The sequence below is a fragment of the Chiloscyllium plagiosum genome, unplaced genomic scaffold (assembly GCF_037043375.1).
Source record: "Chiloscyllium plagiosum isolate Xiang-an unplaced genomic scaffold, Cpla_swu_hap1 HiC_scaffold_51, whole genome shotgun sequence".
Lineage (NCBI taxonomy): Eukaryota > Metazoa > Chordata > Chondrichthyes > Orectolobiformes > Hemiscylliidae > Chiloscyllium > Chiloscyllium plagiosum.
This window is the reverse complement of record NW_028270189.1, coordinates 20559429-20631517: the sequence shown is the minus strand read 5'-3', so window position 1 is coordinate 20631517 and position 72089 is coordinate 20559429.

The following is a 72089-nucleotide window of genomic DNA, read 5'->3' as shown; positions in this document are numbered from 1 at the left end:
TTCTTTGACCATGTTACTGGACAAGTTGATGAGGGTCGAGCGGTGGATGTTGTGTATCTGGACTTCAGTTAGGCATTTGATAAGGTTCTCCATGGTAGGTTCGTTCAAAAGGTCAGGAGGAGTGGGATACAGGGAAATTTAGATGTCTGGATACAGAATTGGCTGGTCGACGGAAGACAGCGAGTGGTAGTGGAAGGAAAATATTCTGCCTGGAGGTCAGTGATGAATGGTGTTCCACAGGGCTCTGTTCTTGGGCCTCTACACTTTGTAATTTTTATTAATAACTTGGATGAGGAGATTGAAGAATAGGTTAGCAAGTTTGCAGAGGACACAAAGGTTGGAGGTTTCATTGACAATATACAGGACTGTTGTAGGCTGCAGCATGACATTGCCAGGATGCAGAGATGGGCTGAGAGTTGGTAGATGGAATTCAAACTGGATAAATGCGAGGTGATGCATCTTGGAAGATCGAACTTGAAAGTTGAGTACAGGATTCTTGACAGTGTGCAGGAACAGAGGGATCTTGGTGTGCAGGTACATAGATCCCTTAAAATTTCCACCCAGGTGGACAGGGTTGTTAAGAAAGCATATGGTGTTTTGGCTTTCATTAACAGGGGGATTGAGTTTATGAGCCGTGAGATCTTGTTGCAGCTCTATAAAACTTTGGTTTGACCGCACTTGGGATACTGTGTCCAGTTCTGGTCGCCCTACTATAGGAAAGATGTGGATGCTTTGGAGAGGGTTCAGAGGAGGTTTACCAGGATGCTTCCTGGATTGGAGGGCTTATCTTACGAAGAGAGGTTGACTGAGCTCGGACTTTTTTTGTTGGAAAAAAGAAGGAAGAGAGGGGACCTAATTGAAGTGTATAAGATAATGAGAGGTATAGATAGAGTTGATAGCCAGAAACCTTTTCCCAGGGCAGCAATTGTTAACACGAGGGGTCAAGTTTTAAGCTGTTTGGCGGAAAGTATAGAGCAGATGTCAGAGGTGGGTTCTTTACGCAGAGAGTTGTGAGAGCATGGAATGCGATGCCAGCAGAAGTTGTGGAAGCAAGGTCATTGGGGATCTTTGAGAGACTGCTGAAAATGCATATGGTCACAGAAATTTGAGAGTTCGTACATTAGGTTTACCTCACATGAGGATCAATGGTCGGCACGACATCGTGGGCTGAAGGACCTGTTCTGTGGTGTACTGTTCTATGTTCTATTTTCTGAACAGTAAACAGTGACAAAACGCCACAGATGAGTCAGGATCTGGAGGTAGAAACAGAGGCAGCATATTGAGTCTGATATGATCCTCTTCTGAAAAACTCATATTTGAATCCAGAAGTTAATTGTGTTTCTCTCTGCTCAGAACCTGCAAATGTTTTCCTGCACTTTCAACTTAGATTTATCTTCTGGACAGTGGATATTTGTCTGATCTGAAAGGGAACAGCGAAGCTGCCATTTCTGTTGACGCTCAAGAACTTGGTTATGGTTTTTGAATGAAAAATGAAAAACTATGTGCCTGACAGCTCCCCAAATACCGATAGTTTATTGCCATTGTCATAATGCATTATGAAAATGTTGAACTCGGTGGTCATGACATCACATGATCAATCCTCTGAAAGTAACTGATTGAAGTACTGATCCCAATTGTTAACAATGTCTTATCATGCTCCTGATGTCACTGGCATCGTACTCATCCAGCAAGATCTTACCTTTCTGAGAGTTTCCATATATCTATGAAAACATAAAATATCTTTGTATTTTAACAAGACATATTCATCCAGGGCATTGGAAGGCACGAGCAAGGGCAGAGTTTATTTGTCATCCTCAATGGCTCTGGAATAAGTGACACAGAGTTGCCCTGTTTTACCTCTTCAATCCAAAGTGATGCAAATCCAGACAGAGCTGTTTGTAGGGGTATTCCAAGATTTTTAACAAATACTTGTGAAGGACCAGCAAATTAGTCCCTAGTCAGGATGACATGCAACTTGGAAGATACCTTTCAGAGACTGATTTTTCTCTTGTTCGCATTCCCAGTGCAGAATCTTTTCTTAATCCCATTAATCACAGTTTTGCTCAGGGTCCTTCAGTCAAGTCCTGCTTCGATCGAAAGGGAAGTCACTCTGATCTCACCTCAAATTACACGGGAAGATTAGATGAAAGAATAAGGAGCAAAAGACAAGAGCACTGTTTGCTTGAACAATGTCCTCGCAATATTCAAAAGAAAGTTGATGCATAGTCTTCCTTAATGCATTATTTCAACATGACATCACTTTCCAAACAATATTCCGAACGGTGGATGTTTGTTCTTTTAATTTGCATCCAATTCAGTGTAAACATGATAACATGAATTGATATTCTATAGTGTGTTTATAATCCAGAATTTAATTCAATCTTTATCATCATTGCTCTAGCTCTTTGAAACAAAAATAATGAATGAGCCTGTGTCCATCCTGCAGATGAAAAAGTTCTTTCAGCTCTGACTATTGCAGCGAATGTTATAAAGAATAAGCTGCAGGCCCACGTAAAATGAAAATGCTGCAGGGCAAGGTGCCAAACGCTAGTCCAAGATTAATTATGTCCAAGCATTATGAATAATACATGCAGAGGGGCGGGGTTTCAAAGCAGAATTCAGCTCCATGTCCAAAATACTGTTTGTGGCTCCCTCACAAAAGACCACAACTGATTCACGGTGTAAATTCACCAAAATAGGAAAAACAACAGACTGGAATTCCCAATTCTGCAACCACATCGGTTGAACAAGAAGAAAATCAAGGTTTGTTTCTGAAATTCATAAATTGTGATGATAAGAATGTGGTATATGTAGTTGGGGGGGGGGGGATGTTAGAGGGTGATAAACAATGTTGTAGATGACACAATGATTATCCAGGTGGGTCACAGTGAGCAGGAACGTGTTGGTTACAGGAGGGTACAAACAGATTTTCGGATGGTCAGATCAATAACTGATAAAAGATAACACTGAAATATGTGAGATGCTGCACTTTGGAAGATGTAACAAGACAAGGGAGAACACAAACCATGAAGATAGATTAGATTTGCTTTTGGAGCAGAGAAAGGTGAGGGGTGAACCTGACAAAGGTGTATTATAGCATAAGAGGTATGGGACGACTGAACAGACAACAACTATTCCCCTTAGTCAAAGCGTCAAAAACAATGGGAAATATGTTTGAAGTCAAAGAGAATATACTAACAGAGGATATGTGAAATCTGTTTCGAACCCAGGGCATGATATGTGTCAAAAATGCATTGCTTGGGAGGATGGTTCAGGAAGGTAACCTCACAAACATTATAAAACACTTGTATCAGCACTGGGTGGTGCAGACTCGACGGGCTTTGTCTTTATTACATGATTCCATGTGGTGGCAGCCATGAAATGTCTGATATATTCTGAAGCAGCAACCAATTGGACTTGGTATGTTCCAACGAACTGTGCTCAGTAAGTGGTGAGATTACAAACAAGCATCATCCCATGAAGTATCAACACTTACTCGACCTAGGACAGCCCAGCCATCTCTGAAATCATCCCGGATAATTCACATGCTCAGTGTAAGAATCGTCCAACACAGCATCAACATTATTCCAGCTGTTTGACACCATTATTTTAAGTTCACCAATAACATAGAAACAGACTTCGCTTCATTATTACATAGACTTCTCATGTAAGGTTGTTATTTCTCTGAAGACAAATAAATTCCTTCCCACATATTCGTATTGACAAAGAGTCTGTTATCCTGCGAGTTGTTCCTCACCAGTAATATTTACTCCCAGTTAAACCGGCACATGAGATGCACTGCTGGCACTCCCTCCCAACAGCCACTTGGATGGACCAACATCAACTGGACTGGAACTTCCCAAGTGCAATTAATGCTGGTCTGGCTCCATTAACATCCCAAATGAACTAAAATGGCAATCCGATTTTCTAATAATTATTAAACAACAAGGGCATTTTGTTGATCTGAAGATTTGTCGCTGTCTTTGAAATTGTGAGAACTGTGTTATTTTATTTTCAGTATCTAAAGACAACAGAAATGTAAAACCTAGCATCAGGAGTCAGAAATCAAAACAACTCCATCATGTGATAAGGTCGTGGATGATCTGATTGTGACCTCAATCTCACATTCCTCATTTGCCCTTACAATGTTCGTGCATCATTCTTAGTCAAGAATCTGCCTGTCTCTGCCTGAGGAATATTCAATGCCTTATCCTCCATCGCTATCTGGGAAGAGAATTGTACAAAGACACAACACTCTGAGAGGATGACACCAAATCACCATCTTCTTAACAGAGACATTTTTCTGTTTTACTCTCCATCCACTCATGGAAATCTCTCACACAAGCTGAAATATTGTTTTAGAATTCAACTTGAAAGACTACTTGGAATATTTTGAGGTTAAGCAAGACCACATGTTGTTCGCCTAAACCCCAGCAGGTCCAGAGCCAGTCATTTCAAGATTTCCTCCTGAAATGAACGCTCCTCCCAGGAGTCAGCTGAGTGAATCTTCTCTGGATTGCATTTCATATCATTGTGGCCATCGCTCTCTCGATGTGGTTACACCACTACATTGTAAATCTGTACAAAATCGTCCCAACTTTTAAATGTATTCTGTTTCAGAAAGTTTCAACATTTTTCTTACCTCCCGAAAACCTTGATGTACACGTACATTTTTTATTTTGTAACCCAAGTGCCTGGTTCCTCTGTGCCTAAAGCCTTTCTCTCCACTGAAATAAGACATTACGTTTCCATTCATCCCGCCAATATCTTTTAGCACAGACACATTTGTCCTACTATGTTCCATACACCAATACCTGCCTGTTCACTTGACCCACCTTAATCTCCTTATAGACTCATGTCCTCTTCATATCTTCCTTCTCGAACAGTTTCAAGTTTTTTTTAGATCAGTTACAGTGTGAAGACAGGCCCTTCGGCCCAAAACGTCCACACCGACCCGCCGAAGCGCAACTCACCCAGACCCATTCCCCTACATTTACCCCTTCACCTAACACTCCGGGCAATTTAGCATGGCCAATTCACCTAACCTGCACATTTTTGGACTGTGGGAGGAAACCTGAGCACCAGGAGGAAACCCACGCTGAAGTTTGTATTCTTCCGTAATAAAGACAGAATATTTGGCCAAAGAAATACACTGTGGCCATATTGCAAAGTAATTGACAATGAAATATTGTTACGTCATGTCTAAACTATAAATTTGAGACAATGCTAAAGTGTTTTGCAGTCGCATCACTCAGTTCCATTACTTAAAATAGAGTCAGATGGTGCGGAATGTGTCTGGGTAGAATTGAGGAACCATAAAGGTGAAAACCCGTAGTTGGAGTTATGTACAGGTCGACAAATCATAGTCAGAAGCTGGGGCGCATGATAGACGAGGAGATAGAAATGATATGTAGAAAAGGCAAAGTTACAGTGACTGGGGGGATTTCAATATGCAGGTGGACTGGGAAAATCAGTGGTCGTGGTTTGCAAGGAAAGGAATTTGTGGAATGTCTACAAGATGGCTTTTTGGAGCAGCTTATGGTGCAGGCAACAAAGGAACAGGCAATACTGGATTTAGAGCTGTGCAGTGAGACAGACTTGATAAGGAAGCTTAAGGTGAAGGAACCTTCGGAGGCAGTGATCTTACTATGATTGAACCTACTCTTCAATTTTAGAGGGAGAACGTAGAATCGGAGTTAATATTACAGCTAACTAAAGACACCTTCAAAGACACAAGGGAGGAGCTGGATAGAATTGACTGGGAGAGGAGCCGAGCAGGAAAGACAGTGGAACAATAATGGCGGGAGTTTCTCAGAGCAAGTTTGGAGTCACAGCAGAGATTTATCCCGAGGTAAAAGATGCATTGCACAGCGAGATGGAGGCAACAATGGATGACTGGGACAGGCATGGCTAGGGTAAAAGGAAAATAGAAAGTAGATAACATAGCAAATAGCAGTGCGAAACCAGAAGATTTGGAAGCTTCAAAGATGAACAGATGGCAACAAAATAAGAAATAAGGACGGAGAAGATTAAATATAAGGTTAAGCTATCAAGTGATATAAAGGACAACTGTAAGAGTTTCTTCAGACATATAAAAGGCAAAAGAGAAGCAGAAGTGGATATTGGGGCACTGGAAAATGACGCTGGAGAGATAGTCGTGTGGAACAAATAATAGATGAGAAACTGAATAACTATTACGAGAGTGGGCAAAGAAGTGGCAGATGGAGTACAACTTGGGAAAGTGCGAGATGATGCACATTAGTAGGAATAATACAGGCATAGACTACTTTGTAAGTGGAGAGAAAAATCAGAAGGCTGAAGTACAAAGAGAGTTGCGAGTTCCAGTTCAGGATTGTCTCTAGATAAACTTGTAGGTTGAGTCAGCAATTAGGAAGGTGTTGTATCTGGTGCACAGTGTGATTGAAATCTTATATTCAGCAAAAGAACCGAGTTAACTCTTACAAACAATAGTTGTTTATTGATCACAATTAATATATAACAATAAAACGTATTATAACGCAATGATAAACGTTACACATTATCTTATGCTTTAACTTAACTTTGGATGATCACAAACCACCCACGAGAAGTTGACCGGGCTCGACTTGCTGATGTCTTCTTGTTCTTCTGATGATCTTGGAGGTGTCTTCTCTTTCCCTGGTTATTCTCCAGTTACTGCACTGTGTGGGGATTTGTGGTGATTCTTATCCTTCCAAGTCTTCACACCCTTTTTGGAATGTAAGGAGGATCTGTCAATGGAATGATCAGGTTCATTTACCCTGATCAATCAGACTCAACCATGGGTTGGCTCAAGGGCAACATTCCATTGTCCCATTCAGGTCCAACTTCAGGTGAGTATTACAGGATCTGTAGTTTCAGGTTTGTTTGCAAACCGTCTGTGAGTATCTGCAGCCTGTCTGTATTCTGCACCATGTGGATTAGCACAGAGACTTTAGTCAAAGCTGGGGTTCATTTCACAGCATGCTTTAATAATTGTTCATTTTTGTAACTCCATGGTAAATTTATTATTGCCCGTTGTAAGATTATTCTTTCAGGTGGCCCGTCCGGTCAGAAAGGCCTTCAGCCTGAGAGTGGTGAATCTATAATAAAGATGGCAGTTTCCTTACCTAAAGGACATTAGTGAACCAGGTGGGTTTTTCTTGGCAATCGATTCATAACCACTATCAGTCTCTTAATTCCAGATTTGAATTCAAGCTCCCCTACTTGCTGTGGCAGGATTTGGACCCAGGTCACCAGAACATTATCTGGGCTTATCACATAAGAATTCTGTTATAACACCATGAGGCCACTGACTTGCCCAATCCTCCATAGCGTGACTAACGTGTGCAGTATGACATGCACTAGGATTAGCCTTCATGTTATCCTTGACTTCCTTATCAAGATATGGATGATTTTTTTTGTCCTGTTATGCAACTCCTGTTCGGCCTTCATTATTTGCCAAATTTCTTCATCTGCCTGCCTTTGACTATTCTTTTCTCCCACCTCCACCCACCCCCCAGTCCACCCAGGCCAAATCCTTCCTTAGGCTCGTATAATTACCATTGCCTAACACTAAAACTCTCATGTATGACTCAGTCTTCACTCTTTCAATATGAATGTGAAACTCCAGCATGTTGTGTTTACTCCTTCCAAGTCAAAGCTCATCCACCAATCCTTTCTTGTTACATAATATCAAATCTAAATTAGCCCATTCTCTGGTTGGTTCCATGCCATCCTGCTCTCAGAAATAATCTCTCATACACTCCATGAATTTTTATTCGAGGATATCACTGTCAAGTTGATTAATTGAGTCAATTTGCATGTTCAAAACACCCATAGTTAAAATTGTGCCCCTGTTACAAGCCCTCACAATATTCTATCTCAGAAATACTTTGGGGGGACAGTGGCTGAAAATTTCTCTTCCCAAGATGTTTCTTCTCTTGCTTTTTATTTGCACCGAGACGGATTTCAAATATTTTTTGGCACAAAACAGTTTGAAAAGGTCTGAGTTCCCACTCGCACGAACAAATGTTTATTTTCTTTACACGAACCACATTTCACAGGTAATATTGAGGAATTAAGAGGGCTAAAAGTGGTCATGAGATAACTTTAGCAAACAGGGTTGAGGAAAATCCCAAAGACTACGTTTCATATATAAGCAACAAGAGGGTAACTCGAGAACTATTTGGCCCACACAGGACAAAGGAAGAAAGTTATGCATGGAGTCAGAGAAAATGGGTGAGATTCTTAGCGAATACTTTGCATCTGTATTCACCAAGGAGAGGGACATGATGGATGTTGAGGTTAGGGATAGATCTTTGCATACTCTGGGTCAAGTCGACATAAAGAGGGCGGAAGTGTTGGATATTCTAAAAGGTAGAAATGTAGACAAACTCCCAGGTCTGGATGAGATTTACCACAGGTTACTGAGGGATGTGAGCGAGGAAATAACTGGGGCTTTAACAAATATCTTTGCAGGACCCTTGTACATGGGTGAGGTCTCGGAGGACTGGAGCATTGCTAATGCTGTCTCCTTGCTTAAGAAGGATAGCGGGAATTATCCAGGTATTTATAGACTGGCGAGCCTCAGATCAGTGGTAGGGAAGCTTCTGGAGAAGATACTGAGGGACTTGAGTAAGGTGTTTTATTAGGTTCTCCAGAGTAGGCTGATGGAGAAGGTGATGACGTATGGGGTCCAGGATGTTTTATCGAGATGGATAGAGAACTGGCTGGCCAACAGGAGACAGAGAGTAGTAGTGGAAGGGGAATTCTCAAAATGGAGACCTATGACCAGTGGTATGCAACAGCGGTCTGCGCTGGGACCACTGTTGTTTGTGATATATGTCAATGATTTGGAGGAAGGTATCGGTTGCCTGATTAGCAAGTTTGCAGATGACACCAAGATTGGTGGAGTAGCAGATAGTGAAGGGGAATGTCAGAGAATGCAGCAGAATATAGATGGTTTGGAGAGATGGGCACAGAAATGGCAGATGGAGTTCAGACTGTGCAAATGTGAGGCGATGCATTTTGGAAGATCCAGTTCAAGAGCAATAATACAGGAAACAGGAAAGTTTTGGGGAAAATTGATATTTTGTGAGACCTGGGTCCGTTGTTTCCTGAAGGTGGCAACGCAGGTCAGTAAACTGGTCAAGGCAAAATAAGGCATGCTTTCCTTCATTGGATCAGCTGTTGAGTCCAAACGTTGGCAGGTCATGTTACAGTTGCATAGGACTTTGGTTTCACCGCATTTGAAATACTGCATATATTTCTGGTCACCACGTTACCAAAAGGATGTGGATGCTTTGAATAGAGTGCAGAGTAGGTTCACCAGGGTGTTGCCTGGTATGCAGGGCGCTGGTTATGAAGAAAGATTGAGTAGATTAGGATTATATTAATTATAAAGACAAAGGGTGAGGGGAACCTGATTGAGGTCTACAAAATCAAGAGAGATATAGACAGGGTGGATAGCAAGAAGCTTTTTCCCCAGATTTTGGAACTCAATTACTAGGACTCATGGGTTCAAAGTGAGAGGGGAAGGGTTTAGGGTAGATATATGTGGGAAGTTCTTTCCACATATGGTGGTGACAGCCTGGAAAGTGTTACCAGCAGAGGAGATCGCGGCAGGTAGAGTAGCGTTATCTAAGATGTATCTGACAGATACATGAATGGGCAGGGAGCAGAGGGATACATTCTCTTCGAAAATAGGTGGCACGTTTCGAAAATAGGAGGATCTGGATCAGCACAGTCTAGGAGGGCCGAAGGGTCTGTTCCTGTGTTGGAATGTTCTTTGTTCTTGATCAATCATTCTAAAAATAGCAAGCTTTCAACTTCTTGTATGCTACAATTTAATGATATAAACCATTTATTTGACAGTACATATCAAATTATTGTCATTTCTAAATTACAGTCACAGAGTCAAAGAGATGTACAGCATGGAAACAGTTCCTTCGGTCCAACCTGTCCATGCCGACCAGATAACACAACCCAATCTAGTCGCACCTGCCAGCACTCAGCCCATTTCCCTCTCAATCCTTTCTATTCATATACCTATCCAGACACCATCTAAATGTTGCAATTGTACTAACTTCCACCACTTCCTCTAGCAGCTCATTCCATACACAAACCACCCTCTGTGTGAAAAAGTTGCACCTTGCATCTCATTTATATTTTTCCTTTGCAACCTAACTCTATGCCCTCTAGTTCTGGACTCCCCCACACCAGGGAAATGACCTTGTCTCTCTCCCCATTCATGGCCCTCATGATTTTATAAACCTCTTTAAGGTCACGCCTCAGTCTCCAAAGTTCCAGGGAAAATAGCCATAGCCTATTCAACCACCAGCTATAGCTCAAACCCCCCAACCTTGGCAACATCCTTGTAAATCTTCTTAGAACACTTTCAAGATTCACAACATCCTACCGATATGAAGGGGAACAGAATTGCACGCAATATTCCAATGGTCGCCTAACCAATGTCCTGTACAGCTGCAACATGACCTCGCAATTCCTGTACTCAATGCTCTGACCAATTAAGGAAAACATACAAAATGCCTTCTTCACTAACCTACCTACCTGCTCCTCTACATTCAAGAAACAATGAACCTGCACACCACGGTCTCTTTGTTCAGCAAAATTCCATTGAACCTCACCATTAAGAGTATTAGCCCTGCTAAGATTTGCTTTCCCAAAATGCAGCATCTCACATTTATCTAAATTAAACTCCATCTGCCACTCCTCAGCCCATTGGCCCATATGATCAAGATCCTCTTGTAATCTGAGGTAACCTTCTTCGCTGACCACTACATCTCCAATTTTTGTGTCAGCAGCAAATTTGCTAACTATACCTCTTATACTCACATGCAAATCATTTACATAAATGACAAAAAGTAGTGGACCCAACACTGATTCTTTGACATTCCACTGGTCACATGCCTCCAATCTGAAAAACAACACTCCACCACCAGCCTCTGTCTTCTACTTTTAGCTAGTTCTGTATCCAACTGGCTAGTTCTCCCTGTACTCCAATGAAATCTAACCTTGCTAACCAGTCTCCCATGGGGAACCATATCGAATGCCTTACTGAAGTCCATATATATCACGTTCTCATCAATCCTCTTCGTTACTTCTGCAAAAACTTCAATCAAGTTAGTGAGACATCATTTTCCACACACAAAGCCATGTTGACTATCCCTAATCAGTCTTTGCCTTTCCAAATACATGTTCATCCTGTCCCTCAGGATTCCCTGCAACAACATGCCCTCCACTGACGTCAGTCTCATTGGTCCACAGTTCCCTGACTTGTCCGTTCCACTTTTCTTAAACACTGGCACCACGTTCGTCAACCTCCAGTCTTCTGGCACCTCACTTGTGGCTATCAATGGTACAAGTATCTCTGCAAGAGTCCCAGCAATCAGTTCTCTAGCTTCCCACAGAGTTCTAGGCTACACCTGATCGATCGCGTCCTGGGGATTTATTCATGCATTTATGCATTTCAAGACATCAGCACTTCCTCCTCTGTAATATGAACATTTTTAAAGATGTCACCATCTATTTCTCTGTATATCTACCTCGCCCATGTCCTTCTCCTGAGTAAACACTGATACAAAATAGCATTTAGTATCTCCCCTAACTCCTGCAGCTCCACACAAAGGCTGTCTTGCTGAACTTTGAGAGCTCTATTCTCTCCCTATTTACCCTTTTGTCCTCAATGTATTTGTAAAGTCATTTTGGATTCTCCCTAAATCTATTTTCCAAAACCATCTCATGTCCCCTTTTTGATTTCCTGACTTCCCTCTCTCGTATACTCCTCCTGCCTTTATACTCTTGTAAGGATTCACTCGACCTATCCTGCCTGTACCTGTCATATGCTTCCTCTTTTTTCTTAACCAGGCCCTCAATTTCTTTAGTCATTCAGTACTCTCTAGAGCTGAAAATGTGTTGCTTGAAAAGCGCAGCAGGTCAGGCAGCATCCAGGGAACAGGAGAATCGATGTTTCGGGCACAAGCCCTTCTTCAGGATGAGGAAAGTTTGTCCAGCAGGCTAAGATAAAAGGTAGGGAGGAGGGACTTGGGGGAGGGGCGTCAGAAATGAGATAGGTGGAAAGAGGTCAAGGTGAGGGTGATAGGTCAGACTGGGGTGGGGGTGGATAGGTCAGGAAGAAGATTGCAGGTTAGGAAGGCGGTGCTGAATTCGATGGATTTGACTGAGACAAGGTGGGGGGGAGGGGAAATGAGGAAACTGGTGAAATCCGAGTTCACCACTTGCAGAGGGTTTCAGAGAACACCTCTGGGACACCCGGACCAACCAACCCAACCACCCTGTGGCTCAACACTTCAACTCCCCCTCCCACTCCACCAAGGATATGCAGGTCGTTGGACTCCTCCATCGCCAGACCACAACAACACGACGGTTGGAGGAAGAGCGCCTCATCTTCCGCCTAGGAACCCTCCAACCACAAGGGATGAACTCGGATTTCACCAGTTTCCTCATTTCCCCTCCCCCCACCTTGTCTCAGTCAAATCCATCGAATTCAGCACCGCCTTCCTAACCTGCAATCTTCTTCCTGACCTCTCCGCCCCCACCCCAGTCTGACCTATCACCCTCACCTTCACCTCTTTCCACCTATCACATTTCTGACGCCCCTCCCCCAAGTCCCTCCTCCCTACCTTTTATCTTAGCCTGCTGGACAAACTTTCCTTATTCCTGAAGAAGGGCTTGTGCACGAAACGTCGATTCTCCTGTTCCCTGGATGCTGCCTGACCTGCTGCGCTTTTCAAGCAACACATTTTCAGCTCTGATCGCCAGCATCTGCAGTCCTCACTTTCTCCATTCAGTACTCTCTACACCTACCAGCCTTTCCTTTCATCCTAACAGGAATATATTGTCTCTGGACTCTCGTTATCTCATTTCTGAAGGCTTTCCATTTTCCAGCCATCACTTTCCCTGCGAACATCTGCTGCCATCAGCTTTTGAAAGTTATTGCCTAATCCCATCAAAATTGGCATTTCTCCAATTTAGAACATTAACACTTACATCGAGTCTATCCTTTTCCATCATTATTTTAAAACTAATAGAATTGTTGGCAAATAGCTGAAGCTCACATATTTCAGGTGAGAAATTAAATCGATTGATTATATTTAAATGTGTAAGAGTTGTCAGTCTATTTGATTTTTCAATCATTTGTTCAATCTGAATATGCAATCAATCAGAGGTCAGCCACTTTGTAACTGATAGAGCGACAATGTATGTATTTGAATACTGAGATTCAATGTGTAATTGTGATCACCAAAATAGCCAGACATGTTCGTTTTCGATACAAAACAAAATGTGATTCCTTACTTTTGTATAATAAAAGATTTTTCGTGTTTATACTTTAATTCCATCAATGTGGAATCAACTTAATTGTTTTCAGAGATGATGCAGTTATTGTTCAGTTGAATAATTGTAGCTCATACCTTATTATTGCACAATTCACAAACATGGCTAACTCCTGATCATTGTTCAGATCAGTAAACTCATGACTTTACATCATGACCAACATTAAAAGTGGATTCCAAAAGGCCTGACTTTGGGTACAGTGCTACTGGACCTCGCAGCTGCCGGTGGCACTGAGTGAGGCACTGGCCTGCTCCTGAATCTGACCAGACATTTTCCAACCTGGGTCAGGGCAGTCATTCAAACATTCTCTGACAGAGATTCATTTGGATCCGCCTTGAGCAGGAGAAAACTAACCAACACTGCTCAGTGTATCACTGCTCTCAGTGTAGGTACAAATGCTGTCTAAATTAGATACCAATGACTGACCAGGAACCATGCCTTATAAATTCATCATCAGTCAGAGCCTGGCCCAGGGAGCAGCTGTATGGACATGGAGTGTCATAATCACATCGCACACGTTACTTATGGTGATGACATCTGGCATGACCTCCAGATTCCATACATCTGCCCCCTGGACCAGACACTGGATGAAAATGGTCAAAACTAACAGTCTATTGTCTCACAGCGAACCCTCTGAAACTATATCCACTAAATTAACCAGGATCAAAATAAAATTGTACATGCCTGTGGATGCTCAGATACAAATTCATAGGTCATCCAACAGAATGTATCTGAAGAAACCAGGAGCAAACGGCAAGCCAAGAATCGTTTTAATATCTGAACTTGGTGGATTTTGTCTGGTCTTGGAAACCTCACATATGCTGACATTCAGGTGAATGTAACAAAGCACATCAAAACTGGACCTCTTGGTCTAACGCCCCACCCCAGATTCCTGACCTCACACACCTCACTCCCTCACACACCTCACTCCCTCACCCGCCTCCCTCCCTCCCACATTCACCAACCGACGAGAATCCACAAGCTGAGTGAATCTTGGAACATAGAACAGGACAGCACAGTGCAGGCGCTTCAGCTCTCAATGTTTTGGCAGCCTTTTATCCTACTCTAAGATCAGACTAACCTACATAACCTTCAATGTACTAACGTCCATGTGCCTATCCAAGAGTCTTCTTAAATATCTCTAATGTATCTGACTCTACTACCACCACTGGCGGTGCATTCCGCCCCCACCACTTTCTGTATAAAGAACCTATCTCTGACAGCCCCCGAAACCTTTCTCCAATCACATTAAAATTACGGCCCTTGTTGATAGCCACTTCTGCCATGGGAAAAGACATTGGCTATCCAATCTATCTATGTCTCTCAACATCTTGTATACCCCTATCAAGTCACCTCTCATCCTTCTTCGCTCCAGGGAGAAAAGCCCCAGCTCCCTCAAACTTTCTCCCTAAGACGTGTCCTCCAGTCCTGGCAGCATCTTGGTAAATCTCCTCTACACACTGTCTGAGGCTCCCACATGTTTCCTATACTGAGGCAACCAGATATGAACACAATACTCCTAGTGTGGTTGAACCTTAGCTTTATTGACCTAAGCATTAACCTCGCCGCTCTTAAACGCAATCCCCCATAATGAAAGCCAACACACCATACACCTCCTTAACAACCTTATCAACGTCGGTGGCAACACTGAGGAAACTATGGACATGGACCCCAAGATCCCTCTGTTGCTCCACACTGCCAAGAATTCTGCCTTTAACCCTGTATCCTGTATGCAAATGCAACCTTTCCAAATTAAATTATTTCACACTTTCAACGGTTAAACTCTATCTGCCACTTATCAGCCCAGCTCTGTGTCCTGTCAATGTCCTGTTGCAAACTACAACAACCCACCACACTATCCACAACTCCATCAAACTTCATGTCATCGGCAAACTTTCTAACCCACCATTCCACTTCCTCATCAAAGTCATTTATAAAATCACAAAGAGCACAGGCCCCAGAACCGATCCCTGTGGAACGCCACTGCTCACTGAGCTCCAGGCTGAATACTTACCATCTGCTACCACCCTCTGTCTTCTATGGGCCAGCCACGCCCGTATCCAGACAGCCAAATTTCCCTGCGTCCCATGCCTTCTTACCTTCTGAATGAACCCAAAACGGGGAACCTTATCAAACGCCTTCTAAAATTAATCTTCACCACATCTACTGGTCTATCTTCATCAACATGTTTTTTCACATCTTCACAGAATTCAATAAGGTTTGTGAGGCATGATCTGCTCTTCAAAAAGCCATGCTGACTACCTCTGATCATACTATGTTTTTTTTAAGTAATTGTAAATCCTGTCTCTCAGAATCCTCTCCAATACTTTGCCCTCCACTGGTATAAGACTGACTGTTCTATCATTCCCAGGGTTATCCCTATTCCCTTCCCTGAACAAGAGGATAACATTTGCCACCCCCCAAACATCTGGCACTATTCCAGTGAACAGTGAAGACGCATAAGTATTACCAAAATCACACCAATCTCTTCCATCACCTCCTGGAGTAACCTTGTGTATATCCCATCTGGCCCAGGGGATTTATCCATCCTTATGTTTGTACTTCAATCAGACTGTATTTTCCCTCAACCTGTCTACACACTATCCAACCAATTGATTGACTGCTTTCGTTTTCAGTGCTATATACAGTGCTGCCTTGCTGAGCAAGTATGGTTCCCAACGTCCTGCAAATCACGGAATCAAAAAGAAAGGAATGCATCAATGCTTTCCTGATAAAGAGCTCATGCCCGAACTATCGACTATCCTGCTCCTCGGATGCTGCCTGACATGCTGTGCTTTTCCAATACCACACTTTTCAACTCTGATCTCCATCAACTGCAGTCCTCACATTCTCCATTACTGTGTTCTTTCCCCTTTGCACACTGAGGGGGGGAATTAACCATCAGAAACTCATTGTATGTGGAGCTGACTGCTCAGTTCTGGAAAGTTGCACTTGATGAATACATTCTTTTTTTAAAAAAAAATACAATTCAACAAATATTCATTCAGTCCCAGAGTTACAATTTTGGTTCATGGTTTGGGCAGCCTGATAACAAATAGTGAATGATTGAGGAACTCCGATACACAGAGTATTCCAGGTGTTATATTCCAGCTTAACATTAATGCTGGGAGTATTATCAGACAGACTGTTGTGACAATGGCATGTGTCGACATGTGGAGATGGAATATTTTTGCCATCACAGAGACGTGTTTGAGGGAGGTCAGGGCTAACAACTCAGTATTCTGTTGTACTTGAATTATAGTCAGGACAGGAGAGGGTATTAAAGAGGAGGTGGTGTTGCATTATTAATTAATGAACAGTTACTGCAGTAAGGAGAGACAATATCTTGGATATGTCTTTAAATGAGGAATTATGGGTCGAGGTGAGGTTCCAAACGATGACAGGCACGCTGCTGGGGATATTTTATAGAGCCCCAGAAAGATGAAAATGCAGGAGCAAATATATAACCAATTCACTGAGGTGCGTAAAAACCAATTCACTGAGGTCTGAAGGAAACCAGGCTGGAGATGTTACAGAGATAGGAAAGCAAAGCTGGAGATGTTACACGGAGAGAGGAATGCAAGGCTGGAGATGTTACAGAGACAGAGGATAGCAAGGCCAGATATGTTACAGAGAGATAGGAAAACAATATTGGAGATGTTACAGAGAGAGGAAAGCAAGGCTGGAGGTGTTACAGAGAGAGGAAAGCAAGGCAGGAGGTGTTACAGAGAGAGGAAAGCAAGGCAGGAGGAGCTACAGAGAGAGGAAAGCAAGGCTGGAGGTGTTACAGAGAGAGGAAAGCAAGGCAGGAGGAGCTACAGAGAGAGGAAAGCAAGGCAGGAGATGTTACAGGGAGAGAGGAAAGCAAAGCTGGAGATGTTACAGAGAGAGGAAAGTAAGGCTGGAGATGTTACAGATAGAGAGGAAAGTAAAGCTGGAGATGTTACAGTGATAGGAAAGCAAGGCTGGAGATGTTACAGAGAGAGGAAAGCAAAGCTGGAGATGTTACAGAGAGAGGAAAGCAAGGCTGGAGATGTTACAGTTTTAGGAAAGCAAGGCTGGAGATGTTACAGAGAGAGAGGATAGCAAGGCCAGAGATGTTACAGAGAGAGAGGAAAGCAAGTTTGGAGATGTTACAGAGAGAGGAAAGCAAGGTTGGAAATGTTACAGAAATGCAAAAGCAAGGCTGGAGATGTTACAGAGATGCGAAAGCAAGACTGGAGATGTTACAGAGAGAGGAAAGCAAGGCTGGAGATGTTACAGAGAGAGGAAAGCAAGGCTAGATATGTTACAGAGATGCGAAAGCAAGGCTGGAGATGTTACAGTGATAGGAAAGCAAGGCTGGAGATGTTACAGAAAAATAGGAAAGCAAGGCTGGAGATGTTACAGAGATAGGAACGCAAGGCTGGAGATGTTACAGAGATGCGAAAGCAAGGCTGGAGATGTTACAGAGGTAGGAAAGCAAGGCTGGAGATGTTACAGAGATGCGAAAGCAAGGCTGGAGATGTTACAGAGGTAGGAAAGCAAGGCTGGAGATGTTACAGAGATAGGAAAGCAAGGCTGGAGATGTTGCAGAGGTAGGAAAGCAAGGCTGGAGATGTTATAGAGAGAGAGGAAAGCAAGGCTGGAGATGTTACAGAGATAGGAAAGCAAGGCTAGAGATGTTACAGAGATCGGAAAGCAAGTCTGGAGATGTTACAGAGATGCGAAAGCAAAACTGGAGATGTTACAGAGGTAGGAAAGCAAGGCTGGAGGTGGTCGCGAGATTGCGTGGCCTGTGCATGCAAGATCATGTTATTGAGATATTTTATAATTCATTCACAGGGTATGGGGGGAGGTGTAGCAGCTGGGTATTAGAGAGTTAGGGTGGGGTGCATGGACTGGCGGAATTTACAGTGAGAGGTGGGGCTGGAGTATGAGATAAAGATTGTGGAGATACGGAGGGTTACTGAGATACCAATGGATGTGGCGGCTGGAAGAGATGACAGGAAAAGATACAGAGATGCACGTAGATACTTTAAAAACTGAATTATGCACTGTCTTAGTAGAGAAAATATTGTAGAAATCTGTGGAATAGACAAGGCACTTGGAGGAACTGAAGGAGGGAGACCTTGGACTGTCAAATCACAAGAGTCATAGAGTGGGTGTCATACAGCACAAAAGAGGCCCTTCACTTGATAGTGACAAAAATTAAAAGCACTGCAGACACTGGAATTCCCTCCTTCCTAATGTCTGGGGACTAGGGCGAGATGTGGCAAAGGCATTCAACAGACTCCTCAAGCAACAATGTGACATAACGAAACCTCATGGTGTCAGATCAAACACTGAAATGGAAACCTCCTGGTGACTCCACTGCCTGAGCTGGTGGATCAGTGTCCCACTACATTGAACAACACTTGGATAACGCACTGACAGAGTGAATGAGCTGGGGAATGTATACTGGGTGGACCATTTCAAACCCCACCACCAAGAGGGGCTCAGCAGCAGCATTGCTGATCGAGACGGTCGGGTCCAAAAGGACATAGCTGCTGGACTGGGGCTGCACCGAATCAGGAGGGAGCGACTGACAGGCAGAAACATACTTGACCTCATCCGCACCAAACTACCGGCTGCAGACACATTGATCGAGGACCATATTGGGAATGGTGACAGGGCATACAGTATTTCTACAGAGAAAGTCCCACTTTTACATTGTCAATAGTGCGTGTGCGTGTGCGTGTGTGTGTACACACATGCATGAGCGCACATGTGAGAAATATTATCACCATGCTAAATGGTAAAGATTTCAAAGAGATCTAGAACCCAGCACTGGCCTGTGTGAGTTGATTCTGGTCGTTACCAACAGCAGCAGAATTGTACTTTAGCACAATTTTCACTGTCACTGCCTGGCATATGCTCCACTTTACCGTGACCATCAGGCCTGGGGTTAAACCCGTGTTCTATGAGGAACACAGGAGGACCGGTCAAGAGCAGCACCAGGTATACCTCACAATGAAGTGACGTTACCAAACAGGATCACTTACTCACCAAGTAGCGTAAACAGCCAGTGACAGACAGATCTAACCAACAAATCATACCTAATTTCTGCAATCCTGACGCATGCAATCAGCGTGAATTGTGTGGTCAATCAAACAACTCACTGGAAGGGTAGGATCCACAAATATCACCCTCCTCAACGATGAAAGGGCCCAGTACAACAATAGAAAAGCTAAGGCTGAAACATTCACAAAAATGTTCAGACCAAAGTGTCGATGGGATGATCTATTTTACTCTTCTCCAGATGGGAATCATCAGCTAAGTCTTTTCACTGTGTGTGGTAACTCCAAACGGCTGAAGGGATGGGGAATGCAAAGTCTGTGGGCCCTGAGAACATTCCATTCAAGCTTTTCCTGCTGGGATACAGCGCTGGCACCTACCTGACAATGTGGGAAACTATCAGGGTGTGTCTTGTACGCACACAGACAAAACATCAGACAATCAATGACTACCACATTGCTCTAATTCCCAACATTAATAAAGTGATGGAAGATGTCATCTACAGTGGGATCAAGCAGCACTGCCTCAGCACCAACCTGCTCGCTGAAGCTCAGTTTGGGCTCTCATTCTTTGGGCACATTGACGCCTTGGTTTATCGATGTACAACAAGAGAACACACAGCTGAATTCACGAGTTGAGGTGACAGGGAGTGCACTTAACATCATCATAGCTGCATTTGACCAAGTGTCATATCCTGGATTAACAGCAAAATTGGAGCAAATAGGAATCGTCTGCACTGGCTGAAGTTATACCTGGTACAAAGGAAGGTGGCTGGGGTTGGTGGGGAGCAGCCATCTCAGCTCCGCCGCAGGTCCCAAGGGGAGGGGTTTCCGAGTAAACCTGTAGACCAGAAATGGAAAGGTAGGGCACCATACACTAACAGGATAGGGTTGTTCCCTTGTTAGATAGATGCAACTCGCGGCAGTTTAACTGGACAGTCATCATGCCTCAAGCAAGGGAGAGGTTGAGTAAGAGAGCCCTTTCCAGGCACCTCATTCAGTGCTGGAACTGAACCCACACTGTTGCCATTAATCTGTATTACAAACGAGCCGTCCAACTGACTGAGCTAACCAAGTCCTCGCTCAGCTCCTTGGGGAAGATACTGCAACATTATTCTGTTCAGATATGTTGTTCGACACCTCTAGAGCAAGTGGAACTAGAAGCAAGATTCCTAGCTCAGAGAGAGGGACAGCATCAGTGAGCTGTAAGAGTTCTCTCTGCCCTAGGCCCAATAATTTTCAGCTGCTTCATAAATGACCATCCCTACTCAAGTAAAGTCACAACTGGGGATGTTTGCCAATGATTGGACAATGTTCAACACCATTCGTGATTTACTCAGATACTGGAGCAGTCCTTGTCCAAATGCAACAGGTCCTGGAACTATGCAGGTGTGTGCTTAACAGTGACAAGTACCACTCCCATTACACACATGCCAGACAACGATTACCTCTGACAATAGAAAAGTGTACCACATCATTTAATGCTCAATGCCACCACCATCATTGAACACCCACCTAGCAATATCCCGGGGATTACCGTTAACCAGAACTGGACAGACCATATAATTTCATTACCCAGTCCTGTGAAGGGTTTATGCTAAAACGTCGACTCTCCTGTACCTCAGATGCTGTCTGACCTGTTGTGCTTTTCCAGCACCACACTTTGACACATATTAATTGATTCGCTACAAGAATATGTCAGCGGCAAGAAATCCTACAGGAATGACTCACCTCAAAATTTCGGAAAGCCTGTCTCCCATCAAAAAGACTCATGTTGAATGTGTGTGTGATTGAATACCTCCATTTGCCTGTGAGTGCAGCTTCACCCCTCACCCACTGACACTCAGAAGCAGCAATGTCTGCCATCTACACGGTGCTCTGCAGAAATTTACCAAGGCTCCTTACAACGTAACTCTGAAACCACGAACATGAAGAAGGACAAGGGAAGCAGATACATGGGACCACCATGTTTGCGTTCCAATCCAAGCCATCTACCGAGCTGATTGGAAAGTATATTGCCGTTTTTTCAGTGCCACTGTTTCAAGTTCCCTCCCGAATGGTATTGTAAGTCTACCTACAGCACATGGGCTGCAGCGGGTCAATGTGACAGCTCATCCCCACCTTCTCAAGGGCAAAAAGGGACAGGCAATAAATATTGGCCTTATCATATTCCATGAATAAATTTACATAAAAAATATTGTCCAGTCCTGCCCAATTCTGGACACTGTGCTTTGGGTTTTGTGAGCTCTGGCTGGTTGGGTCCAGGCAGTAACCTATTTGTTGCAAACAGCTGAAGGAATATGCTGTTTGAAACAATTGGACAGTCTCTCAGAGGCATGGTCTGCATACCGAGCATCACACAGACACTGACAATCACATCCCACATTACTGAGCTCTGAGACAGATAGAGGCAATTGAAAATATACTCATATCTCACTAACATGTTTAAACACAATAGACAATACAATAGAAATAGACAATAGGTGCAGGAGTAGGCCATTCAGCACTTTGAGCCTGCACCGCCATTCAATATAATTATAGCTGATCATTCCTAATCAGTATCCTGTTCCTGCCTTATCTCCATAACCCTTGATTCCACTATCTTTGAGAGCTCTATCCAACTCTTTCTTAAATGAATCCAGAGACTGGGCCTCCACTGCCCTCTGAGGCAGAGCATTCCACGCAGCCACCACTCTCTGGGTGAAGACGTTTCTCCTGAGCTCTGTCCTAAATGGTCTATCCCGTATTTTTAAGCTGTGTCCTCTGGTTCGGCACTCACCCATCAGTAGAAATATGTTTCCTACTGCCAATGTGTCCAATCCTTTAATAATCTTATATGTCTCAGTCAGATCCCCTCTCAGTCTTCTAAACTCAAGTGTATACAAGCCCAATCGCTCCAGTCTTTCAGTGTAAGATAATCCCGCCATTCCAGGAATTGACCTCATGAACTTACGCTGCACTCCCTCAATAGTCAGAATGTCTTTCCTCAAATTTGGAGACCAGAACTGCACACAGTTCTCCAGGTGTCGTCTCACCAGGGCCCTGTACATCTGCAGAAAAACCTCTTTGCTTCTATACTCAATTCCTCTTGTTATGAAGGCCAGCATGCTATTAGCTTTCTTCATTACCTGCTGTACCTGCATGCTTACCTTCATTGACTGGTTACAAGAACACCCAGATCTCTCTGCACTGCCCCTTTACCTAAATTTGTTTGTAGGAAAACTGTCAGAGGCATAGATAGAAGGACAGTTAGAGGTTTTTTTTTTCCCAGAGTAGAAATATCAATTACTAGGGACCATAAGTTTTAGCTAAAATGGAAAAAGTTCAGTGGATATGATAGGTACGTTTTTTTGCTTTTCCAGACAGAATGTGCAAGTGCCTGAAATGCACTGATAGAGGGTAAAAGCTAATAGAGCTAAGTTTAAGAGGGATCTTGGCACAGAGACGAGACAGCAGCAACTAGAATGACAGAATGCACAGAAGCAAAAAACCTTCGTTATAACTTTCGAAGGGCATCATGTGTCAGTGCAGCCTTGCTGGGCAGAAGGGCCTGTTGCTGTGCTGGACTGTTCTTTAAGACACGATTTGAGCGCAGCAGTGGCGAGATGCTCACTGAATGATTCCTGATGATAAGTAATCACATTCATGGAGATCGCTCCTCATCAATTGTCAGCTTCATACCCTCCGTCCCATTGCGGGGAACCTCAATATGGAGAATTTGACATGAAAGTCAGAGCTGTTAACTGGTGACTCCATCTCGCCCATCGATCCTGCGGCCTTCTATCTTGGACATCAACGTCTTGGGGAACACTGCACTGACAGAAGCTGCATGTACTCCACACCCACCAATGCTGGCATCTGTCACATGCCATCCTCACCATGCCATCCCAGCACATCTCCAACCACTACAGTACACTTCTGTGCGTCATTGCTGCAGCTCAGGGTGCACTGACAACTCTCATTGCAATGCTGCTGAAAGGACGCTGTGCTCAGGGACACACACCCAGCTCATGGACTGTCCATCTGGGCTGCTCACTCCGTGTTTGTACACACTCACTTTGATATGCCTTGAATGTTCAAAGAATTATTGCCTTGCCTTACCCTGCTCTCAGCAGTGTTTATCCTCAGCCAGAGCTAGCTGGCTCAGCCGCCTGCTATATTGTCTTGGTGTTTAGCACAGACACAAACCCAGGAAGCTTGATATCATTGTCACGGTGCCCAGTAGTGAGACAAGGGGACTCTCAGATCCTAGTCCGGGAGCTTGGACACGGTCAGGAAGCCTCTTGTGGTTGTTAGGGTTAAGATCCTTCCCCTGTGAGGGGGTGAGGAGCTGAATGTTGGGCAAACCCACGTCTCTCTTGACTCTTTCTCTCCTATTGTGGGATGGTTCCTTCTGGGATGTGAAAATTAGCAAGAGGTATTAAGAGAAATGGAAACGGTTGGTGCAGCTGTTAGTGCTGGCACAGCTGGGGGAAAGGTGACAAGGTGTCCTGATTGAGTGAATGGGCAGCACAGACACCAGGAACAGTTGGATAGAGGGACAAAGATGAGGTTGGAGAGACTGAGAGAAGGTGCTGCATTCAGTGAGGGTGGGTAAGTTCACATGCAATTATAGGGGTGAGGGTGGGAGAACATGAGCCTTGGTGGGAGGTGGCTGCAGTAACAGAGGAAGAGTGAGGCCGAGGTCACAAAGTGCAGATGGTGGTACTTACCCTGGTGGAGGGGAGAAGGTCACTGACCTCCTTCCTACACTGCTGGGCATTCCCCAGAAGGCTGGCACCTCACTGGCCCAGGGGTCATCCTGGGACCAAGCTGGCAAGGTCTGGTTTCATGGCCTCCCCTGCCAGTCCAGGGGGAAGATAATGTCCCTCTCGTGCACCATGCCATCCACCAGAACCTCACGGGCTTGTCCACAAAGTGAACCCCGAGATTTACTCCCTCTGCCATGTCCAGGGTAGTTTCGGAGTGACAAACCTATAGTGTAATGACTTATTAAAGATAGCCCCTGTAACAGGGAGGCCGCTTCATTCTGGGATATCCAGGTATCATGTTAGTATCAGATGAGAAGACAACCACATGGTCAGGGAGGGTAGGTAATGAGGCAGATTGGGGATGGTGTCATGAGAAAATGAACTTTACGTTGTGGAGAGAAACCCTCCATGAAACTCGACTAAACTTAGACTTGACCAAATCATACGATGGTTTAGGCCTCTGTCTGTCTGAATCAAAATAGGGATGCACTGTGAAGTATTGGGAGCAACAAACTTGGAGAAGAGAATTATACAGGAGATTCAAATCCTTAAAAAGGGGTAATACAATGTTCCAGACTGTTAAAAGGAGCCGGGGGAAATCCCCTGTCTTATAGTTACCTACATTTTCCAATCCTCACTGAATGCAGGAATGGTGCCAGAGGACTGAAGAATGCCGAACACTGCAGCTTTGTTTAATGTGGAGCAAGGGACTGACTGAATAGGTCGAGGCTAGAATTCTGAGACAGTGGACAAACGGTCACTGAGGAAGTCCCAGGGACTCCAGCACAGTTGGTCTGGAGTTGTTCAAGGATGGTCGGGTGTAATTAATCTGACTGTGTTGGTTTGAGGCAGTAACTTGTAACTGCGTGTAACTTGCTTGCATTTGACGAGACAGCCCATGGCAGACCTTTTAAAAACAGAAACAATGAGGTCCAGGCGAATGGAGCAAACAACCCAGAGAAGTGAAAGGCAAGGCATTTGGGGATATCGACAATAGAGAGGAATGTACAATAAATGAGAGTATGGTCAGTGTGGGCAGATAAATGAAGGTAGCTGGAAACATCAATAATTTTGTTAATGTAGCAAATGGGACCATTTCCTCTATCAGACAAAATACAGAATTTCAGAGCAGGAAGCTTATGCAGGAACTGTATAAATAATGAGCTAAGTCACAGCTTGGGGACTGTGTGCAGTTCTGGTCACCCCATCACATGAAAGATTGGAATTAGACTGGAGAGGGGAGAGAGGAGATTCTTCACCCTGTGACAGTGGAATTGCAGTTATGAGGAAAGATTGGAATGGAGGATGCTAAGAAGAGATTTAATTGTCAGGAGCCTGGGTAGAAAGAGAGAGAACACCTTGTTCCTGTTGGAGAGCTCAGTTACCAGCGGTGAATAGTTAATATAATTCATTGAAATATTAGTGAAGTGGTGTGGAAAGTTGTTATTTCACCCAGAGTATGGTCGGGATCTGGGAGGCACACATGGAAGCGGAGTAGAGGCAGAAACTCTCAAACTATTTTACAAAGGTGCCAAGTTCTGTGCCCGAAGTCCTACAGCATCCAGAGAGATAGAACTGGGGCTTTAAAAACAATGATACATCTTGTCCAATGCAGACAGTGGACAGTCATCTCCTCTATACTGTGCTATTTTCTGAAGTTTTCAAAAGTTACTAATATCTGATAGGATCAATATCTTATAGAACGCAGGGATGAGGGGTGAGGGCAGAGTGGAGCAGTGTGTGAATTAATTAACATCACAATAACACTGATCCCGTCCTTTATACACAATGCAACTTCACTGTGTTGGCCTGGTGATCCTTCCTGTATAAATGGGGAAAACCTTTGATTATCCAGTTCTCAGTCGTGGTCACACTGCAGCCCCATCTCCATAATCCAGCTCTATCTGCACTGGTTCATACTATTTAAAGCTACCATTTCACTGGCATTGTTGAAACGTTCGCAGCTTCAATCTTGGCCCACTGAAGGCTGCTCTCAGTCAACTAATTTTTTAGATTACTTACAGTGTGGAAACAGGCCCTTCGGCCCAACAAGTCCACACCGCCCCGCCGAAGCGCAACCCACCCATACCCCTACATTTACCCCTTACCTAACACTACGGGCAATTTAGCATGGCCAATTCACCTGACCTGCACATCTTTGGACTGTGGGAGGAAACCAGAGCACCCAGAGGAAACCCACGCAGACACGGGGAGAACGTGCAAACTCCACACAGTCAGTCGCCTGAGGCGGGTATTGAACCCGGGTCTCTGGCGCTGTGAGGCAGCAGTGCTAACCACTGTGCCACCGTGCCGCCCACCATGAGAATGTTTCTCATTCTCAATTATTGCACATCATTCTCTACCATTATCCTGAACTTTACAATAAAATGATCGCTGCGCCACAAAACGTTCCCCTATTGACACTGGATCCATTTGCCCCATCTCTTTCCCAAGGACCAGGTACAACAGTACATGCTCTCTTGGGCTGGACACATATTCCTGCAGTGAGCTCTCCTCCATGTAATCCAGAGATACTGGCCCGTCATAACCCTGCACCACCAGTAACCCAGTCAATATCTGGATAAATTAAGTTTCTCAGTGTAACTAATCTGTTGTATTATCATTGCTCTCAAATGAACCTGCATATTTATTCTCTCCATCCTTTCCAATGGTTGCTGGCCGACAGACTGTACCTCACAGTTTAATTGTACACTTTATGTTCTGTAGTTCCAGCCAAATTCATTCTGTCCTTGGCGGATCCTCTTTCTCTTGGACGCCTTAACGAACGCTAATCTAAGCCAATCCTTCTACCTTCATCCTTTCCCTTTACTTCGATCATATTGGAATCCTTTATACCCAGCAATATTTAACACCCAGTCCTTCCATTCCCTGAGCCAGCTCTCGGTGATTAGTACATCAGATTGCCACACACCAATCTGCATCTGGATCTCCCCACACTCCGAGTATTCATGTCCATGCATAGTACCTCTGATTAAGGCTTTCTTTCTTACTCCATCTTCCACTGTTAAATTTGTAGTTGCAAATTATTACCAACTGTATCTCCGCTTATTTTGAGAATCCTGGTACTCTCCTCTACTATTCCTTTTTGGATCCGAAGCACACACCAAGTTATTTTCAATCCCTCCCAAACACCCCGTAAGAAATTCAGTCCCAGCTCTGTCACGTTAGCCCAACCAGCTTGTACAGTTGCTGCCTTCCCCAGAACCAGTCCCAATATCCCAGGAGTCTGAAGCCGTTCCTGGTGCACCATCGTTTCAGTCACACTTTCATCTACCTAAAACTCCGAGTCCTGTCCTGACTTGGACACGGCACTGGGAGTATTCCAGGGATTGCTACATTTGAGGTCCCGCTTGCTAACCATTCACCGAGCTCCCTAAATTCTGACTCCCGACCATTTCACCCTTCCTACCCAGGTCATTCCTACAAACATGGGCATGACGTTTGACTGCTCACTGTCCCCCAGACGAATGTCCTGCAGACACGGTGACATTCTTAACCCAACTATCCTGGAATTACAGACACGCTGACACCTTCTTCACTTTCCCGACTCCCCTGTGCCTATTGCTCCTCCTTCCTTCTCCCTCCACTCCTGTACAGTCAGGCTGCTTGTGGCGCCACAGACTGGGGATCTGAATTGGGAGGGATACACAATGATATTCTTGTATTCCCTGACTAATTCTCTCCGATTGCCTAATCCCCCACACCCTTCCTTCTTCCAGGCCGTCATGTCTGCAGGATGATCTGCTCTGCGTGTGTGCTAACCACCTAACTCTCAGCATCACAGATGTCCCATAGAGGCTCTAGTCACTGTCTGAGCTCCAAGACCCAGTGTCCATCTAGGACACGAGCAGGGGCTATGCCTTCCTAATGTAACAGAATGCATTTTCCATCTGACAAATATGTCTTGCCACGTCCTAAAATGCAACACGTCTGGAGTAACTTACTTAATTACTTCGAATGAAGTTAACATCAGGGACATCATAATATGGTTAAGTCCCTTATCTAACTGTGGCTTACTGAGGGTAATTGATTATACTGGCTCAGAATCTCACTTGTCCCTCTTATTTCTGATTTCAATCCTTACTTCAGAAGTTAAAAAAATAAATTTGCAGACTTACAGCAATTAATTGACAGTCACTAATAACGGTTTATATTCAGCCAATGAATTTACAGTGTTTTCTGTGATGGTTCTTGCACTTCTTTCAAATTCAGTGCAGGCAGATCCCAGCAACTGAAAGTTATCACTGTGACTCCCAGGGACGTGTAATCCTCCTGCTCCCACTCCACTCTGCTCCCTCACAGGGTCACCGTCTCTGTATCTCTCAGGGACGTCTAATCCTTCAGCTCCCACTCCACTCTGCGTCCTCACAGGGTCACCGTCTCTGTATCTCTCAGGGACGTCTAATCCTCCAGCTCCCACCCCACTCTGCTCCCTCACAGGGTCACCGTCTCTGTGACTCCCAGGTATGACTAGGCCTCGATCCTCAGTGCTGATTTATATCCTCCCACTTTGGTGCTTCCACCTCCTAGGTGTGAGTGACCCTCAAGCTCCACGATACTCCCTCACATGGTCACGCCCTCTGTGACTCGGTGCTGATTTCCAGCCTCCTGCTCTGCTGTTTCTCCGACTCCAAGTCTCAGTCGGACTCGATCCTCGCTGCTGATTTATATTCACCCGCTCTGTGCTTCTCTCTCTCAGGTTCTCTCCCTTTGTGACTCCCAGGTATTGGTAGGCCTCAAGCCTCAGTTGAGGTTTAATACATCCCATTCCACACTGCTCTCTTACAGGATCGCTGTTGTGTCTGGAAGACAGTGGAAAAGAGGAGGTTTTAGATAGAGCAGAGGGTGTTACAGTGATTGAATGAGCTATATGGGATGTAACAGGTTATCTGGGGAGCTAGGCAGACCTGCAGCTACTAAAGAACGTTATTGGAAGACACAGTGAGAGTTGCAGACACTGAAGAAGGCAAAGGAAATAGAGAGATGGTGGCTTGTTCATGATGGAGCTTTGTAGAGTCTAAAGGGCTTTTTCTGAGCTGCTTACAGAAATGTGTAGACTTCAACAAATGCAAACTGACAGCCAGCAAGCGTTGTGTGGTATTGAAGACTGTTGGATGTTACAGAGTTAGAAGACTCGCAGTATCTGGGGGTTCGATAAACCTTTAGAGTGGTGTTCAAAGACCCTCAGGGCATGAGGAGGTGCAGAGAATGGGAGCATTCCAAATAGTGGGATTGTAGGTATTGGAAGTCCTGAGATGGATAAGGAGGAAGAAAAGTGCCAATTTAACAAATACAACTATTGTAATTATAGAGATTTAAGGAAGGGAACCTGTGCTATCATTGATTACAGTTATATGGAGAGCAACAGAAACTGAAGGGGTCACAAATTTAAAAAGGGATAGAGTTTAGATGATCAGAAGTTTAAACAACAATAAAGAAATTTTAGAGCTCTCTAGCACAGATGGGAATGGAGGAGGTGAGATAATGTGAGGAACTGTAAGAATTATAAGTCGGGGAGGGTGTCAGATATAAAAGGGAGAGCTGCATTGTCTGTATACAGTTACAGATGTGAGGAGTATTGTAGTGCCTGCTGGAGGGGACACAGATAACAACAGTTCCAACGGCTGGTGCAGGGGCTCAGGAAGGGAGGGTTGTCGGGACTGGAGATTACACGGATAGGGGTGAAATTGGAGCTGCAGGCGTTTATGGACAAAGGGAGGATTGGAGGGACTGGAGATTACACGGATTGGGGTGATAGCTGGAGCTGCAGGAGTTAATATAGGATTGTTGGTGCTGAGAATTACATGAATACGGACAATAATTGGAGCTGCAGGAGAGACTGAGATAGGGAGGGTTGAAGGGGCTGGATCAATTCACACAACCAGGGAAAAGTGTAGGGATTGGACGAGCCAGAGATACTGAGGGTTGTCGGGTGCAGGCGTTCAGAGAGCTAGTGTGCACTATGAAGGCAAGTTTGCAGCATTCCCATCAATTAAACAGAGATGTGGAGTGCTGTTCTGGAGGACGTGACAGAAATCAACAGGGTTGCAGATACTGGAAGATATTACAAAGAATATTACAAAGCTGTATTATTTGAGGCGGTTACAGTGACAGGATGCGTTGAGGAGTTGGAGGCTGCTACAGGTGTTAAACATACTGCAAGGAATCAATAACCTTACATCGAACAGGGGTATTGGAAGCGCTGACGATAAAGAATCATAACTGCAGTAACTGAAGAATATCACAGAGCTGTGGAGTAACATATTAGTTAGAGGAGTTATAACATAAGATGAGCTGTGTTCAATGGAGTCAGGAAAGATACAGGGAGATCTGAAGGGACTACAGGTGATCAAAAGAACAGTGAGGATTCTCAGTGTAGGATTGGGGCAGTTTATGCAGACAGGGAGTATTTTATGGAATGGTGCTATTCACAAAGATTAAGCGAGTGGTATAAAATTGAGGAACGATCAGAGATATGGAAGTTCATGAAGACATTTGCTGATGCCCGATGCTGAGGTTCTGGAAATTATAAGGACCAGAAGGCTGGACAATCTGTCAGAGCTTACAGAGACAGGAACAGCAATAGAGCCTGGAGACACTAACACAGATAGGGAGCACTGCAGATACTGGAGGAAGGTTCTGCTTTAGGGATGATTGTAGGGGAGTGTAACGTTTACACAGATAGGGGTGAAAGAGCGGGAGAAGATTATGGAGACAATTAGATTGGTGCGGAGACTGGAGGAGATTACATTGACAGGGCTGGTGATAGCGACGGGAGGATGTCACACAGACAGTAAGTCTTGTAGAAACTGATCAGGAGAGTCACAAGCATTGGAGTTGTTTCCACAGATCGGGGGCGTTGCATGGACCTGAGAGGATTACGCAGATAGGGAGGATTGTAGGGTGTTCACATTTTCAGAATGTTTCAGGACTGGAAAAGTTTACACAGTTAAGGAGGGATGTTGCAGCTGTGGGAGTTCACAGAGACTTTGAGGTTTGAAGGGTTTGGGGCTGTTTATGGATAGAGGGATATATTTAGGGACAGTAATATGGAACGCAGAGGGAGAGATTAGATTAGATTTCCCTACAGCATGGGAACAGGTACTTCGGCCCAACAAGGCCACACCAACTCTCCAAAAATAACCCACCCAGAGCCACTTCTCTCCGACAATGCACCTAACACTGTAGGCAATTTAGAATGGCCAATTCACCTTACCTGCACACCTTTCGACTGTGGGAGGAAACTGGAGCACCCGGAGCAAACCCACGCAGACACGGGGAGAATGTGCAAACTCCACACGGACAGTCACCAAACGCTGGAATCGAACCTTGGTCCCTGGCGCTGTGAGGCACCAATGCTCACCACTGAGCCACCGTGCTGCCCCAAATTGCAGAATTACGCAAAGAGAGAGTTTTTGAAGTGCTGGGAGGGCTGAAGGGAGTGGACGAACAAACAGAGATGTGGAGTGCTGTTGTGGTTTGAAAAGTGAAAGGAGCTCGGTAGGGATAGGAGAAGGTTACTGTGGTCATGTGGTTCTATAGGCCGGAGGCAGGAGTGTGATCGGACCCGCAGAAGGTTCCAGTGTTTTCTTGTTTTCTTGGGGCTTGAGGAAGGTACACAGGTGGGTACTTTGGTCCAGGCCGAAGGATTTTACAGAGATGGGTGCACTGAAAGTATTGTGAAAAACTACAGAAATAGGAATTATTGTACTGAGTGCAGGATGAGATTATTGAGATTGAGCATGTTATCGAAACTGGAGCAATTTACACATAGAGAGAGTTGTCAGCATTGGAGTAGGTTTCAAATATACAGCGGGAATATGGGAGGGATGGAGGTTATAGAAACAGGAAATTTTCTGGGAATTACAAGCATTCAAGACATTGGCACAAAAAAGTTAGACCAAAAGGTATGTCTCCTTGCTGTATGACTCTATCACACGACAAGAGACTGCGTGAGGAGGGAATATAGAACAGAAAGATCCCAGGGTTCAATACCATCTCCTTGAGGGAGGCCTGCTTTCCCCTCTGTTGTACTGATCCTCACTAAGACAGCACAGGCCTGGATTGATAACTGTCAACTTACTGTATTGACACAGGAAGGCTCAGTACAGCAGAGATGAAAATTAACAAGAGGTGGGGTTTGAGCCTGGGACCATCATGCTCTGTGTTCGTGCTTCATCACTGTATCTATGTCATTTCTTCGGGACCAAAGTTAGATGAATTAAATACACTCTGCTCTGTTCACTGTGAGTGATCTTACCTCACTGCAGGATTTACTGAAGGCTCCAGATTTTTCTCTCACCATGTCTCTGGCTGACCAACTGTTTTCAATGTGGTGATGAACGAAACAGGAATTGGGAATTCTGCTGAGTCAGGAGCATCCTGTGTACCTACAGGAGACAGAGAAATGAATAAAGTTTGTGAGAAGATTTGTAGCTCGGGTGCTCGTTGTTGTGGTTCTGTTCGCCGAGCTGGAAATTTTTGTTGCAAACGTTTCGTCCCCTGTCTAGGTGACATCCTCAGTGCTTGGGAGCCTCCTGTTAAGCGCTTCTGAGGTGTTTGCTCCGGCATTTATACTGGCCTGTCTCTGCCGCTTCCGGTTGTCAGTTTCAGCCGTCCGCTGTAGTGGCCGGTATGTTGGGTCCAGGTCGATGTGTTTGTTTATGGAGTTTATGGATGAGTGCCATGCCTCTAGGAATTCCCTGGCTGTTCTCTGTTTGGCTTGCCCTATGATAGTAGTGTTGTCCCATTCGAATTCATGTTGCTTGTCATCTGCGTATGTGGCTACTAAGGATAGCTAGTCGTGTCGTTTCGTGGCGAGTTGATGTTCATGGATGCGGATCGTTAGCTGTCTTCCTGTTTGTCCTATGTAGTGTTTTGTGCAGTCCTTGCATGGGATTTTGTACACTACATTAGTTTTGCTCATGCTGGGTATCGGGTCCTTCGTTCTGGTGAGTTGTTGTCTGAGCGTGGCTGTTGGTTTGTGTGCTGTTATAAGTCCTAGTGGTTGCAGTAGTCTGGCTGTCAGTTCTGAAATGCTCCTGATGTATGGTAGTGTGGCAAGCCCTTTGGGTTATGGCATGTCCTCGTTCCGTTGTCTTCCTCTTAGGCATCTGTTGATGAAATTGCACGGGTATCCGTTTTTGGCGAATACCTTGTATCGGTGTTCCTCTTCCTCTTTTTGCAGTTCTGGTGTGCTGCAGTGTGTTGTGGCCCTTTTGAATAGTGTCTTGATGCAGCTTCGTTTGTGTGTGTTGGGGTGGTTGCTTTCATAGTTCAGGACTTGGTCTGTGTGTGTGGCTTTCCTGTATACCTTGGTGGTGAATTCTCCGTTCAGTGTTCTCTGTACCATCACGTCTAGGAATGGGAGTTGGCTATCCTTTTCTTCTCTCGTGAACCGGATTCCTGAGAGTGTGGCTTTGATGATCCAGTGTGTTTTCTCTATTTCTGTGTTTTTAATGATTACAAAGGTGTCATCAACATATCTGACCCAGAGTTTGGGTTGAATTTGTGGTAAGACTGTTTGTTCTAACCTTTGCATTACTGCTTCTGCTATGAGTCCAGAGATCGGTGAGCCCATGGGTGTGCCGTTGATTTGTTCGATTTGTTCGTATATCTGGTTGTTGAATGTGAAGTGTGTTGTGAGGCACAAGTCCAGTAGTTTAAGTATGCCGTCTTTGTTGATAGGTTCAACGTCCTGTTGTCTGTTCTGTATTTCCAGCAGGTTGGCAATTGTTTCTCTGTCTAGGGTTTTGTCAATAGAGGTGAACAGTGCCGTTACATCGAATAATACCATAGTTTCTTCCTTGTCTATGTGTATATTTCTGATGATGTCCAAGAATTCCTGTGTTGATTGTATAGATTGTCTGGATCCAATGATCAAGTGTTTCAGTTTCTGCTGTAGTTCTTTAGCCAGTTTGTGTGATGGTGTCCCTGGTAATGATACAATGGGTCTGAGTGGGATGTCTGGTTTGTGCACTTTAGGTAGTCCATAGAATCTGGGGGTGTTGTTTGCTTTCAGGTTTCATTCTTTGTAGGTCAGACATGGTTATCTGTCTTTTTTTTGTAGATTCCTCAGTGTGTTATTTATCCTATTGGTGAGCTGTGGGGTGGGGTCAAACTCCCTCTTTTGGTAGGTGTTGGTATCTGCAAGTAGTTGTTGTGCTTTTTGGGTGTACTCTGCTTTGTCCAGGATGACCGTCATTCTGATTTTGTCTGCTGGTAGTATGATTATTTCTTACCGTTTTTTAGTGATTTTAGTGATTCCCTCTCCTTTGTGTTGAGGTTATGTGTTTGTCTTTTCCTTGTTATCAGAGGTACGATACTTTGCCTCACTATTTGTTGTGTCTCTTCTGTCAGTCCACTGTTCCTGAGTGTGCATTCTAGTGCTGCTAGGAAGTCTGCTGTCTTGGCGTCCCTGTGGTTGTAGTTGAGTCCCTTGGCCAGTATTGTTCTTTCCGTGTCTGTGAGCTGTCTGTGGGATAGGTTTTTAACCCAGGTGTGTGTTGTGGTGTCCTCTTTGTTGTGTGTTAGTTTGGCCATTTTTTCGTTTAGTGCCGTTTTTTTGCGGTGTGTGGTCCTGTTCTGTCCTATGGCGACAGCCTGTTCTATGGTCTGGGTCCATTCCTGATTCAGGGTTTTTGAAATTCACGACTTTTGGCGCGCAATTTCTTGTCTGTATTTGTGAAGTCTGTTGTAAGCGTCTGTAATCATTACCTGGATCATCCTGAGAAATGAATAGAATGGGAAATCAGACTGATGCAGTGAGGATTACACATGAAGAATGGCGCCGTGTCCCATAGAGATCTGGAAAATCCCAGTCTCCATCCCTGGCCTGTACTGCTGTGTCTCCCTGGAGTGGAGAATTCTGTTGGCTCAGGATCTGGAGTAGCTGCAAAAGGTGCAGTCACTGGCAGCAATTAGACCCTCCCAGTGACAGATACTACATGGAGTGATACCGAGTGATATCACCAGAATGCAGGGAGGCATCACGATCAAACCACGGTCACAAAGAAGATGCACTGGGATCAGTACTCAGGGGTGAGGGAGCTATCAGTGGGCCAGGCAATGGCCTCGGGTTACTCTCACTCGTCTGTTCATCCAGAATTTAATGCCGGTAGCAAAGACACCCATCTGACTACTTAGTACCCTTTAAGTAAGGAAATCTGTCATAGGCTGTCAGTCTGGCCTACATATGAATCCAGACTCAGAGCAATAGGATTGATGCTCAAATACCCTCTGTAATGGTCTGTCAAGCCACTCAGCTCTAAGGCTGGTCAGGGTGGGCATGCGATGCTGGCCAGCCAGAGACAACAATATCTCACAAGTGATTTAAAATCAACACTGCTGGGAGCAGTGTCCTGGCCAATCCTGTCTGTAGGTTTATGGACAGGTCTTTAAACTGACAGAGAGGATGCAGGGACAGGGTTCAGGTAAAACCAGCTTTCCAAATCCAAAGAGAAAATGTGAAGCCTCGGAACAGCATGGGAATGTGGCTGAAGACAAGGAGAAAAGAACAGGATGGGACAAAGTTTAACTAAAACTGTACATCAATGAATCGGTTTGTGACAGGACATTGTGGGGAAGAGGAAATTATAATGTTGCTTTTTTTTCGGAATGAACAAAGCATCTACAATAAGGTGACACAGAGATAAATGAGACTTAGTCACCAGACAGACGCGATTACAAGTTGAACAAAAGGTGGAACATAAATATTCAACAGTAAACAACCTTACAGGATCTCAGGCAGAATGGAAAAGCAAGATGGGAACCCTGACACTAATGGATAACAAAGGCATTACAGAGAAAGCATTTGGCCTCAGACTATGCAGCTGAATCAGCCTGAATGGAAATTCTGGGTGCTATGTGTCAAAAACACAAGCAGGAGAACAGTTTTTATACTGCCTTGCAGTATTTCATTGCTCATCCCTGCATGAAACAGGAATTCATTAGAAATTGTAGCAAAGGTGGTGAGATAATTTTTGGAGACTTAAATTTTTGTATAATTTGGGACAGACACATTGGCAAATCTGATATTATCCGAGATCCTCCTTGAATGCTTTTGTCAGTGTTTCTTTGAATGACACATTGTGCAAATGGCTAGGGATGTAGCTACCTCAGATCGACCGTTGGGTGATGAAGCTGAGTGAATGAGTAACTTCACATCGAGATCCTCCAAGACATTATACCGGAATTCAAAGAGATTATGACATTTTAAATTGACCAGAAAGCACCCGAGCATCAGTAACAAAGCCAATTACATGACTATGAGAGAGAACTGACTAAGGTAAACAGGGGAAACAGACTCAAATGTCAGTCTGTAAATGAACAGTGGAAAACATTTAGAGCCAGAGAGACCTAGAGACGTACAACACATAAACGGACCCTTCGGTCCAACTCGTCCACGCCGTCCAGATATCCTTTCCTAATCTCGTTCCGTCTGCTAGCACTTGGCCCATATCCCAATAAACCCTTTTTATTCATGTACCAATCCAGATGCTTTTTGAATACTGCAATTGTACCAGACTCCACCACTTCCTCTGGCAGTACATTCCCTACATAACCACACTCTGCGTGAAAAGGTTGCCCCTTAGGTCCCTTTTAAATCTTTCATCTCTCTCCCTAAACCTATGCCTTCCAGCTCTGGTCTCCACCACCCCAGGGAAAAGACCTTGTCTGTTTATCCTATCCATGCCCCTCATGATTTTGTAAACCTCAAGAATGTCACCCCTTAGCCTCTGACGCTCCAAGGAAAACAGTCCCAGTCGTTTCAGCCTCTCCTGATAACTCAAAACCTCCAATCCTGGCAACATCCTTTAAACTTTCTAAACACTTTCAAACTTCACAACATCCTTCCAATAGGAAAAAGACCAGAACTGCATGCAATATTCCAAAAGTGCCCTAACCAGTGTGCTGTACAGCGGCAACATGACCTCCAAACTCCTATAATCAATGCTCTGACCAATAAAGGAAAGAATACCAAACACCTTCTTCACTATCCGCTTAAATGTGTAACACTTACGGGGGCACGGGCATGGATATGGATTAGACGCTGGGTGTGGTAGGTGGGGGGCGGTGTTGGACGTGTTTGGGGACGGGCTGAGGGTGATGTCGGACGTGTTTGGGAGGTGGGGGCAGGCGGCGGGTGGAAGGTTGCATCGGACGGTTTTGGGGGTCGCTGTTGGGTGGGTTTGCGGCAGATGGCGGGACAAAATTGAGGGGCGGGTGGGGGCAGAGTTGGATGGGTTTGGAGGCGAGCGGCGTGTGTTTTGGGGGGCTGTCAGGGTGTGGGGGCTTGCTCATAGCTTGCTGCTGCCTAATCACCTGAACAGGGAGCAGACTGGACTGAAAACGCCGAGTCCCAGAGGAAAGGTATTGAATCGATTAACCGAATAATCAATTATCCGAACGAAATAGTGCCCGCCCATCTCGTTCAGATAATCGAGGTTCCTCTGTAAACCATCAGGACTATAGCCTGGTGTTGTGTGATTTTTACCTTCGCTGAAGGGACCCAATTTTGGCCCAGTTCCAATTTAAGACCTAAATCTGTCAACCCGGCAGATCTTTTTCCATATGTTAAACCAAAGACAGTTGTGGTCACTGGACGCAATGTGCTCTCCGACTGATACTTCAGTCAGTTGCCTGACTTCGGTTTCTGAGGAGAGGTTTCGTGCTGCATCCGCCTGAGTAGCATAGAGCCCTCTTCGTCTTAATTTAGGAAACTTTCTGGAACACATTTGACAAATTCCACTCAGTACGGGCCTTTTACACTCTGTGTGACCCAGTCAATACAGGGGAAGTTAAAATCTCCAACCAATCCTAATCCATTATTTTTATACGTACCTGCAAACTCACTACACATTTTTCTCTTATCTTGTGGGCGGCACGGTGGCGCAGTGGTTAGCACTGCTGCCTCACAGCGCCAGAGACCCGGGTTCAATTCCCGACTCAGGCGACTGACTGTGTGGAGTTTGCACATTCTCCCCGTGTCTGCGTGGGTTTCCTCCGGGTGCTCCGGTTTCCTCCCACAGTCACAAAGATGTGCGGGTCAGGTGAATTGGCCACGCTAAATTGCCCGTAGTGTTAGGTTAAAGGGGTAAATGTAGGGGTATGGGTGGGTTGCGCTTCGGCGGGTCAGTGTGGACTTGTTGGGCCGAAGGGCCTGTTTCCACACTGTAAGTAATCTAATCTAATATCCGCTGGCTAGTTGAGGGTCTAGAACATGATCCCAGCAGACTGACCATCCCCTTTTTGTTTCTAACTTTTATATATATGGCCTCATTTGATGACTGCTTAACAGTATTGACTGGAAGCACTGTTATTATGTCCTTCCTAATCAAAAGGACAACTCCCCCTCGTCACTTACTTGTCCTTCTGTCACGCCTGTACTTTCTGTAGCCTGGCACACTGAGCTGCCAGTCCTGCCCTTCTCTCGGACATGTTTCTGTTATGGCTATAATATCCCAGTCCCCAGAGCTAATCCATGGTCTGAGCTCGTCTGCCTTACCAGTCAGGGCTCGTGTATTGAAACCAGATGTCTTTTCCCTCCCTCGATTGTGCCCCTGGATATCCAGAATAGGTAGATTGCTCTTGATGGCTGATGTATTTCTGCTGACTTTTCGATTGACCCTCTCTTACTCAGAGTCACAACTCCCTGCCAAACTAGTTTAAATCCTCCTGGGTAACGCTAGGAAATCTCCTTCCTGGGATACTGGTGCCCCTCTGCTTCAAGTGCAAACGATCCCCTTTGTACAGGTCACCTCTACCCGAGAAGAGATCCCAATGACCCAAGAACTGAAAACTCTGCCCCCTACACCAGCTCCTCAGACACACATCCATCCGGCCTATATTTCTATTTCTATCCTCACTGGCACTTGGCATTGGGAGTAATCTGGAGATCATTAACGTCAATATCCTGCTTTTTTAACTTCTCACCTGACTCCCTGTACTCATTTCACAGGACCCCATCCCTTTGTCTACCTCTGACGTATGGACCGATGTGCACAATGACCTCTGGATGTTCACCCCCTCCCCTTCAGAATGTTCAGTAACCGCTCAGAGACACCCTTGACCCTGGTACCTGGGAGGAAGCACACCATCCTGGGGTCTCTTGTGCAGCCACACAGTCTCCTGTCTGTCCCCCTCACAACTGAGTCTCCCATCAGTATTGCGATCATGACAGAGGATCTGGCAAACAGAGACAGGGAGGAACTCCCTGCAGTTGGGTCCACGTTAGGAAAGTGGAGCATTTTAAAGTGATGCAGTGAGAACGCAGGGCCAGTGTGCTCCTTGAAGAGTGAATAGTAAAGGCAGCAAGTCCAGGGAATACTGATCAAGTGATATCGTGAGTTTGATAAAGAAAGTACAGTGTAATAAAATCAGGTGAAGCCATTCACAAGTACAGAGAGTGCAAGGGGATTGTGGAAAATGAGGGACAATAAATGGTCATGAAATATATTTGGCAGATACGATTGCGGAAAAGCCACATGTATTTTATCAGCATTGTGAGAGTAAAAGGATTCCCAGTGAAAGAGGAAGGCCTGTGAGAAACCAAAGGGACAATCTGTGCATGGAGCCAGAGAAAGCAGGTGAGGTCTTCAATGAATACTTCCCATCTGTATTCACAGGAGAAAGGCATTGTAGCCGGGGATTTCAGGTGGGATGCGGAGGTTCCAGAACATATTAAGATCAATAAAGAGGAGATATTAAATGTTTTCACAGGCATAAAGGTGGAGAACTCCCCAGTGCCCAATGAAATGTATAGAACATAGATAAAACATAGATCAATACATCACAGAACAGGCCCTTCGGCCTACGATGTTGTGCCGAACATTTGTCCTAGCTTAAGCACCCATCCATGTACCTGTCCAATTGCCGCTTAAAGGTCGCCAATGATTCTGACTCTGCCACTCCCACAGGCAGCACATTCCATGCCCCCACCACTCTCCGGGTAAAGAACCTACCCCTGAAATCCCCCCATACCTTCCACCCTTCACCTTAAATTTATGTCCCCTTGTAACACTCTGTTGTACCCGGGGAAAAAGTTTCTGACTGTGTACTTTATCTGTTCCTCTGATCATCTTATAAACCTCTATCATTCACCCCTCATCCTTCGCCGTTCCAATGAAAAAAGGCCTAGCACTCTCAACCTATCCTCGGACGACCTGTTCTCCATTCGAGGCAACATTCTGGTAAATCTTCTCTGCACCCTCTCCAACGCTTCCACATTTTTCCTAAAGTGAGACGACCAGAACTGTACACAGTACTCCAAATGTGGCCTAACCAAGGTCCTGTACAGCTGCAACATCACTTCACGACTCTTGAATTCAATCTCTCTGCTAATGAACGCTAATACACCATAGACCTTCTTACAAGCTCTAACCACCTGAGTGGTAACTTTCTAAGAACTATGAACATAGATCCCAAGATCCCTCTGTTCCTCCACCTCACTAAGAACCCTACCGTTAACCCTGTATTCTGCATTCTTATTTGTCCTTCCAAAATGGACACTTGACAGGGTTGAACTCCATCTGCCACTCCTCAGCCCAGCTCTGCATCATATCTAAGTCCGTTGCAGCAGACAACAGCCGTCCTCACTATCCACAACTCCACCAATCTTCGTATCATCTGCAAATTTACTGACCCACCCATCGACTCCCTCTTCCAAGTCATTAATAAAAATTACAAACAGCAGAGGACCCAGAACTGATCCCTGCGGAACTCTACTTGTAACTGGGGTCCAGGCTGAATAATTAACATCTACCACCACTCTCTGACTTCAACCGGTTAGCCAGTTTTCTATCCAACTGGCCAAATTTCCCTCTATTCCATGCCTCCTGACTTTCCGCATGAGCCTTCCATGGGGAACCTTATCAAATGTCTTTCTAAAATCCATGTACACTACATCCACTGCTCTACCCTCATCCACATGCTTGGTCACCTCCTCAAAGAATTCAATAAGACTTGTAAGGCAAGGCCTACCCGTCACAAATCCGTACTGGCTGTCCCTAATCAAGCAGTGTCTTTCCAGATACTCATAGATCCTATCCCTCAGTACCCTTTCCATTACTTACTATCGAAGTAAGACCAACTGGCCTGTAATTCCCGGGGTTATCCCTATTCCCTGTTTTGAACAGGGGCACAACATTCGCCACTCTCCAGTCCCCTGGTACCACTCCCGTTGACAGTGAAGACGAAAAGATCATTGCCAACGGCTCTGCAATTTCCTCTCTTGCTTCCCACATAATCCGAGGATATATCCAGTCAGGCCCGTTGGACTTGTCTATCCTCAAGTTTTTCAAAATGCCCAACAAATCTTCCTTCCTAACAAGTATCTCTTCTAGCTTACCAGTCCGTTTCACACTCTCTTCTTCAACAATATGGTCCCTCTCATTTGTAAATACTGAAGAAACGTACTCATTCAAGACCTCTCCTATCTCTTCCGACTCAATACACAGTCTCCCACTACTGTCCTTGATCGGACCTACCCTCGTTCTCGTCGTTCTCATGTTTCTCACATACGCATAAAATGCCTTTTGGTTATCCTTGATCCTCCCCGCCAAAGATTTTTCATGCCCTCTCTTAGCTCTCCTAATCCCTTTCTTCAGCTCCCTTCTGGCTAACCTGTAACCCTCCAACACTCTGTCTGCACCTTGTTTCCTCAACCTTATGTAAGCTTCCTTCTTCCTCTTTTCAAGACATTCAACCTCCCTCGTCAACCAAGGTTCCCTCACACGACCATCTCTTCCCTGCCTGACAGGTACATGCATATCAAGGACACGTCGTATCTGTTCCCTGAAAAAAGTTCCACATTTCCACGACATCCTTCCCTGACAGCCTATGCTCCCAACCTATGCTCCTCAGATCCTGTCTTACAGCATCGTATTTACCCTTCCCCTAATTGTAAAACCTACCCTGTTGCACGCACCTATCTCTCTCCATAACCAAGGTGAAAGTCACAGAATTGTGGTCACGATCACCAAAATGTTCACCCACTAACAAGCCCATCACTTGTCCCGGTTCGTTACCAAGTACCAAATCCAATATGGCCTCCCCTCTGGTCGGGCAATCTACATACTGAGTTAGAAAAGCTTCTTGGACACACTGCACAAACACTGCCGCAGGTATCTCAGGCGGCTATGTCATTCAGAGAAGGACATCTACCCATCCTCACGTGGTCTGCACGACATAGCCACAGCAAAGTATTTGCCTCCCAATTACCCTCTTCAAAGGCCAAGCAAGTTACTCAGTTCAAGGGCAGCTAGGACTGGGCAAGAAAGGCTGCTCAGCCAGAGACACCCACATCCCAGACCTGATTTAATAAATAATCCATTAGGATGGTCCCACTGGAACCCTGCTGGGTCCAGTGTCCTGGCCGATCATGTCAGTAGGTTTATGGACAGGGCTTTAAACTGACAGAGAGGATGCAGCGACAGGGTCCAAGTGAAAGGAGCTTTCCAAATCCAAAGAGAAAAGGTGAAGCAATGGAACAGCATGGGGATGTGGCTGAAGACAAGCAGAAAGGTACAGGATGGGACAGCGTTTAACTAAAATTGTACATCAGCGAAAAGATTTGTAACAGAAAATTGTGGGAAAGAGTAAGTTATGTTTTTTTTAATGGACAACGTCACTGTCATAAGGTAGATGGATTTGTGACACAGAGATAAAAGAGATTTAGACACCAGGGAGACATGGATACAGGGTGAACAAAAATATTCAATGGTTCTTGCGGAAACTCAGGAAAAATGGGTAACACTAAAAATAATGGATAACAAAGGCATTACAGAGAAAGCATTTGGCTGCAGATCATGAAGTCGAGTCAGCCTGAATGTAAATTACTACTTGCCAAGGACACCAGCAGCAGAACAGTTTTTGCCACTGAACAGTATTCCATTGCTCATCGTTGCATTACACAGGGACTCAATGGATTTTTTTAACAAAGGCATTGTGATAATTTTGGAAAACTTCAATATTCATATAATCTGAGACAACACACGGTCAACATTGATATTGGAATAGGACTTCGGTTAATTTTTCTCAGTGTTTCTTTGAAAAACGCATTGTGCAACTGACGAGGGACATAACTATCGCAGAGCGACCTTGTGATGAAACTTAGTGAATGAGTCATGTCACCGGGAGAGATCCTTCTGGAAATTGTGATAAAATGCAGTTTAAATAAATATGAAGTTTTAAAGTGATTCGCAGAGGACAAGCTACAACTCGAGACAAAAATAGCCAATTACATGTGTGTGAGAGGAGAAATGCCCAAGGTAAACAGGCTAAACAGACTGAGACATGTGTCTGTAAATGAACAGCAGAAAACATTTGGAGGAACAGTGTAAAACACTCACCAGAAGGATATTCCATTGAAACAGTATAAACCTCAGCAAGAAATCCCCACTGGTCCCGCACTCAGGACAAAAGGGATCATACTAGATTATTAGGCTGAGAAGATCCCCAAAAAGTACTTAAAATCCTGAAGTGAGAGAGTGTTTTAGGAGTAAATGTTAAATAGATTTCAATGGGTCTGCTCGCATAAGGAGGGCGGTGGGAAGGGTAACCATGGTCAGGGTTTATTGACACAATAGGAACAGGGAGAGGTGAAGGTACTGGAGGTGGTGAGAGTGTTACAGACAGTGGTCAGGGCCTGAACGGTGTTACAAAGCCAGTATGGATTGCTGCAGCTGGAAGGGCTTGCAGAGGTAGGGAGTGACAAATGTATTTTTATTTATTCATTCATGGGATGTGGGTGTCACTGCCTGGACTAACATTCTTTGATCCAACTGCTAAATACCCAGGGGCTAGCTCAGAGTCAGCCATATTGCTGTGGGTCTGGAGTCAAAAGTTGGCCAGACCATGGTAGAATATTTAATGCCCTTCCTTAAAGGAAGTAAGTGACTAGAGGAGTTCTTCCTCCTGATCAACAATGTTTTTTATGGTGGCCCCACCAATGTCTTTTACAGATACAACATGACATCCCAGCTCTTACTCTTAATGCTCTCCCCAATGAAGGTAACCATCCCAAACGCCTGCTTCACCAGCCTGTCTACCTGTGATACCGCATTCAAAGAACTGTGTACCTGCACCCCTGGGTCTCAGATTGATAACACTACCCAATGCCCGAACATTAACTGTACAAGTCCCACACTAGTTTGTTTCACCAAAATAGATCACTTCACATTTATCTAATTAAACTCCATCTGCTATTCTTCAGCCCACTATCCCAGCAGTACTGTTCATCCTGTTGTATCATAGATAACTTTCTTCACTGTCCACTTTACCACCAATTTCAGTGACACCCAAAAACCTTACTTACCTGGAAACCAATATTCCCATCCAAACTATTTATCCAAATGACAAACAACAGGGAACCCACTGGTCACATACCTCCAGTCAGAAAAAAACATGTCTCCCATCACCCTCTGTCTCCTACAATCAAGCAAATTTTGTATCCAGTTCACTCGCTCCTCCTGAATGCTATATCCTTTTACACTGATCTGAGCTTATTACCCAGTTTACCACATAGAACGTAGAACACAGAACAGTTCAGCCCAAGACCCTTCGGCCATGATGCTATGCCAACCTTTTATCCGACTGTAAGATCAAACTAGCCTACATACCCTTCATTTTACTACTATCTATGTGTCTATCCAAGAGTCTATTAAATGTCCCAAATGTGTCTAATTTTACTACCACCATTGGCAGTCCATCCAACCACCTACCATTCTCTATCCTCTTATCCATCTTCCTATCAGCTTAAAATTATGCCGCCTTGTAATTGCCATTTATGCCATAGGAGAAAAAGTCTCTCACTATTCACTCTTTCTGTGCCTCTCATCACCTTGTTCACCTCTACCAAGTCTCTCCACCCCCTTCTTCACTCCAATGAGAAAAGCCTTAGCTCCCTCAAACCTTCTCCATAAGCAATGCCCACCATTCCAGGCAGCATCCTGGTAAATCTCCTTTGTGCGCTCTCTAAAACTTGCACATCCTTCCTGTAAAGAGGGGACCAGAACTGAAAACAATATTCCAAGTGTGGTCTCACCAGGACGATATAAAGATGCAGTTAAACCTCACGGCTCTTGAAATCAATCCCCTTGTTAAGGAAAGCCAACACAAAATATGACTTTTTAGCAACCCTATCAACGTGCGTGGCAACTTTGAGGGATTGATGGACATGGATGCCTTGATCTCGCTGTTCCTCCACAATGCCAAGTATTTTGCCTTTTAACGCTGTATTCTATATTCAGGTTCGACCTTCCAGAATGAATCACTTCACACTTTTCCAGATTGAACTCCATCTGCCACTTCCAGCCCAGCTCTGCGTCCTGTCAATGTCTCATAGCAACCTACAACATTACCCACGACTCCACCAACCTTGGTGTGATTTGCAAACTTACTAATCCACTCTCCAACATCCACATCCAAGTCATTTACAAAACTCGCAAAGAGCAGAGTCCCAGAGCTGAACACCACTGGTCACTGAGCTCCAGACTCAATACTGTCCATATGCCGATATACTCTGTCTTCTCTGGGCCATCCGATCTTGTATTCAGACAGACAGACAGATTTCCCTGTATCCCAATCATCCTTCTTTTATGAATGAACATCAATATATTCTGTCATATCCTCAAAGAATTCAATAAGGTTTGTGAGGCATGACCTACCCCTCACAAACCCATGCTGTCTCTAATTTAACTATGGTTTTCCAAGTAGTCATAAATCCTTTCTTTCGAGTCCTCGCCAATAATCTGCACACCACAAACATTAAACCAAATCTGTAATTTCCAGAATTCTACCTCCGTAATATGGTCCATACGCTACAAATCTTCTCTCCTCTGCCAGTTTCGCCAGAAGGGCACTGGAGGGTGGTGGGGGTTACAGAGATAGAGAGGAATATCAGGACAGGAGGATTATGCAGACATTAGGAGGGTTGCAATGCCAAAAGGAGGCTTCAGTAATTGTGAGGTTTCATGGTGATGAAGGAATTTGAGGAGGGAGGGAGGGAGGATTGTAGGGAAATGAGAGGTTTCACAGTTTAGGTGCTTTGTTAGGACTGCAAGAGGTTACTGAGTCGGGGAGGTTTAAGCACTGGAGGTTGTTACATAAACATGGTTTTGGTTGCAAGGCAGGAAGAGGATTCAGGAAGCTGGAGAGTATGGGTCTGAACGAGGTTACACAAATGGGAAGAGTTGTCAGAGGCGGAGGTGTTCACAGAGACAACAATGGTCTGATCTGGAGCAGAGGACCCAGATTGGGAGGGATGTGGGGACTGGAGGTGATTTCACAGGGAGGGAGGACCATAGAAAAACAGGAGGTTACAGAAATGTGGAGATCTGTAGGGCTGACGGGTTCATGGAGTTGGGAATGTTGTGAGGGATAGAGAAGTTTACAGGAATAAGGATGTTTGTAGGACAGGGAATGTTTCAGGGAGCTGAGCAGATTACAGAGAAAAAGAGGTTTGTATCATCTGGCGGAACACACAGAAATATGGAGGGTCATCGTGACTGAAGATATTTATAGATAATAGGAAGGCTTAGGTTCTGGGGGTTATTTAGACATGGAGGCTGTGGAATCTGGATTGTTTTTTGAGAGAGTGGTTGGAGACAGTTTCACAGATAAGGGAGCATAGCACAAACAGAAGGAAGTTCCTCTGGTAGGGAGGGTTCGAGTGGAGAGTGATGTTCACACAGATGGGAGTAAGAGCTGGAGAATGTTATGGAGAAGAGTAAATGTTTGGAGATACAGGAGGAGCTCACATTGACAGGGGTGGGGGGGTAATAGTGATGGGAGAATGTTACATTGTTAATGAGTCTTGCAAGAACAGGATCGGGAGAGACACAGGCATTGGAGTGGGATCTACAGATCAGGAATGTTGCAGGGACCTGAGAGGATAACACAGATAGGGATGGTGGTACGGTCTCCACAGACTGATGGCGTTTTAGGGACTGGAAGAGGTTTGGTAGATAAGGAGGGCCATAAGAGCTGCAGGAGCTTATGGAGAGTTGAAGAGTTGGAGCAGTTTACACAGGGAGGGTTCTCCGACAGGAGTAGGTCACAGATAGTGAGGTTTGTGAGGCCTGAGAAAGTTAAAGAGAGGAGAGTTTTCGGGACTGGAAGATATTACACTGACAGGGACAGTTGAAGAGACTGTAGCAAAAATGCATGGAGAAGGTTACACAGATAGGGAGGTAAGTAGGGACTGAAGCTGAATACACAAACATTGAGAGTTGTATTGTTAGACGGAGCTTAGAGGGATACGGACCGGCAAAGGGATTTACACAGATAGAGAAGGTTGTGTTTTTGGTGAAGGTTACACTGATACAGAGAGTGTTAAAGAGTGTTTAATGGACTACAGAGGAGCTCAGACAGAATGTATTATGGGGAGTGGAGGAAATTACAGACACAGAGATGGCTGTCTGTTTGAAAAGAGGTTCTACATGTCCTCAGTGCTGTAAGACTGAAGGGAGGTTACAGCAATCAGGGTTATCTACACTTAATGAATTTTTTGATATAGAGAAAGTCTCAGAACGGGATTGCCAAAAGTAAGTATAGACAGTCCAGATGAGTTTACATAGATATACATGTTTTGGGGGGTTTCAAAATGGGAGTGCTGTAACGAATGGCAATAGTGTAGAGAGGGTTCTAAGAGCAGGAAGATGTGACAGTCATATCGATCTTTGTAAAGACTGGAGAAGCTTACATCGCCAAGGAATGTTTTAGAAACTGTTGGAGATTATACATATATGGAGAGTATTGGGGATGAGGCAAAGTTCAAGAGACAGGAATGGTTGACAGGACTGGACAATAACCTGAATAGAATCTCCAGTATGGAAACAGGCCATTCGGCTCAACAAGTCCACACCAACCCTCTAAAGAGCATCCTAACCAGATCCATCCCTCTCCCTGTCTAATAAACACTGCATTCCTCATGGTGAACTCACCTAAACTACACTTGCCTGAATACTACAGTCAATTTATGATGGCCAATCCACGTATCGTTAAAATGTTGGACTATGGCAGGAAACCAGAGCACCCGGAAGAAACCCACACAGTCAGGGGGAGAACATGCAAAGTCCACACAGACAGTTGGCCAAGGCTAGAATTGAAGCCAGGTTCCAGGCACAGTGAGGCTGATTATACAGAGCACTGCAGAGATTGGACTAGGTCACAAAGTTCACAAGGGTTTAGTGGAACAGAAGGAAAATATAGTCAGGAACAGGAGAGGCTTACATAGATGGTGTCCATGAGAGGGACTGGAGGAGGTTAACGCAATAGGGAGAGTTGTGCATTCTCTCGACAATTAGAGGTAGGGATGATTGGGTAGACTGGATGAAGTTAGTCATACTCAGAGTTGAACACACTCTGAGTAATGGCAGATGGAGTTTACTTCTGATCACTGTGAGGTAATGCAGTATGGGAAGTCTCACAAGCGAAGGATATGCATCATGAAGGGTAGGTCCTCCTGGAGAACTGAGGAGCACAGGTGGGCAAGTGGCTGGATGTCTGAAGGTGTCAGCACAGGTTGACAGGGTGGGGAATGCACCTGAACTAGGAGCAGGAGGGGGACCCACATCCTGATGGGGCGAATTGTTAGAGCTGCTTGAGAGGATATAATCAAATCTGGCAGGGTGCTGCACCTTAAACAGTCATAAGGCCAGAAAGAAGATTAAGGTTGGTGCCCAAGTTAAAGACAGCAATTTCAGCAGACAACGCACGCAAGAACATAGCAGGGAATGGGAGAGGGGGAACTGATGATTAAACTGCATTTATTTCAATGCAAGGGGCCTGACAGCTGAGGAAGATGAACTCGGGGCATGGATTGGAACATGGGACTGGGATATTATAATTATTACAGAAACAAAGCTGATGGAGGGACAGGACTGGCAACTCATTGTTTCAAGGTGGAGATGCTACAGGAAGGGGAGGCAAGAGAGGACGTGTGGTGGTGGGTAATGATTGCATGAATTATCACAGCAGTATTTAGAGAGGATATTCCTGTGGGATCACCCAGTGAAGCTATGTTAGTGGAACTGAGAAATAAGAATAGGTCATCACTCTGGCACGATTGTCCTACTGACCCCGAATAATCAGTGGCAGACTGAGGAACAAACATATCAGGAGATCTCAAATATCAATCATAACAATAGGGCTGTTATGGGTGGGGGTTTTAAACTTTCCAAACCTAGACTGGGACTGCCAGTGTTCAGTGTTTGCAAGGGAGGAATTTAGTGATTGTGTTCCAGAAAACTCCCAATCAATATGTAAATGGCCTGAAAAGAGAAAGGGGCAAAACCTGACCTCCCCTTGGGAAACAAGGTAGGGAAAGGGACTGAGGTGTGAGTGGGAAAGCATTTTGCCAAAGTGACTCAAGCCTATTAGTCTTAAAATAGCGATGGAAAAGGACAGGGCGGATCCACAGGTTCAAGTTATAAAATGGGGCCAGACTAATCTTGATAATATTAGCCAGGAACTCTCAAAAGGTGATTGGGAATACAGATACCACTATTTGCAGGGAAAGGGAAGTCTGGCAAGTGAGAATATTTTAAAAGTGAGATAAATTGAGCGATCACCACCAGCATGTTCCTGTTTGTGTGCAGGCCAATGCTGACAGCATTAGGAAACACTGGCTGTCTATTGAGGGTCTGGTCAAGGAAAAGGGAGCACATGTCAGGTATAGCCAGCTCGATCAAGGGAATCCCTGAGGATCACAGGGACTTTAGGAATACACTTTGGGTAGAAATAAGGAACGCAGAAAGGGTACATGAAAATAGCCTCAGCAGAGAATGATAAGGAGAATCCAAAAGTGATTGTATATATATAAAGAGTAAAAGAATAACTCGAGACAAAATAGTGTCCCTTAAAGATCAATGAGACTATTGGTGTGTGGAACCACAGGATATGGCTAAGACCTTAAACACATTTTTTACTCCAGAACTTACTGTGGACAAAGATTGGGGAACTCAGGGAACAAGAGCAATACGTTAGAATACATTTGGAGTTCTCAGCAATTCCAGTATCACCGGTATATGAAGGATGTTGTGAAAGTTGAAAGTGTTCGGAAAAGATTGACAAGATGTTGCCAGGGTTGTTGCTGAATAAGCTGGGGTTATATTCTCTGGAGCATCACAGACTGAGGGGTGACCTGACAGAGGTTTATATAAACATGAGGTATATGGATTGGGTAAACAAAAAGATATTTTCCCAGGAGTTGGAGAGTCCAAAACTAGAGGCCATAGGTTAAAGGGGAAATGTTTAAACGGCACTGAAGGGACCGTTTTTTTTTTATGCGCACGGTGGTATGTGTATGGAATGAGCTGAGAGAGAAAGTAGCAGATACTGATACTATACAACATTTAAGAGATATTTGGATGGGTATATGAATAATAAGGGTTTAGAAGTACATGGGCCAAATGCTGGTAAATGGGATGGATTTATTTACATCTTCTGGTCAGCATCGACGAGTTGGACCGAAGGGTCTATTTCCATGCTATATATCTCTATGACTTGAAAAGAGTGCATGTTATAGAAGGTTTTAAAACACAAAACTATGGAAAGCCACAGGACCTGATTAATTATATCACAGAACATTATGGAGCCCCTAGCAAAGATATTTTTACCATTGATAGCCATGCGTGATGTGCTGGAAAGGCTGGAGTGTGGCAAAGTGGACAGGGAAGACGTTGTAATCGAGGATAAAGCGGATGGCCCTCAGGACAACTCCTTACAACCCTGTCACGGTAGACGCTGCAAGAGGTGTCAGATTGTGGATACAGATACCACTATTATGTGTGGGAAAACCTCCCACCTTGTACATGGCAAGTACTCATGTGACTCAGCCAACGTTGTCTATCTTATACGTTGCAGGTAAGGATGCCCGGAGGCATGGTACATTGGGGAAACCAAGCAAAGGCTACGACAACGGATGAATGGGCACTGCACAACAATCAACAGACAGGAGGGTTCCCTCCCAGTTGGAGAACACTTCAGTGGTCCAGTCCATTCAGCATCGGACCTTCAGGTGATCATCCTCCAAGATGGACTTCGGGACAGGCAGCAGGGAAAAAAGTGGCTGAGCAGAGGCTGATAGCTAAGTTCGGTACCCATAGGGAGGGCCTCAACCGGGACATTGGATTCATGTCACATTACATGTGATCACCATTGCACTCCACACACACAGATATTCCTACTCACACACACTCTCACATACACAGGTACAGACAAACGCGCACACAGACACCCACACCCTTACACAGACACCCTTATAGACACACACCCCCACACTCACATGCACCCCCTCACAGACTTAAGTCACTCTGCACTCACGACACACGCACTTTCTGACACTCACAAACCCCACCCCAGACAGACACACACAGGCAGGCAAAGACCCACAGACACACATATATATTTTGTGGGGTGAATTTGTAATTGCAGAGTTACATTGTACTTTGCTCAAAAACTGCATGCATTCATGTAGAATCCTGAGCTCAAAAACTGCATGAATTTATTTAAAAGTCTGTTATCTCACTTTTTAGATTAGAATCAATCTAAACATCAGGGCACAGACAGAGAACACAGGGGGCTAACACCTTCAACATATTGTCTAGCTATCACCATTGTTGACAGCTAACCTGAGAATGCAACTTAAAAAATGTTTTGTGATTTACACATGAACGAAGTGAAACTGTCACTGTATTCTAATCGATGAAAGGCTTAACAGACAATCAATTTTTCAATGTATAATGTCAGTTACATCACACTGTAAATGTTTGCTATAAATTCCGTGTTACGATCGAGCCCTCCACTATCACCTGATGAAGGAGCATCGTTCCGAAAGCTAGTATGCTTCCAATAAAACCTTTTGGACTATAACCTGGTGTTGTGTGATTTTTAACACTCTTCAATAAGGTAGATTGATTTGTGACACGGAGATAAAATACATTTAGACACCAGGGAGACATGGTTACAGGACGAACAAAAGGTGGACATAAATATTCAGTGGATCACAACTTTGTGGAAACTCAGGCAAAATGGGTATCGCTAACAATAATGGATAACAAAGGCAGTGCAGAGAAATCATTTGACCTCAGATCATGAAGTAGAATTAGTCTGAATGTAAATTCTGGCTACTATTTGCCAAGGACACAAGGAGCAGAACAGTTGTAGACACCGAACAGCATTCCATTGCTCATTACTGCATTAAACAGGAACTCTTTGCAATTTTTTAACAAACACTTTGTGATAATTTTGGGAAACTTCAATATTCCCATAATTTGGGACATTCACACTGACAACAGTGATATTGGAAGAGTAGGTCAGAGAAACATTTTTCATTGTTTCTTTGAATAACAAATTGTGCAACTGGCTAGGGACATAACTATCTCAGAGCGATCGTTGTGCGATCAAACTTAGTGAATGAGTAATGCCACCTGGAGAGATACTCAGGGAAATTGTGATAAAGTGCAGTTTAAAGAAATATAAAGTTTTAAAGTGAATCACAGAAAGGACACGCTACAACTAGAAACAAAAACAGCCAATGACATGGGTTTGAGATGAGAACTGACCAAGGTAAAGAGGCGAAACAAACTGAAATATGTGCCTGTATAAGAACAGTGGAAACCATTTGAAAGGACAGTGTAAATCACCCAACAAAAGAAAATTCCACTGAAACAGACAAAACCTCAGCAAGAAATTCCCACCGGCCCCTCACTCAGGACAAAATGTATCATATTAGATTATGAGGATTAGAAGATCATCAAAAAGGACTTAAAATCCTGCAGTGAGAGAGTGTTAGCAGTTAGTGTTAAAGGGATTGCAAAGGTTCTGCTAGCAGGAGTTGGGCAGTGGGAAGGGGAATCAGTGTCAGGGTTCAATGTCACAAAAGGAACAGGGAGAGGTGAAAGTGCCGGAGGTGGTAAGAGTGTTATAGAGAGTGGTCAGGGCCTGCACTGTGTTACAAAGCCAGTACGGATTGCTGCAGCTGAAGGGGTTTGCAGAGATAGGGAAGGACATATGCATTTTTATTTATAAATTCATGGGATGTGGGTGTCACTGCTAATTCCCCAGAGGACAGCTCAGAGTTAGCCATATTGCAATGGGTCTGGAATCATTTTTTAGCCAGGCCAGGTTAAAATGTCAGATGTTCTACACAAAAGGAGGTCAGTGAACCAGATGAGTTCTTCCCACTGATCAACAACGCTTTTATGGTGACCTGACCAATGCCTTGTACAGATACATGACGTCCCAACTCCTACTCTCAATGTTCTGCCCAATGAAGGTAACCATACCAAAGACCTGCTTCACCAGCCTGTCTACCTGTGACACCACTTTCAAAGAACTGTGTACCTGCATCCCTGGGTCACAGACTGACAACACTACCCAGTGCCCAAACAATAACTGTACAAGTCCCACCCTGGTTTGTTTCTCCAAAATGGAACACTTCACATTTATCTAATTAAACTCCATCTGCTATTCTTAAGCCCAGTATCCCAGCAGTACTGTTCATCCTGTTGTATCACAGATAACCGTCATCACTGTCCAGTTTACCACCAATTTCAGTGTCACTTAAAAAACTTACTTACCAGGAAACCAATATTCCCATCCAAACCATTTATCCAAATGACAAACACCAGGGGACCCACTACACCGCTGGTCATATGCCTCCAGTCAGAAAAACAGCATGTCCCACACCACCCTCTGTCTCCTACCATCAAGCCCCATTTTCTGTCCAGTTGACTAGCTCCTCCTGATCTCCATAACCTTTTACACTGATCTGAGCTTATTACCCAGGACTTATCCACTTAATGGTAAGGTCGTAGGGAGTATTTGTGAACCAAGAGACCTTGAGGTGCAGGTTCATAGCACCTTGAAAGTGGAGTCGCAGATAGATAGGATAATGAAGAAGGCGTTTGTTATGCTTTCGTTTTTTTGGTCAGAGTATTGAGTACAGGAGTTGGGAGGTCATGTTGCGACAGTTCAACATATTAGTTAGGCCACTGTTGGAATATTGCGTGCAATTTTGGTTTCCATCCTATCGGAAGGATGTTGTGAAACTTGAAATTGTTCAGAAAAGATTTACAAGGATGTTGCCAGGGCTGAAGGATTTGAGCTAAAGGGAGAGGCCGAACAGGCTGGGGCTGTTTTCCCTGGAACATCGGAGGCTGAGGGGTGACATTATAGAGGTTTACAAAATTATGAGGGGCATGGATAGGGTAAATAGACAAAGTATTTTCCCTGGGGTTGGGGAGTCCAGAACTAGAGGGCATAGGTTATGGATGAAAGGGGAAAGATATCAAAGAGACCTAAGGGGCAACCTTTTCATCAGAGGGTGGTACGTGTATGGAATGAGCTGTCAGAGGATGTGGTGGAGACTGGTACAATTGCAACATTTAAGATGTATTTGGATTGGTATATGAATAGTAGGGGTTTGGAGGGATATGGGCCGGATGCTGGAAGGTGGGACTAGATTGGGTTGGGATGTCTGGTCGGCATGGACAGGTTGGGCTGAAGTGTCTGTTTCCATGTTGTACCTCTCTATGACTTTAACTTCCATACTCTTCATTTTATTATCATCCATGTGCCTATCCAGAAATATATTAAATGACCCTAATGCATCTAATTTTACCACCACCGCTGGCAATGCATTCCAGTCAGCCACCACTCTGTATGTAATGAACCTACCTCTGAAATCTCCCCTTAACCATCCTCTAATCACCCGAAACTTATACCCCCTTGAAATAACTATTTATATGAGGGTAAAAAATATCTCTCTCTAGTCACTCTTTCAAGACTCTCATCACCTTGTTCACTTCTGCCAAGTCACCCCTCACCCTTCTTCACTCCAATGAGAAAAGCCTTAGCTCCCTCAAACGTTCATCATTACACATACTCTCCAGTACAGACAGCACACGGGTAAATCTCCTCTTTCCCCTCTCTAAAGCTTCCACTTCCTTCCTGCAATGAAGGGACCAAAACTGAACACAATATTCCAAGTATTGTCGAACGAGGGCTCTATAGAGCTGCAGCATAACCTCACAGCTTTAAAACTCAATCCCCAAACTAATGGAATCCCACACAATATATTGCTTTTAACAAGTCAATCAGTTTGGGTGGCTACTTTGAGGGATCTAGAGACTTGGAACCCAAGATCCCTCTCTGTTCCTCCAGACTGCCAAAGATCCTGCCTTTAACTCTGTATTCTGCATTCAAATTCAATCTTCAAAATGAATGACTTCACACTTTTTCCAGATTGAACTCCATCTGCCATTTCTCAGCCCAACTCTGCATCCTGTCAATGTTCCGTTGCAACCTACAACAGCCCTCCATACTATCAACCACTCCACCAACCTTGGTGTCATCGGGAAACTTACTAACCCCTCTTTCAATCACACATCCAAGTCATTCATAAACTCACAAAGAGCAGAGGTCCTGTAACCTCTCCCTGCAGAAAACCACTGGTCACTGAGCTCCAGGATGATTGCTTTCCATCAATCATCACCCTCTGTCTTCTGTGGGCCAGTAATCCTGTATCCAGACAAGACAGGTTTCCTTGTACCCCATGCCTCCATACTTTCTGAATGAGCCATAAAGATGTTTTGTCACATTCTCAAAAGATTCAATAAGACTTGTAAGGCATGACCTGCCCCTTACAAAACCATGCTGACTATCTCCAATCAAACTATGGTTTTCCAAGGAATAATAAATCCTGTCTCCCAGAGTCCTCTCCAATAATCTGCACACCACAGACATAAGACTGACATGTGTACAATTCCCAGGATTATCCCTATTCCCTTTCCTGAACAAGGGAATAATATTTTCCTGCCTCCAATCATCTGGTCCGACTCCAGTGGACAGTGAGACTGCAAAGGTCATCACCAGGTTCGCAGCAATCCACTCCCTTGGTTCCTGTAGTAACTTTGGACGCATCCAGTCTGGTTCAGCGACTTATCTATCCTTATCTTTCACAAAATTCTCAGCACATCCTCCTTCTTAACATCCACCTGTTCACGTACATCAGCCTGTTTCACGCTGTCCTCACAAACGACAAGGTCCCTCTCAGCAGTGAATACTGAGGCATAGTATTCATTAAGGACCTCCCCTCCCTCCTGTGACTCCAGACACAAGTTCCTTCCACTATCCCTGACCGGCCCTATCCTCACTCTGGCCTTGCTCTTGTTCCTCGCATAAGTTGAGAATGCCTCGCGGTTTTCCTTAATCCTTCCCAACAATGCTCTTTAATGCCTCCTTCTAGTTGCCCTCATTATGTCTCTCGGTTCCTTCATGGTACCTTCAGAGAATCCCTACTGTGTTGATACAGGCTGTTTGACCCAACAACTCCATATCAACCCTCCAAACAGTATCCAACCCAGCCCCATTCCCCCACCCTATTACTCTCCATTTGCCCTGACTAATGCGCCAAACCTACACATTCCTGAACACTATGGGTAATTTAGCATGGCTGAGCCACCAAATTGGCACATTTTTGAGCTGTGGGGGGGGGGGGGGGGGGGGGGAAACCAGAGCACCTGGAGGAAATCCACAGGGAGAATGCGCAAACACCCCACAGACAGTCGCCTGAGGCTGTAATCGAAATGGAGTCCGTGGTGCTATGAGGTAGCAGTGCTAACCACTGAGGCACAGTGCCATCCAATGTAACTCTCTGGAGACCTGTCTGATCCTTGCTTCCTCAACCTTAAGTAAGCTTCCTTCTTCCTCTTGACCAGATGCCAAAGTCCATGTGGACAACGTTGACTGCTCTGCCTTCATCTATCTTTGGCCACCTCCTCGAAGAGTCAATCCGGTTTGTGAAACGTGGTTTTCCACTCACAAAGCCCTGCTGCCCATCTCGAATCAGCTCTTGCCTTTGTAAGTGTAAGGAGCTCCTTTATCTCAAAATCTCCTCCAACAACTTCCCCATCACTGGTCTCACGGGGCTGTAATTTCCTGGCTTTTCCCTGCAGTCCAGAAATGATGGAACAGCATTAGCCAACTTCCAGTCTTCCAACATCTCACTGTGTCTGTTAATAATATAAATATCTCTGTTAGAGACTCTGTAATCTCTTCCCGAGCTTCCCACAATATTCTAGGATCGACCTAATGAGCTACTGAAGACTGATCTACCTTTATTTGTTTCAAGATTTCAGCAATTTCTGTTCTCTGGTGAGGATTCTTTCCAAGACATCACTATTTATTTCCCCAAGTTCCCAAGCTTCCATATCTTTCGCCACAGTAAATACTGACAAGACTGTTTTGTCTAATATCTCACCCATCTGCTCTGGTTCCACACATGGGTGACCTTATTGATCTTTAAAGGTACCCTATTCTCTCCCAAGTTACTCTTTAGCCCTTATTAAAGCTTGCATAAAGGCTTCTGATAATTCAAATGCACCATATCCCCTATACTGCTACACCCCTCCCACACCCTTACAATCCTGCCATTTATATTCACACCAACAAATTAAATCCAACAGTCTCGTTGCTGCATCAGTTGGCACGGAGACCACTGTCAGACACAGTTACTGTACTGCCCTTGCCATAAGTATATTCAGTGTCCTGACTGTAACCATATTGACATTCCCATCACTGTTTGGTGCCTATAAAAGAATTCCTGTTAACAGTTGCTGCTGCTTGGTTATTCTCAGCTCCACTTTTCATATTGAAATCCACATGACTGTCTCATTAATGCATTAACCTCATCCTTCCTTCACAACTTGTTGGCTTTTTGCCTAGTCTGCCGATTGGGACGAGATTGGGTTGGGATATCTGCTCAGCATGGATGGTTGGACAGAAGGGTCGGTTTCCATGCTGAACATCTCTCTGACTCTATGACTCTATCCCAACAACCCTTCAGTATTCACCTCCCATCGATGGTCATTCTGCAGCTAAATCTCCAGAAAGAATGTTCCATCATATCTGTTCACTGTCATTCCATCTGCCTTATGGCGAATACAGGGAGTCATGCCTCAGTAGTGGCGGTGGAGGGGGAGGGGTTGAACAGATTGGTAGAGGTTACAGAGACTCAAGACTTACAGGGACTCGAGGATGTTAGAGTAAAACAGTGTTACATCTGGTCAAGAATGTCAGTGGGACAAAGGGGTTTGGGGATTGGAGGAACGTACAGAGATAGAGGGAGCTGGATTAGATTCTGGAGATAGGGATAGGGATGGATGTCGCGAGAGGCAGGGAGCCTGACAGGCACAGACAGAGAGCTGTTTAATCTAGGAGAGTATTGTGTATACTAACAGAGATATGGAAGGTTGTAGTGACAGAAGACGTTTACAGATATAAGGCGGTTTCTAGGTTTTGGAGACTACAGAGATAGAAAGACAATGGAGAATGCCAGGTTACTGGGTTGGAGACAGTTACACAAAAGGGGAGGGTTACACAAACTGAAAGAGGTTCCTGTGGTCGGGAGGGGTATAGTGCCGGGACTGAGGGCGAAATTAAACAAGATAAAGATCAAAGAATTGGAGAAGGATAAGGAGATTACTAACTTTTCACAACTAAGGAAGGGTTGTAGGAGCTGGAGAAGATTACATAGGTAGGGACTGATGGAAAGGTTAAAGACAAATACATTGACATCGAGGGTGGTATTGGTGGGAGGAGCTAACAGGGATAGACAGGACTGTCAGAGTTTACAGGGATGAAGGAATTTAGTATCTACTGGAGAAGTTTTGGAATTAGTGTGTTAGGGATTGGAGAACCTGACAGAGTCAGGGACAAAGACAGAGAGAATTGTGTGGACTAGAGGAGATTCCAACAGAGGAAGGATTATCGGGACTGAGAATATTACAGAGATAACTAACACAGCATGGGCCAGGATTGATGCCTGCGATCCCCTGTGCTGTCGCATTGAGGACCAGTACAGCAGAGGTGAAAGCAGGACCCTCACAAGATGGTGGGAATGAAGCCTAGAATGTTGCTGTTCCTTGCCCAGCTCTGCATCTATGCCCGGTCTTCCAGGTCAGAATATAGAAGTCAACTACCTCCACGCTGTACTGTTTACTGTGAGCGATCTTACCGGCTGCAGGATTTACTGAAGGCACCAGATCTCCCTCTCCATCTCTCTCTGGCTGACCAATCAGCTTCAATGAGGCGATGGATGAGACAGGAGTTAGGAAGATCCTGATTACCTGCATGAGACAGAAATAGACAGAATGGGAAATTAGACTGATGCAATGGGGATAACTTATGCAGAGTGGCACTGAGTCCAGCAGAGATCTTGAAAATCCCAGCCTCCATCCCTTGCCCGTGCTGCTGCGTCTCTGTGGAGTGGACAATTCTGTTGACTCAGGATCTCAGACCATCTGTAAGAGGGAGAAATGCTGACAGAGGCAGCAAATAGACTGACACAGCGAGGGATACCACATGGAGAGATACTGAGTGATAGCACATTATTAGACATTGCATTAACAGGGAATTGTTTGAATTTTAACAAAGGCACTGGGATAATTGTGAGGGGATTCAACCTTCCTATCTCATCATCTCTTTGGCGGTGGGTCACAGACGAGGCTGACTCTCTCCCACTCTCGGTGGGGGGGGGGGGGGGGGGGGGGGGGTCGGGGTGGGTTCTGGAGTTGGCTGTACAGACCGATGTGGCCTTCCACAGATTCTGTTACACTCTATTGCAGAAGGTGACCATGGGAATGGGGTGGGTGGGGCGTTGGTGTGGTCACGTACTCCTTGTGCTGTTTTCTCCTGGATTCCCATTTTCCCCACAGAAAGTCTCGAAGTGCTCAACACCTTCCCAATGCTCCTCCCCCACTTTGGACGATCTTGGTCCAGGACTTACCAGAGTTGATTAAGAGATGAAAAAAAAACTATCAATTCTGAAGAAGCCAACGTTTAGAAATGCGGACGCATTGGTTAAAGAGATCGCTAGGGAGTCTCCGAGCAGGAGGAGTGCAGTAGGAAGAGGAAACGTTGCCAGTGTTTAATGAGATGATCGGAACAGGGAAAGGTGAAGCTGCTGGAGGTTGTGAGAGTGTTACAGAGAGGGACAAAGGCCTGAACAATGTTACAAAGCCAGTACGAATTGCTGCAGCTAGAGCTGTTTGCAGAGGTAGGGATGGACATCTGTATTTTCATTGATTCATTCATGGTCTGAGGATGTCACCGGATGGACCAGAATTCATTACCCCACTGCTAATTGCCCAGAGGCAGCTCAGAGTCAGCCATATTGCTGTGGGACTGGAGTCACATGTAAGCCAGACCATGTAAGAATGCCAGTTGTCCCTCCGTATGGACATACGTGAACAAGTTGATTTTTACCAGATAATCAACAATGCTTATACAGAGGCCTCACTAATGTCCTGTACAGATACACCCAACTCATACTCTCAATGCTCTGCCCAATGAAGGGGAACCATCCCAAGCGCCTGCTTCACTAGCCTGTCTACCCATGACGCTACTTTCAAAAAACTGTGTACCTGTGTCCCTGGGTCACTGATTGACAACAGTACCCAGGGCCCGAACATTAATTGTACAAGTCCAGCCTGGTCTGCTTTACCACAATACAACATCTTGCATTTCTCCACCTGCTATTCCTAACCTCACTGGCCTAGCAGTACAGTTGATTCCATTGTACTCTTCGATAACCCTCTTCACTGTCCACATTATCACCAATTTCAGTCTCACTCACAAACTTGCTAACCATGACTCCTGTGTTATCATCCAAACTGTTTATATAAATGATGCACAACAGTGACCCAGCACCGAACCCCATGGCACATCGTTGGTCACAGGCCTGCAGTTTGAGCGGCAACCCTCTATGAACATGCTCTGTCACCTACCGTCAATCTGTTTTGTATCCAGTTGGTGTAGCGCTCCCTGGTTATGTGTGATCTAAACTTACTATCCTGTCTGCCAGCAGAACCTTGTCAAAGGCCTTGATAAAGTTCATGTGGACATCGTGTACTGCTCTGCTTTGATCTCTCACTTGTCTACCTCCACACTCACATTTGAGGCATGATTTCCCGTGCACAAAGGCATGCTGACGATCGTTAATCTGTCCTTCCCTTTCCAAAGGCATGATGATCGTTTCCCTCAGAATCTCCTCCAACAACTTACCACTCCTGCATCAGTCTCACTGGTCTGTAGTGGCTGTTGATGGGTTGATGATGCAAATATCTCAGGTAGGGGCCCTGCAATTTTCTCCCTCGCTTCTCACAAGGCGCTGGGATACATCTGATCATGTCCCAAGGTTTTATCTAACCTTTATCATTTTAAGACACCCAGCACCTCCTCTTCTCCAATGTGAATTCTTTTCAAGACATCACTATGTATTTTCCTAAGTTCCCGAGCTTCCATGTCTTTCTCCGTAGTAAATCCGAACGCAAAATATGTTTTCAGTATCTCACCCATCAGCAGTGATTCCACACAGACAGCCTCATTGACCTTTCAGGGGCCCTATTCTCTCCCGAGCTAATTTTTAGCCCTTGTTGAAACTTGTCAAAATGCTTCTGAAATTTCAAATATCCCTCTACCGCAACTAGCTTCCCCCACCCTTATCTATCTGCCATTTAAGGCCACACCAAAATATAGAAACCAACAGATTTAAATATATTCCCCTCATTTATTGTCATATTCTTTATAGCACATTCCAGCACGTTCCCGACTTACTGTCAGGCTAACACCGTTTGGTTTCAGACTGACTGCACAAAGGGTTTTGGGAATCCTTGTGAATCAATCTGAAACAGGTAGCTTACAGGATCAACAGGTCACAGAGAAGGCAGATCAAATGTTGCCATTTATTGCAAAGGGAACCGAGTCTAAAAATAGGGAGGTCTTACTAAAACGATGCAAGGTACAAGTCAGACCACACCTAGACTATAATGAACAGTATGCGTGCCCGAAGGAAATATATTCTTGTACAGAGCCAGGCCAGGGAAGGTTCACTCGGCTGATCCTGGAGATGGCGGGATTTTCCAATGAGAAGAGGTGGAGTAGATTGACCTTGAACCCATTGGGTTTTGAAGAATGGGAGAGAAATTGAATGAAACATCCAGGATTCTGAGGGACTTTGACAGGGTCGATATCGTTAAGTTAGAAAATCGAACAGTACAGCAACGTAATAGGCCCTTCGGTCCACCATGGCTGTGCTGACCATGATGCTATTCTAAACTAATCCCATCTGCCTGCACATGGGCGATATCCCTCTATTCTCTGCCTGTTCATGTTTCTGTCTAAATGCCCTTCAAATGTTTGCTCTCGTTGCCACCTCTCCCACCTCCTGGGAAGCTTCCACCCTCTCGGTAAAGACAACTGGCCTCATCCTTCTTACTTAAAACTTCTCACTCTCACCTTAAACTGATGCGCCCTAGTATTTGATATTTCTACATTGGAAGGAGGATTCCAAGTATCCGCACTATTCACGCCTCTCCTAATGCTATATAACTGTACCAGGTCACCCCTCAGTCTCCGAAACTCACGCAAAACAATCCAACTGCGTCCAACCTCCTTACAGTAAACACATTCTCATCCAGACAATATTCTGCCAACCCTCTGTTGCAACCTCCCCAAAACCTCCACATCCTTCGTGTGGTATGTCGATGAGAACGACACGCAACCTTCCAAACATGGCCGAATGAAGTTTCATTCAGTCACAACATGACATGCAAACGACTGTACTCAATACTGTGCCCAATAAATGTTAGCATACCATTCTCCCCCTCTACCACCACATCCTGTCTTGTTGTTATTTTTAGGGAGCTATGGATTTGATTCCAATGTCTCTCTGTTTATCAATGTTTCCAACTCGTCAATTAGTGTAATTCTCTCTTCTATTTGACTTCATAAATGCATCACTTCACACCTGTCCCGATGAAATTCAATTTGCCACATCTCTGCCCAACGTTCCAGCTGATCGACACACTGCTGCAACCTTGAACACTCTTCCTCACTATCCACAATTCCCCTAACTATCCCTAATCATTACATGCCTTTCCAAATGCCGTCTGCAAAATTACCACTCAAACTGCTGACCTTTTCATCTGAATCACAGATATAAATTACACACAGACATCGCAGCACTGATCCTTGTGAAACATCATTGACCACAGACATCCAATCAGAAAGTGACCACTCTACATGCCTCAGACTACAATCACCAAGAAAATATTGTATCCAACTTACCAACGAGCATGGATTGTGATTTGATCTTCCAGATCCCCCTTGCTATTTGGAAGCTGTCCATTCAAAATGACTCTATATTTTGATTCCCAGATTAAATTGGCTGTCTCACTAATGCACTGACTGCATCCTTTCTTCACAACAAAACAGGACCTTGTTTGGTTGTTTGCTGACCCTGCCTAAATCCATACAACCCCTCAATAATCACATTGCTGTCATGGTCATGCTGCAGCCACACCTCCACAATAACAGTTCGATCATATCTGTTCCCTTCAGTTAATGCTGTCATTCCATCTGCCTTGTTGCAAATGCATGGCGCGTGTCACCGAGAGAGGGCCTTTGAGGGATGGATAGAGGTCACAGAGTGGGAGAGATGTTTGGGGGGCGCAACAATGTTGCAGGGTTAAACATGGTTACAGTTGCTACAGAATGTTCGCAGGAGAAAACATTTTATTGTTTGGAGGAAGTTAGAGAGATAAAGCGTCTTTGATTAGATTCCAGAGATAGGGATGTGTATAGGGTTGTGGATCGTTACATGGACTATGTTGATCAGGGCGTAGAAATATTCACAGGATTCCAGGATGTGGTACATTTAACAACGGTTGTTGGATCTGGAGAATATCACAGTGATAGGGAGGATGGTATGGACTGGAGAATATTACAGGGAAAGGGTGGGTAGTATGGACTGGAGAATGTTGCAAGCACATGGAAGATGATATAAGCTGGAGAATGCTGCAGCAATAGAGAGGAGGATATAGACTGGAGGATGTTGCACAGACAGGGATGAAGGTGTAGACTGGATACAGTTAGAAGGAGAGATGAATTTATGCACTGGAAGGTACGTCAGAGAGAGAGAGTGGTGTGCATGCTGCAAGATACGACAGGGATAGAGAAGCTTGTAGAGACTGGAGGAGAGAGTCGTAGAGAGGCTTGTGAGAGACCAGATTCACTTATGAGCATAGGATGTGCAACAGTGAGCACAGCCTTTTGCAGATATAAATGAGGATACAATGGCCACAAAGCAGTCACACCAACACATAGGTATATAGGAACTGAAAGAATTGAAGAGATTACACAGGCGAGGAGTGTTGTATGCAGTGGAGGAGATTAACCTGAGAGGGAAGCTTTTAGAGACTCAACAATGTTAGGAAATAATGGTGAGAGCAGGTTTCAACAATGCGGAGGACATAGACCCGAAGGAGCTTTGACAGATAGCGATGGTACAGTAAAGGGAATTGTAGTGGCTTCCCTTTCATGAGCAATCTATCAGCACTTAAAATATCCTGTTTGACATGTGCATTATCTCTCGACCATTCATCAGACAACGCTGCAAATACTTCACTGGCTCTGCCTACCAGCTTAGACTGAACTAGCATTACCCAGAAGGCCTCGGGCCACTCTACCTGTCTATGCAATCTTTCAAATGAAACACAGAGTTCCTTGACAGTAGAGTCACAGGTAGTTAGGATAGCGAAGAAGGCGCTTGGTATGCATTCCTTTATTAGTCAGAGTATTGAGTACAGGAGTTGGGAGGTCATGTTGCGGCTGTATAAGACAGTGGTTAGGCCACTTTTGGAATGCTGCATGCAACTCTGTTCTATTTCCGATCGGAAGGATTTTGTGAAACTTGAAAGGGTCCAGAAAAGATTTACAACAACGTTGCCAGGGTTGAGCTATAGGGAGACTTTGAACAGGTGATGGTTGTTTTTCCTGGAGAGTCGGAGGCTGAGGGTGACCTGATAGAGGTTTATAAAATCAAGAGGGGCATGGATAGGGAAAATTGACAAAGTCTTTCTCCTGGGGTGCGCGAGTCCAGAATTATAGGGCGAGGTTTACGGTGAGAGCATAAAGATTTAAAAGATAAAAAGTGGCAACTTTTTCATGCAGAGGATAGTACGTAAATGGAATGAGCTGCCAGAGGAAGTGGTGGAGGCTAGTACAACTGCAACAGTTAAAAGGCATCTGGATGGGTATATGAATAGGAAGGGTTTAGAGGGAGATGGGCCGGGTGCTGGCAGGTGGGACTACATTGGGTTGGGATATCTGATCTGCAGGATGGGACCATGAATGTGTTGTGGAACCTGGAGGATGTTATGATTTGAACCACAGGTTCAAATGTTTGTTTGGATCTTTCAGCCAATCTTACAGATGGTACAATTGCAACATTTAAGAAGCATTTGGATGGATATATGAGTAGAAATGGTTTGGAGGGAGATAGGCCAGGTACTAGCAGGTGAGACTAGATTGGGTTGGAGTATCCTGTCGGCATGGCTGGGTTGGAATGAAGGGTCTGTTTCCATGCTGTACATCTCTATGACTGTAAGATCGGCTGAATGGTCCAAACAAAAATTACCTGTGGTTCAAATCATAATATTCTCCAGGTTCCACAAGCCATCCCCTGTCCCATCCTCCAGGTTCTGCAGCCCTTCATACCTCGTAACATGGCCCAGACCCTCCAAATCCTCCTTCCTCTGCAATGTTCCCCAGAAGAGCACTGGAGGATTTTGGGGGTTACAGAGATGTGGAGGGACATCAGGACGGGAGAATTTTGCAGACATTAGGAATATATGGACTTGAGGAGGTTTCACAGTTTATGAGTGTTGTAGGGACTGGAGGAACTTACAAAGATAGGGATAGTTTTAGATTGGAGGATTCTGCAGAAAGCCTTTACGTGGTTAAAGGCAGGATTCTTAGCAGCGTGCAAGCACAAAGGGATCCTGTGTCCTTCACGTTACCACGCAAGTTGACAGGCTGTTAAGAAGGCGGATGGTGTGTTGGCTTTCAGTAGCAGGGGGATTGAGTTTAAGAGATGTGAGATTTTGCTGCAGCTCTACCGAACCCCAGTTAGACCACACTTTGAATATTGTGAACAGTTCTGTTCGCTTCATTATGGGAAGGATGTGGAAGCTTTAGAGACAGTGCAGAGGAGATTTAGCAGGATGCTGTCTGGACTGGATGGCATGCCCATAGAAGGTAGGTTGTGGAAGCTAGGGCTTTTCTGATCAGAGCGAAGGAGGAAGAATGGTGACATTATAGAGGTGTACAAGGCAATAAGAGGCATAGATAGACTGGATAACCAGAGACTACTTCCCATGGCGAAATGGCTATCACAAGGGGACATAAGTTTAAGGTAATTGGCGGAAGGTTTAGCTTAGATATCAGAGGGATATGGGCCAGGTGCTGGCAGGTAGGACTAGATTGGGTTGGGATATTCTGTCGGCATGGAAGGGACTGGTATGTTATTTACACAGAGTGTGGTGCGTGCTTGGAATGGACTGCCAGCCATGGTAGTAGATTCAGACACATTACAGACATCTAAGCAACTATGTAAGGTACATAGGTTTGTTTCATCTTCAGAGTAGGATAAACGGTCAGCACAATATTGAGGGCGGAAGGGCTTGTACTGGAATGTGCTATTCCATTTTCTAAATAGCAAGGGTTATGATGGCAGCAAGAGGTTTCGGGAAGCGGGAGAGGATGCGATCTGAATGAAGTGACACAAATAGGAGGCGTTGCTAAAGTTGTATGGGGTAACAGAGACAGCAATGGTCTGATCTGGAGCAGATGACCCAGACTGGGAGGGGTGTGGGGACTGGAGGTGCTTTCACAGGGAGGGAGGAGCATAGACCCACAGGGTGTTACAGAAATGTGGAGAGCTATAGGGCCTACCGGTGTTCATGGAGATGGGGAGGTCGGGAGGAATGGATCAGTTTACAGGGCTAAGGATGTTGGTAGAATGGGGTGTTTTACACAGACAGGGATGTTTCATTTGAATGGAGCAGATTACAGAGAAAACGTGGGTTGTACAGATTGGAAAAACAAATAGACATATGGAGGGTAGTCGTGACTGAAGATGTTTATAGAAACAGGAAGGCTTAGGTTCTGCAGTTTATTTAGACATGGAGGGTGAGGAATCATACAGATTTTCCAGGTGATGAATTTTGGTTGGAGACAGTTCACAGATTAGGCAGCATTAGTAACTTCCTCCAGATTGGTTAAAGTGGGAAGGGTTGTAGGGGAGCGTGGTTTTTACACATGGAAGATCTGGTGAAGATTATGGAAATGAGCAGATGGATGGAGACATTGGAGGAGCTTACATTGACAGGGTGGGTGCTGGCAATGAAAAGATATCACATAGATGGTGGGTCTTGTAGGAGCTGGACTGGAAGAGTCACAGGTATTGGAATGACTTCTGCAGATTAGGAGTATTACGGGGACTGAGAGGATCGTAGGGTCTCCACAGATTGATCGTGTCTTTAAGAATAGAAGAGTTTACGTAGATACGGATAGCTTAAACCCAATGCATGCAGTTTCATTTCAAGACCAGAGCCTTATTATCCCTCATCAGCCAACGATCCCTAACCCTGCCAGCGTTTCCCTTTATCCCAATGGGGCCATACTGGCCCTGGATTCTTGAGATCACACTTTGAAAAGCCTCCCATTTGCCAGTTGTTCCTTTTCCTTCAAACAGACCCACCCGATCGATTAGAATCATAATGTGGAGGTGCCGGTGTCGGACTGGGATGTACACAGTTAAAAATCACCCGACATTCAGTTCCAGTCCAACCGGTTTATTTGAAAGCACTAGCAGTCAGAGCACTGCTTCTTCATCAGGTGGTTGTGGAGCACAATCCTAAGGTACAGAATTTATAGCAACAGGATGGCAGTGTCATGGAATATAATATCAAACAAATTTAGTTTAAGCCTTTCATCTGTTTCAGTGATCACGAGCGCTTCCAAAGCGAGTTGGATAATAACTGGGCATTGTGCAATTTTATATTCACAGCATTGACGCTGGCCAGAGCCTGCAGAATGGCCCGAAACCTGGCCCTGTTCCAGTTTTCCTCTTCAATCTGTGGACCTCCTAATCTTTCTCCATAACGATGTTAAAACGAAGACAGTTGTGGGCACTGGACCCAAAGTGCTCTTCAAATGACACTTCAGTCACTTGCCCAACCTTGTTTTCTGAGGGAAGGCCTCGTGTTGCACCTGCCTGAGTAGAGTAGGGCTCTCTGCATATTGATTTAGGAATCTTACTTGGACACATTTGAAAAATTGCCCTCCGTCCAGGTATTTTTATACTCTAGGCGGCCCAGAGAAAGACAACAGTTCACTCTCATGTGGTCTGCACATCATACCCACAGCAAAGTGTTTGCCTCTCAATTACTCTGTGAAATGGGCGAGCCAGCTGCTTAGCTCAAGGGCAGCAAGGGATGGGCAATAAAGGCTAGTCAGCCAGAGACACCCACATCCCATACCTGATTTTTAAAAAAAATCCATTCAGATTGTTCCACTGGAACTGTGCTGGGACCAGTGTGCTGGCCAATCATGTTGGTAGATTTATGGACAGGGCTTTAAACTGACAGAGAGGATGCAGGGACAGGCTTCAGATAAAAGGAGCTTTCCAAATCCAAAGAGAAAACGTGAAGCATCAGAGCAGCATGGAAATGTGACTGAAGACAACAGAAAGGAACAGGATGGGACAAAGTTTAACTAAAACTGTAGATCAGCAAATCCATTTGTGACAGGAAATTGTGGGAACGAGTAAATTATGTTTTTTATTAATGGACAAGGTCTCTGCAACAAGGTAGATGGATTTGTGACACAGAGATAAAAGGGATTTATCACCAGGGAGATGTGGTTCCAGGGCGAACAAAAAGTGGAACATAAATATTCAATGGTTCACAACCTTGTGGAAACTCAGACAAAATGGGCAACGCTAACAATAATGGGTAAGAAAGGCATTACAGAGAAAGCATTTGGCATCAGATCATGAAGTAGAGTCAGTCTGAATGTAAATTCTGGCTAATACTTGCCAAGGACACAAGCAGCAGAACAGTTTTAAACCACCGAACAGCATTTCATGGCTCGTCACTGCAATAAATAGGAATTCCTTGGAATTTTTAATAAAGGCATGGTGAACATTTCGTGAAAGGTCAATATTCACAAAGTCTGGGACAATCACACTGACAACAGTGATATTGGAAGAGGAGTTCAGAGAATTAGTTTTCAGTGTTTCTTAGAATAACACATTGTGCAACTGGCGAGGGACGTAACTGTCTCTGAGCGACTGTTGTGATAAAACTTAGTGAATGAGTAATGTCACCTGGAGAGATCCTCTGGGAAATTGCGATAAAGTGCAGTTTAAAGAAATATAAAGTTTTAAAGTGAAACACAGAAAGGACAAGCGACAACTAGAAACAAAAACAGCCAATTACATGAGTTGGAGAGGAGAAGTGACCAAAGTAAAGAGGCGAAACAGACTGAAATATGTGCCTGTAAATGAACAGTAGAAAACATTTGAAGGAGCTATGTAAAATACTCAACAAAAGGACATTCCACTGAAACAGACCAAACCTCAGCAAGAAATCCCCACCGGTCCCTCACTCAGGACAAAATGGATCATATTAGATTATGAGGCTGAGACGATCACCACAAAGTACTTAACATCCTGAAGTGAGAGAGAGTTTTAGAGTAAGTTTTAAAGGGATTGCAATGGGTCTGCTTGCAGGAGGAGGGCAATGGGAAGAGGAATCATTGTCAAAGTTTATTGACACGATACGAACATGGAGAGGTGAAGGTGCTGGAGGTGGTGAGAGTGTTACAGACAGTGGTCAGGGCCTGAACAAAGCCAGTATGAATTGCTGCAGTTGGAGGGGTTTGCAGAGGTAGGGAGGGACATACATATTTTTATTTATTCATTCATGGGATGTGGGTGTCACTGCCTAGACCAGCATTCTTTGACCCCATGCTAATTACCCAGAGATTGCTGGGGCCCTGGTGGATATATTTAATACTTTGCTGGACACAGGTGAAGTGCTGAATGACTGGAGGATCGCTAATGTGGTTCCTTTGTTCAAGAAGGGCAGCAGGGGTAGGCCAGATAATTACAGAGCAGATAGTCCGACAGCAGGGGGAGGGAAATTATTGGAAACAATTGTGAGGATGAATCAACACTTGCAAAGGTAAGGATCAACTCGGTTTAGTCATCACGGATTTGGCAGAGGAAGATACTGTCTGAGGAATTCAGTTCAGTTTTTTTGAAATGGTGCTTAAGTATATTGATGAGGGCAGTGCAGATGATGTGGTTTACATGGGCTTGACTAAGTCCTTAAACAAGATCCAACATGGAAGGCTGGTCCAAAGGACTGGGTTCCAAGGCAAGTTGGCAAATTGGATGCAAAATTGGTGGATAGAATACTTTCACCAGCGGGTGTACCACAGGGATCAGTGCAGGAACCATTGACCATTAATAACTCGGATGTGAAAGCAGAGGGTATCATTAGTCGGTTTGCGGAAAACATGAAAGGTGAGGGTGTTGTTCACAGTGAGGAGGATGGTCTCCGTCTGCAGCCCGATGTCGATCGGATGATAATCTAATCAGAGTTTAGTTCTGATTGAAATGAGGTAATACTCCGTGGGAGGTACGATAAGCGAAGTACAGACATAATGAATGGTAGGTCCTTGCGGAGTACTGAGGAATACAGGGACCTTGGTGGACAAGTCCATAGATCCCTGAAGGTGTCAGCACAGGAAGACAGGGTGGGAAAGGCACCTCAACTGAGACCGGGAGAGGGATCCATATCCTGGTGGGGTGAATTGCTAGAGTTGCTTGAGAGGATATAACCGAGTCTGGCAGGGTGTTGGACCTTAAATAAACGTAGGCTGGTACACGAGTTAAAAACAGCAATTTCAGCAGACAAGGCAGGCAAGAACATAGCAGGGAATGGGGGAAAACTGATGATTAAAGTGCATTTATTTCAATACAAGGGGCCAGACAGCTAAGGAAGATTAACTCAAGGCATGGATTGGAACATGGGACTGGGATATTATAGCTATTACAGAAACACAGCTGAGGGAGGGGCAGGACTGGCAGTTCATTGTTTCAAGGTAGAGATGCTACAGGAAGGGGAGGCAAGAGAGGACGTGTGGTGGTGGGTTTTGATTGCATGAATCATCACAGCAGTACTTAGAGAGGATATTCCTGTGGGATCGTCCACTGAAGCTATGTTAGTGGAACTGAGAAATAAGAATGGGTCATTACTTTCATACGATCGGATTGCTGACCCCGAATAATCTGTGGCGGACTGAGGAACAAATATGTCGGGACATCTTAAATATCAACCATAATAATAAGGCTGTTATAGTAGGGTTTGTGAACTTTCCAAACCTAGACTGGGAGTGCCAGTGTTCAGTGTTTGCAAGGGAGGAATTTGGTAATTGTGTTCCAGAAAACTCCCAATCAATATGTAAATTGCCTGAAAAGAGAAAGGGGCAAAACCTGACCTCCACTTGGGAATTAAGGTAGGGAAAGGGACTGAGATGTGAGTGGGAAAGCATTTTGCCAAAGTGACCACAGTTCTAGTAGTTTGAAAATAGCTTTGGAAAAGGACAGGCCTGGTCCACAAATGCAAGTTATAAAATGGGGCCAGACCAATCTTGATCGTAAAATGGGATTGGGGAAGGGAATTATTTACAGGAAAAGGGTAGTTTGGCAAGTGAGAATATTTTAAAAGTGAGATAAACTGATCGATCAGCGCCAGCATTTTCCTGTTTGTGCGCAGCTCAATGCTGACAGCATTCAGAAACACTGGCTGTCTATTGAGGGTCTGGTCAAGGAAAAGGGGGCACGTGTCAGGTATAGCCAGCTGCATCAAGGGAATCCCTGAGGATATACAGGGGCTGTAGGAATACACTTTGAGTAGAAAACAGGAAAGGAGAAGGAAAGGGGAATCCAAAAGTGATTGTATCAGTATATTAAGAGTGCATAAGTAACTCA